Source organism: the organism of the source record quoted next, unplaced genomic scaffold (assembly GCF_019419815.1).
Source record: "Pyrus x bretschneideri cultivar Hongxiangsu unplaced genomic scaffold, Pyrus_bretschneideri_v1 Contig7, whole genome shotgun sequence".
NCBI classification, from domain to species: domain Eukaryota; kingdom Viridiplantae; phylum Streptophyta; class Magnoliopsida; order Rosales; family Rosaceae; genus Pyrus; species Pyrus x bretschneideri.
The window spans coordinates 500,376-572,464 of NW_025999809.1; the positions used below are offsets into that span (position 1 = coordinate 500,376).

The 72,089-nt window shown below is 37.1% G+C and overlaps 3 protein-coding genes across 4 annotated transcripts; all 3 read left to right on the plus strand.

Moving 5' to 3' along the window:
* Positions 1-13,362: 13,362 nt before the first annotated feature.
* LOC103966227 (translocon-associated protein subunit alpha) lies at positions 13,363-17,953 on the plus strand. The gene is made up of 8 exons (XM_009379383.3): positions 13,363-13,560; positions 14,186-14,350; positions 14,483-14,533; positions 14,774-14,862; positions 16,627-16,704; positions 16,832-17,035; positions 17,193-17,264; positions 17,627-17,953. The coding sequence occupies exons 1-8, from the start codon at positions 13,494-13,496 to the stop codon at positions 17,675-17,677; spliced, it is 777 nt and encodes a 258-aa protein (XP_009377658.2). The 5' UTR covers positions 13,363-13,493; the 3' UTR covers positions 17,678-17,953.
* Positions 17,954-25,091: 7,138 nt separating this feature from the next.
* Positions 25,092-28,778, plus strand: LOC103966226 (translocon-associated protein subunit alpha-like). Its single transcript, XM_009379382.3, has 8 exons — positions 25,092-25,272; positions 25,875-26,039; positions 26,138-26,188; positions 26,428-26,516; positions 27,343-27,420; positions 27,547-27,750; positions 27,922-27,993; positions 28,434-28,778. Exons 1-8 carry the CDS (start codon positions 25,206-25,208, stop codon positions 28,482-28,484), a joined length of 777 nt encoding a protein of 258 aa, XP_009377657.2. The 5' UTR covers positions 25,092-25,205; the 3' UTR covers positions 28,485-28,778.
* Positions 28,779-49,266: 20,488 nt separating this feature from the next.
* On the plus strand, positions 49,267-52,334 carry LOC103966225 (proline-rich protein 4-like). 2 transcript variants are annotated; one of them, XM_048573645.1, is made up of 3 exons: positions 49,267-49,538; positions 50,445-51,342; positions 51,409-52,334. In XM_048573645.1, exons 1-3 carry the CDS (start codon positions 49,397-49,399, stop codon positions 51,986-51,988), a joined length of 1,620 nt encoding a protein of 539 aa, XP_048429602.1. In that variant the 5' UTR covers positions 49,267-49,396; the 3' UTR covers positions 51,989-52,334. The 2 variants fall into 2 exon arrangements, with proteins under 2 accessions (XP_048429602.1, XP_048429601.1); XM_048573644.1 differs by having other exon boundaries at positions 50,445-52,334.
* The last annotated feature ends 19,755 nt before the right edge of the window (positions 52,335-72,089 follow it).

A 72,089-nucleotide genomic window follows, 5' to 3' on the forward strand; every position in this document is an offset into this window, starting at 1 on the left:
AACTTCTTGCTCTTTATGTAACCAATTTCGTGGGTTGCATAGCAAGTATCACAACGCTTTAGGAATTAGTGTAGATCTAAACGAACATTCCGCGCTTGACAGAGGTGAAGCTTATCAACTGTGTCGCATGTTGGCAGTGGATAGAGCTTCGTATATGCATAATAATTGTTTAAACTTTCACAAAAAAAGTGCGGTTGTATATGGTTGGCGCAGCTTACTGCTCGAAGGGCAAGCCGTAAGCAGTCTTCTGGAAACCGTAGGTTGCCTTTGGGCACTCGATAGCAGCTTTAGGGTTCCAAGGCAGTCGTCCATAGGGCGTACTGCGTAATGCGCCTTATCCATCTTTGAGGCCCGGTTCCCCACAGATTAGGCTAAGAAACCAAAGATCATTTAGTTAGCTAAGCCTTGAAAAAAAAAACATTGTGGCTACTTTTAGGAACCCCAACGCAAGCCATCGTGAACTTAGTTACTCCAAGGAAGCCCTACTCATCCATGTTTGGATATTCGGAATGTATAGTTTATCATCTCGCCTTAGAAAGAAAACCCATATGGGTGTCGGGGAATTGATTTACCCTCTCACACTGGATAGTATGGTTGGTCCCCAAGGGGTGCAATTCCTGCGATAAGTCCCTAAGAAGGACGCGATCTTCTTTTAAAGTGTAAGAGTGATAGGTTGTTGTAAGCATGCAGCCTAACTAAGTTGTAAATTACTTTTGAATTCCTCATCGAAAAACAAGTAAAACGAATGAAAACTTAACTGTAAGATAGGAACTGCATAACCACTCGATAGTCCTCAGCTTGCAAAGTGGTGCCCGTTGAGCTACTTGAGTCTTCGGGCTTTAGTGTAGTGGGAGGTTACGCATGGTACTTCCTCAGATTGTAAACGTTCCACTGTTTTTCGATCTTTTTGTCATTTATGGTGGCGAGGGTGTAACTACCCTTGCCGCCTACTTTACTGATGTTATACGAACCTTCCCATATAGGATCTATCTTTTTGGAGCCTTCTTTGCGAGTAGTGATGAAGGTTTTTCTTAGGATTAAATCTCCAGGCTGGAACTGCCGGATCTTGGCCTTTTTGTTATAGCTGGAAAGAAGCTGCTGCTGGTAGGCTGTGATGCGAGTAATGACCTTCTCACGTTCCTCATCTGCCAGATCTAAGTTTGTGGTAATCTCCTTTCGGTTCTGCTTGATGCTTGGTAGTAAAGTACTGATACTTGGCACGATGACATTAGGAGGAATGATTGCTTCTGAACCAAATGCCAATGAGAAAGAAGTCTCACCGGTTGCTCATTGTTTGGTTGTGTGATACGCCCATAGATATCCGGGAAGTTTGTCTGGCCATTTTCTCTTTTTGTCGAAGAATGACTTCTTGAGACAGTTAAGAATCGTCTTGTTGGATGTTTCTGCTTGCCCATTGCCTGAGGGATACCTCGGCGCGGATATGTGTTACTTGATGCCATATTTATGGAAGAACATCGCCAAATCTTTGCCTACGAATTGCAGGCTGTTGTCTGTGACAATAGATTGAGGGATGCCAAATCGGTAGATAATGTTCCTCTATATAAAGAGCTCTATATCCTTTTGAGTTGTGGTTGTCATGGGCTCTGTTTCCACCCATTTAGTGAAGCAGTCAGTTGCCACGATCATCATGCTTCTGCCCCCAGTAGCGAGTGACATTGGCTTTACCAAGTCGATTGCCCACTACATGAACGGCCAATGACTCATCTGCAGGTGTAGCTTATTGGCAGGTAGTATTGGTATCGGCTTGTAGCGTTGGCAATGGCGCACTTTTGTACTAACTTCTTAGTGTCTTAATGCATAGTAGGCTAGTAGTAACTTGCGTTAAGAGCTTTTTGTGTTAAGGATCAGCCTCTGGAGTGATTTCCATAAACACCTTCATGGATTAAATTTATAACTTTTAGGTCGTCGGGAAGCGCTAAGTAGTGGATATGTGGTCCAGAGTAGGATCTTCGAACGAGAATGTCGTTTTACATGTAGTAATGCGTTGCCTTTGTTTGGAGTTTTCTAGACTCCAATCTTTTCGTAAGGAGTGTGCCATTTACCAGGTAGTCTATAATGGAATCTTGCCAGTTTGGAGTTGTACTAACCTATGACACCTCGGATGCTGGCTCCGCCTCTATGCTTGGTTTGTCTATATACTCCACTGAAATAGAGCGTTTGAGTTGATGGTCGAGGGCGGAGCCTAAGTCGGTTAGCACGTCCACATAGGTGTTGTCTGCCCACGGAACTTGAGTAAGGGTGTAAGTTTGAAATGCCTCAAGTTACTTTCGTACCTTCTCTAAGTATTGCGCCATATTCGGATGCTATACTGTGTATTCCCCAATAGTCTGGTTAGTGATTAGTTGGGAATCGAAATGAATTGCAAGCTTTTTCACCACCAAGTATTTTGCCATTCAGAGGTCTGCTAGTAGAGCTTCATATTCTACTTCGTTGTTGGATGCCTTAAAGCCTAGAATGATAGTCTGCTCGAGCATCAAACCGTCTGGGGTGATAAGGATCACGCCTGCTCCCGACCCCTTATAGTTAGATGCACCGTCGACGTGCAAATGCTAGAAGTCTTCATCAGGTGATACAGGCACTGCTAGGGCATGCTCGGTTGCCTTCGGGGCGTCATTGGGTCCATATGTTGCATCGTTTATGCAAGGCGTGAATTCTGTTATGAAGTCTGCCAAGGCTTCGGCCTTTATCACCGTGTGGGGTTGGAAAACTAAACCGTATTAGCTAAGTTCCAACACCCATTTCATTACTCGTTGAGAAACACCTGGACCATGTAGGATTGATCATAGAGGATACTAAGTTATAACGTTGACTTTATAAACTTGAAAATATGGTCTGAACTTCTAAGCCGCAACAACTAGCGCCAAAATCAATTTCTCGATCTTTGGATATTTGGTTTCCACATCGAGAAGAGCATTAGAAGTGTACAATACCGATAATTGGGCCCCTAGCTCTTCTAATATAAGGGCATAGCTCACTATTACTTTTGAAACTACCAAGTAGATGTATAAGTCCTCCACTGCTTCTAGCTTGGAAAGTAAAAGAGGTGATGTGAGATACTTCTTCAAGTCTTGGAAAACTCTTTAGCACTCATCATTCCATTTGTCTCATTGTGCCATCTTGATTGCTTTGAAAAAAGAATGTGTTTAAGAAGTGGTTGAACGCGACTGCTTGTCCAGTCAAGCTTTGAATCTCTTTCAAGGTAGCTAGAGACTTCATCTCTATGATTGCTCGGATCTACTTGGGATGGACTTCAATTCCTTGTTGGGTTACTAGGTACCCTAAGAATTTCCTTAAAGATACTCCGAATGTGTATTTAGCAACACTGAGCTTCATCTTGTACTTTCTAAGGATGTTGAAAGTTTCCGCCAAGTTACCGATATGATCTGATCACTGCTTGCCTTTCACCATAATGTCGTCAACATAGACTTCCATGGTTACTCTAATTTTATTCTTGAACATCATGTTTACCAGTCATTAGAAAGTAGTTCCCACGTTCTTGAGGCCAAAATGCGTGACTTTGTAGCAGTAGGTGCCTCACTCGATCACGAACATGATTTTCTCCTTGTCAGGCTCATGCATAACTATTTGGTTGTAGCGGAAGTATGTGATGCGAGATTTATACGCACACAAATTAAACCCTCTTTTTGTCAATTGTAGTATAAGTATAAGTAGGGATCGTTCTAGACCGGGGATTAGGAGGGCTTGTTAATCTCTTGGAAACTGACTCAAAAACGTAAAAACAATATAAAACACTAAACTAGACTCAAAGAATGTGAAACTAAACGTTAAAACATTAAGACAAACCAAAAGACTCAAAATGCTTTAAAAACACAAACTAAATTGATTTCTAACTAATTTGACAATAAAGTAAAGGGGGGATTGTGTTTGGACGAGATTAAATTAAATGGACAAATTGTAATTAAAGGTAAAACGTAAATATGAATGAGATGAAAATATAGATGATGGAATAGCCAAGGGGTTCTTCTCCACACATGTTACACTTGCATACAAGATTGATTCTCAGTTGGTCTTTCGATAAATTATGATTTCTCAACACCCCGGGTTAATTAGGTCCGCTTAAATTAACCGTCAAGTTTTCCTTAAGTTAATGAATTGGATGACATCATACGACAACCCAAAGCATTCTTCAAAAGTTCCTTACATGACATCATAATAAAGATACAATCAAAGATCATTACGTTCAATGAAAACTATAAGTGTTGACGAGGCATTCGTTACTATGATTGCATGAAACTTATGCCAAGAATTTGTTTAACGCGATTGTTTATAAGCAACCTCCACTACTTGTGAATATAAGTTCATAACGATTAGGTGAAATTCACTTATATTCTAGCGTCATATTCATGCATGAAAATTAAGCGCGCATTCTTAATAAACATACATAAATAAGTTATCAATCAAGCAGTTAAACAAATTGAATCCACAACTTATGAAATTCCAACGAAAGTTAATCAATTTATATTGCAAACATAAACATAGTTTCGAATCACCCCCTAGCTAAAGGGGTTTTAGTTCCTCATAACTTTGAAATCAAAGAAACACCTAAACATTCCAACAACTCAACTTGAATTGTATGAACGTTTAGGCACTCTTCTCTTCCGTACAAAACAAAGAGAATTGAATTTAAACATTGAAATCAAAGAAACACCTAAACATTCCAACAACTCAAATTTGAATTGTATGAACGTTTAGGCCCTCTTATCTTCCTCTTTATTGTAGCATAAGGTCTAGGGATAGTTGGTTGGGGGGATGGAAGTGTGGAATGGAGTGGGGAGTGATGGAAATGGAAGATGGTTTTTGGATTCTAATGGAGAGAAACTCACGGCTAGAGAGAAAGAATGGATGTGTTTGTGTATGAAATGAGATCTTGAATGAATGAATGAAGGCAAGGGTATTTATAGGAGTAGTGGAGGGAACATATAGGGAGAGAATGGATGGGAGAGCATGTGAATGATAGCTAGGAGAATGATTAAAGGGGTGTGAATGGTTGGAAATGCATGTGGGTGAATTGGTGGTGCAATGATGAAGAATTGCATGTGGAAATAAAAGGGAAAATGTGGTGAAATGATGAAGTAGGAAGGTGGAAATGCATGTGAGATGTTGGAAAGGAAATGGGAATATGAGTAGGCCATGGCATGGGAGTTGTTTTGTTGGTGTAAATGTGCCATGGTTGCAATGATGAAGAATAAAGGGTGCATGTGGGGTGGAATTGAATGAATGCAAAGTGAATGAATAATGAAATGAGTTAAAGAGGGAGAATGTGGTGAAATGATGAAGTAGGAAGGTGGAAATGCATGTGACTTGTTTGTGGAATAAAGAATGAATGGTGGAATGATGAAGAGTTGCATAAAGAATGCATGTAGGGTTAGCTAGGTTGGCTTTGTTTGGGTGCATGTGTGTTAATGGTGGTTTTGCATGTGAATTGATGGATTGTTTTTGATGGAATGGATGGTTCTTTGCATGGCTTTTGAAGTGATTGTGGGCTTTGGAATTGGAAGGAAATGCATGGCCTTGGGGTTGGTTTAAGAGAGAATGGGCTAGGCCCTTTGTTTTATGTCCAAAATGAATACAAGGCCTTCAAATTCGTCCAACACTTTGGCTCCAATCATATGCTATCCATTCCAAGCCCAATTTTGCTCCAAAATGCTCCAAAATGCATCTTTTTGCTTCATTAGCCATATGAACCTAAAAACACACGAAAATGGCTTAAAATACTAAAACAACTATGAATTAACAACATAGATGCACGAAAACAAGCTAAGTAAGTCGCCTAAATATGCTCCTATCAGTATGCATCCAAGAAACTGAATAGCTGGTTTCTAGAAGTTGAATCTACTAATAGATCGATTCGAGGAACTGGATAAGGATTTTTCAAGCATGCTTTGTTGAGGTCAGTGTAGTCTACGCAAACCCTGCATTTGCCCTTCTTTTTCTTCATTACTAGCACGACATTTGCTAGCCATGATGAGTATTTTACCTCTTCTATGAATCCGACCTCCAGTAACTTGTCGATTTCTGCTTCGATGATCGCCACTCGTTCGGGTGCGAAATGTCTTCTCTTTTGGATCATGCTGGAGCACGCTAGGATTGGGCTCGCGAGTGCTGGGTGATCTATTTGCTGCAGCTGCCTAGGCCTCAACTGCCATTGCAGCATTGTGGGTCGCTGGATGTGGACTGCTTAGCGTTGAGCTGGCTACCTTGTGGCAAGGGCCTGGGTCGAATGCTGCAAGGTGGCCTACTCACTGTGGGCAGTAGGCTCACTAAAGGCTGCTATGGTGGTTACTGTCGTGGTAGCTGCCATGATGGTACCCCGTGGGAGTGGTGTCGCTCCACTAGCCATCATGTTAAGCCTCATGGATTGTCATAGTAGGGCTACATCACGGTCTCTATCGCTTAGTCCAAATCCTTGAACGTAGGAAGTTCTGTTCGTTGTAGTTTTCGAATTTCTCGTCATCGTACTTATGTTTTACGTTTTTTCAAAGAACTTTATAAAAAAAAATTCTAGGAATAAGAACGTATGAAAAATCTATAAATGAACGAGAAACTTTGAATTCAAGAGTCTTCTTCGAGCATGTGAATCAAACTCTCAATGAAAGCACCAACTTGTGGATGCAAATTTCCGCCGTCTTCTCCTTTGATGAAAATGCACTTGCAAAATAATAACACCTAAGATTAAGGTCAAAAGCCTCACATGCCCACGATTAATGGGGGGGTTTGGCCGAAGAATCTCCAATACCAATGTTAGAATTCTGAAAAGAATGTGTTTAAGAGTTTGTGGGTAGCAAATGACTTAGCTTTTTAGTGGGATAATAGGGCTATTTATAGGGAAATGGCTGGCCCTATTTGGAGAATAGTGGCCGGGTATATATGGTGTAATTTGGTGAATAATTGCAAGATTTTATGTGAAATAATATCTTGTAATTAACATGTCAATTAATTCTAAATTAAATAGGAAAATTGGTAGTTACCTTTTAAATAAGGATTTGATAAGAAGTGATGAAAACGATTTGAATAAATACCATTTTAATTACCTTTGACTCTTCATTGATTGAGCCGTTATTGTCCGTTGTATGCGTGTGGGAATCACAGTGTGCCTTGAGGGTAATTTTGTCCTTTTAACCTAAAAGTTTACATGTCATCACCATAATTTTCTTGATTATTTTTGGCTCCACAAGTTGTAATCGTGGTCACTCGATCTAATATTTTTTAGTTTTTTTTTTTTAGTACATTGATATTTTTACACTAAGTGGAGGGAAAGTTTGGCTAAGCCACATAATGGGCAGCCTCATTTGGTATCGAATTCGCCATCCAACCAAAAGATTCGAACCTAAAATTTCTCACTTTCAAGAAAAGAAAAATATCATTTGACTGTAGTATTGAATGACTATTTTTTAATTATTAAGAAGAAATTTTAACACCCCAAAATATGATGAAAGAAAATACCGACGGTGTATACTCGATTTTAACACCCCAAATTCGCAATTTTTCACTTATACTATTTTTGATTAATTTCGAAAAACACAATATTGTTGTGAATAATATGTGGATGACCCACATGAATAGTCTGTTACTATTTATGCACAATATTTTCACTATTTGTTTGTGGAAAATTTGTAAAGTGAATAGAAAGAGAGAGAGAGAAAAGAGAGGAAGAGGAGAGGGGATAATAAAGAGAGAGTTATTTTGTACTCTTATTATTCTAAATTATACTGGAAGCACCACTGCTGCTCCGAGAATGTACTCCAGTCACACTGACTGTAGAGTAACCTCGTAAATTTTGTGTCTTATTTTATTTATTCCATTGCACACACCATCGATTTTACAGCACGTTATCAGCACAAAAAACTCTTATGTCAGTGGAAAGCACAACGATATAAATCAGGTGAAGCACTATTTACCTCTCACCTCCGTCAGCTAAAATCTCACAGAACAAAAGGTATGTCCATTTTCCGTCTCTCCCACCATGCTAGAAACGCCCCACCGAATTCCAGTGAGAATTGAAATTTACAACGACCTATAGTCGTCACGAGATAAGAAAACTCATACCTGACAACTGGTTTCCAAAGATTCAGAAGAATCTCATCAGACTTGGAAACCCAAATCGCGTCATTTTCGACGAATCTCGAGAACTCCTATGAATACTCTATTGTCTGAGATAGTGATGGCACGACTGACTCTACACATGCCTCCCTCTATTATACCTCCATCAACTCCACTGTCATCTATGTCTCTGTAGGGAAGTTCTTGTTTTACGATGCCATGTTCTCTGGGCCATGCAAGAACAACACTAGTCTCTGGTAACCTTATTGGATTGAATTGGTTATGTGTAACCTCCATAACAACTGAGATGGCCCTGTTTTTAAGACTGGTAGAGACAGACAAAGAGAAAAGAGGAAGAAGGGATTATGGAATGGTGTTTTAGGCACCGTATGAAAAAGATTTGGAAAAGTGGAATTTTTGGTGTATGATGCTGACACAAAAGGAGAAAATGAAAAAAGCAGAATGATGCATCTGCACTATTTGAATAAAAAGTAATAATGGGGCTAAAGTTTTTGAAATGATGCAACATGTGAATGAATAAGAAAAATAATAATTAAAAAAAAAAAGGGTAATGGCCCTTAGATGGTGTTGCACCATCTGGAAAAAAAAAACAAGAAGAATATATATATATATGTATTTATTTATGTAAATGGTGCTGGTTTAAAACACTCCTGGTGAGGCGCCAAAGCATGCTATTGAGGCGCACAAGGTGACAACCAAACACTCCTGGCCCGCAAGAGCATAAACTGTGTACGGCAAAATCATCATCAAAATCACCAAAAAAAAAAAAAAGGGCAAAGAGAAAGAGAGCAATCAGCCGGCACTTGGAGTCAGTCTTCCGATCTGGAACCGACTACCTGAAATCTATTCCTTGGTTGCTTTCCTAGCGTTGCTCTCGAGGAGTCATCTTCAACAGTTGATACACTTCCAGAGAAGGGACCACATCTGCTTGAAGAACAACTAAGACGAGTGACAATGAAACATCAATCTTGTGGATCGTCAGCAAACGCAACAACTGCATATGCTGAGTCATCCTCTAACCCTCTTCAATATGAATTGGAAAGATTGAACAAAGAAACAGGTCATCACCTCCACCTCGTGCTTACCTGTTATGTGTCTGAATCCTGAAACCGCTCATGGTCCTATTTTCACTCAAGATCAAGCCTCGATGACCCTTGAAGAAATCACAAGTCCGATTCAAAATCAAGTGTTCTCCACCCTCGAATCAAATTCAACTCCAGATAAAAGGAGTAAGTTCAGACCTTCAGAGGAGACCAAAAGAATCCTCTAGCCCAGTTCAAGATTAAGCCTGTGGAAAATCAACGATTGGAGGAAACCAGAAAATCTTCCAGTCGAACTCAAGATCAAGCCTCGATGGCCCTTGAAGAAATTTCCAGCCCAATTCAAGATTAAGCCTCGACGACCCTTAGGTTGACATCTACATTAAGGGACTTCAAAACGCATCTTCTACACGTGACAAGCACATGTCTACGACGCGCCTCGAAGTGGGTGCATTTGTAGACATCGAAATTTCAGTGAAGTAATGTTAACCAATGTATTAAAATTACAACACTTATTTCACCTATATCATTCCCTCACTTCACCAACAACCTCCACTCATTTCACCTACATCATCCATTTACTTTACCTACAACCTCCACTCATTTCACCTACATCATCCACTTACTTTACCTACAACATCCACTTACTTCACCTAGAAACATTCACTTACTTCACCTATAACCTCCATTCACTTCACCTACAAACATCCACTTACTTCACATACAACCTCCATTCACTTCACCTACATCATCCACTCACTTCACCAAAAAAATGAATGGTGGTGATTCACTCTCAAAGCCTATAAATAGGCTTCTCCATCAAGAGGAAGGGAAACGAATTCACAAATACATTTCTCTACTCCCAAAATGGAAGAGAATACTCCCCACACACATCCAAATCCTTGAAGCCTTAAAGTTCTAAAGCTCTCAAGAAAATACCGAAGGATCAAGAAAGCACTCTTCGTTCTTCGTCAAATCCTCCTTCAAGATCAAGCCCCAATGGCCCTTGAAGAACTTCCACCAACTCAAGATCAAGCCCCGACGGCCCTTGAAGAAAGTGTTCATTGTTCATTATCCGTTCATCCTAAGATCAAGCCCCAACGGCCCTTTGGATCAACAACCTCAACAAATCCACACATCCAATCGTTCTTCAAGATTAAGCCCAAACGCCCCTTGAAGATCCGCTCATCCATCAACCTTCAAGATCAAACCCAAAAGCCCTTGAAGAAATCCACACAACCATTATTCAAGATCAAGCCCCGACGGCCCTTGAAGAAAGTGTTCATCGTTCATCCTAAGATCAAGCCCCAACGGCCCTTTGGATCAACAACCTCAACAAATCCACACATCCAATCGTTCTTCAAGATTAAGCCCAAAAGCCCTTGAAGATCCGCTCATCCATCAACCTTCAAGATCAAGCCCAAAAGCCCTTGAAGAAATCCACACAACCATTATTCAAGATCAAGCCCCGACGGCCTTTGAAGAAAGTGTTTATCGTTCATCATCCGTTCATCCTAAGATCAAGCCCTAACGGCCCTTTGGATTAACAACCTCAACAAACCCATACACCCATTCTTCAAGATCAAGCCCAACGCCCTTTGAAGATCCATTCATCAACTGTTCATCCTTAGATCAAGCCCCGACGACCCCTTGGATCAACAAACAAATCCACACATCTATTCTTCAAGATCAAGCCTAAAAGCCCTTGAAGAAAACCAACTGTTCATTCAAGATCAAGCCTCGACGGCCCTTAAAGAAAACCAACCGTTCTTCAAGATCAAGCCCAAAAGCCCTTGAAGATCCGCTCATCCATCAACATTCAAAATCAAGCCCTGAAGGCCCTTGAAGAAACTTCCATCAACCTTCAAGATCAAAGCCACGAAGGCCCTTGAAGAAACTTACAACTGTTCATCCAAGATCAAGCCTCGACGGCCCTTGGATCAACAAATTTACATCTCACGGAGATTGAATCAGATGACCAAATTTAAGAGATCGTAACCCCAAAATCATTAAACACAAAAATATTATTTTGTACATGTATTCTTGTTTCTTGTTTCAGGAATTTTTCGTGTTTACAATGATAGCCAATGGTAATTTTGGTTTCCACAAGTAGCTACTAAATTCATCAATGAGCTATGTTGATATAAAAATGGAGAAAGGTAATTTCATTACAATTATGTAAGAACGTGGAAAAATGGACCCATATACTTAAATACAATACAAATAGCCAAATGATGTTGAATCAAGAAGGTTACATATAGGCATTTGTAATACCGTGAAATACACTAACATGATATGATGCAATGTTATAAACAAGTTCATATGAATGGAGAATTATATATGAAGGGTTATGAGTCACCCACATCGTATTTCATAAGTAAATCCCTCAAATATACATGGAAGCAAATTGCTCTATATAAATTCCAAAAGAAAATGTCATAAAGGGTAGAAAATCTCTGAAGGATTCAAATTGCTTGAAGTAAGCCCTGGAAGCGTAAAACATAAAATATGTACTCAATACCAATGGATGATATATATTGCCTTAATGAGTACTTTCATTATGGTATTGTTGCAACATACTAAAATCTCTTGCAAGAGTTGATGATATTAAATTGGGACTCCTGAAGAGTCAAGAAAGATTATAAAGTGTTAAGAGAAATATTGTCTCAAACTGCAGATCAAACAATATGCCAACACGAATCTTATCCATGATGTTTATGATATTAAAGAATCATATGGATTGAAGATTATGAGTTGAATACTCAAATAATTTAGAAACTAATAATGATCATTTATCTTCGTGAGGATAAAGATAAATTGATATTTGGTCTAAAAGTACCACATCTTAGTGAAGTATATGCTTTATTGTATTTGGCACAATACATTGAATGAAATAAAGCTTATATATTGATATCTCCGAGAAATTACAGATATGTGCATACACATGAGTTAAAACAAACAAACAGGATGAAGCCTTCACAAATGTTGCTCATGTGAAGCATCAGTACTCAGCAATATCTCAGAAGGGGGAGAGGCACTGGAGATTGATCATGTGGCACCCCAGTACTTGACAAAACACCATAAGGGGAAGGCATCAGTTGCTTTCAAAATTTAGCAACGAATCCCTGGTGATCACTTTGAATCCAACTTTCGGATTCCTATAGCTGGTCGAGATCTCTTTTCATGTTCGTCGAGTAATTATTTGCAAGCACGTGTAACATGCTATTCTCGTGCTTGAGTCATCTGATCTCTTGTTTAAGACTTGCCACCTCAACCATCAATGATTTAACTTGGTGAGTTCGAGTAAGTAGGCGTTGGCCCATATTGGATACAGAACCCGCACATTGAACACTAAGAGCCAAGGAGTCTTGAACAGTCAACTCATCAGACTGTTTTGAAAGGATTCTGTTATCCTTTGGAGTGATAAGATTCCTAGCCACCATAGTAGTGGTTAAGAAGACCATTAGAAGATAAGAAAGACGAGCGCCATATATTATCCTAACGCTGCTCGTCTGTATCACTCCTAAGATTCAAATATAAGCAAATGTTAGAAGGGTAAGCCATTTTCAGAAATGATGAAGGAAAAAGGAGGTCAAATAAAATCTCAGAAGTACAAGAAAGGGAAAATTTCTACAGGCAACAACTTTATGAGCATACTCTTGAACACAATTAATGTCTCTATAAAAGAAGAGGCAACAAAGCCACTTGTTCAGAAATCGAAGAAGCATTACTCTCCGAATTTCAAAAGTCAGATATTTCTTAATAAAGTTTGTTAGCATTTTTCAGACGCAATCTCAACTTTGTCAGAGATTTTAGTAAAGCATCTCTTTTCGGCAACTCTTCTTGCTAAGAGACTGAAGCAGAATGATCAACGATCAACCTAAATGATTTGAAATCAGGGTGAGATATTCATCAGGGAGAGAATCCAAAACGGATCAAAATTTTAACGAGTCAATCGAATACTTGTGGTCATCCAAAGGGGGTGTTGTGAATAATATGTGGATGAACCACATGAATAGTCTGTTACTATTTAAGCACAACATTTTCACTATTTATTTGTGGAAAATTTGTAAAGTGAATAGTGTTCTCTTTGCTTATAAAACGAACGAGGGTCATAAAAGAAGAAGAGAGAAAAGAGAGGAAGAGGAAAGAGGATAACAGAGAGAGAATTATTTTATACTTTTATTATTCTAAATTATTTTATACTTTTGACCCGTAAACCGAAGCTATATTGGTCCCTCAGCTTTAGGCAGTGTGTTGCAAAACCCACGCTCTCTTTCTCTCACTACAATTCTCACACCATCGCCACAACCCCACCCCACCCTAAAGAGCAAGCTCCGACCACCGCCCATGGCGACCAGCACGATTAGGGTTCTTCTGCTCGCTCTCCTCCTCATCGCATCCCCTTTCCTCCAAGGTCTCTCTCTCAATCCCCAAATCTAGATCTAATATGTGTTCGTTGTATACATATATTGTATTGTTTCGTTCATTTCGTTTGTTGAAATTTCGATTTGCTTCATCGAATCGATTTACCAGCTAGTGTTTGGTGTTTTACTTGTTGGGTTTGACTTGGTTGATCAGTGCAAATTAGATCTGGTTTGACTAGTTTTCGTTTTGATCGATTCGATGCTCCATTGTTTTGACGGTGTATGGTCGAATTTATTGTTGATGTGTAGGTTTGGCATGGATTAGATGAGTTTATTGTCGTTAATTAATTAGTAGAAAGCTAAATTTCACTTCAAGGTAGCCTTTTCAGCTAACATGCAATTGCTTTCGTGAGGTAGGGGAATACGATTACGTGTTTTGTTAATGACCCTTTTTAGCTCATTGCTTTCTTTTCCTGTCCTGCCCTTTTCAGATGACTTAAGTAATGCTTGCATGCTGGGTTAGATAAGCAAAAGTTGAGTCTTGCGTTCAATAGACTGTGATTTACGTGTTTGATTTGCAATATTCATAATTTGTGGAAATTATGATAACATTTTGTTGATTTAATGTGGATTCCAAGTGGGTCGTACTGAATATATGGTTTTTCCCATCTTTAGTTGCCAGGGGCCAGTCTGATTCGGAAGTGGATGCTTCTGACACCGTGGAAGAAAGCGGTGATCTCGGGATTGTTGGCGAGGATGTCCAAGATTTTGGAGACGGAAGTTTTAGCTCAGCTCCTGGAGTTGATACAATCTGTGTCTTCCCCAAAAACATAGCTAAAAGTAAGAATTTCATCGTTATTGTACATTGGAAAATTTGTAGCCTTTTTTTTTTTTTTTTTTGTATCTTTTCAATTTTAGAAGTGTGTTTTTATTTTGAGAAGTGTGTTTTTTACTTTGATCTCATCTCTGCAGCGGTGGCGGCAGGGGAAGAGACTGAATTACTGGTTGGCCTGAAAAATGATGGTAATAAACATAACATTTTCTTATGTGATTGGATTCCCTCTTTCTTCGAGTGCAATGCAATGCTGTGTTCAAATTGTTTTTATTACCTTTGTTATTTGTTCTGTGCTGCGACATGCCAATTCCCCTTGGAAAGAGCAACATGATTACTTGTTGTGCAGGCGTATTAATGCACTTGTTCTGCTATATTTTTTTCTGAAATGTTTAGAACATAGCTTAATTGCTGTTTTGATGATAAACCAGGGGAGTCGAGCTTGAATGTGATTGCAATCAAAGCTACCGTTCATCTTCCTTTTGATCACAATCTGCTGGTTCAGAATCTTACTGCCCAGGTAATTGTTGGTATGATTGGTTTACACATAAATCATATCTGGATTTTCTTTTAAATTGTTGTGTTTCATCAGGAGATTTTTTGTTGGTTAACATGTTTTTTAGAATCTGGAAACATTTTATGACAAGTAGTCTTGTCTATGAACAACTGAACTTCATTTTTTATTTCCATATTGCAATATAATATCTCTTTATTTGGATTAATTACACTAACACCCCCTGAGGTTTATCGAGTTTTCACAAAACCCCCTCACGTTTGAGACATTACACTAACACCTCTTCAGGTTTTAATTCACTTTCACATAACTCCTTTAGTCAAAATTCGTGTAATAAATTGACAACTTTACCCTTATAACTAATTACTTAAACAATAAGAAAATCTTTATAATTATAAACAACAAAAAAATCTTCATAATTATATATAGAAGAATAAAATATTAAAAAATAAATTAAACATTAAAATTGCCAACAAAATATTTAATGCCTGATAATGAGATGAAGATCAAACAGATTACTGTTGTTGTAGTTCATCACAATGGAGGCTGCGACCCAAGTATCGTGTACAAAATACTTATTCTCTTTGAACTCAATTTTTGTACAGTTTAGTTTCTAAATGTTTTACATCTACGTTTAATTCTACTATATGGTATACCCACTGCACATTGTACACTTTGCGCCATATGAAATCATCAACTTAAACGCTTAAACAACATACCAAAAGAATCCAACAAAAATTTCAAACGGATTCAGAGAGAGAGAGAGAGGGAGAGAGATCCCGTCGTGGTGGTTTTGGGAAAACACACAAAGGAGGGTTCAAGGGTGGCTGGGGTTGCAGACTTGCAATGGAGTCGAAGGGGGGAGATTTCATGGAGTGGTGGTTTTGCTATTTTTAATGTTTCATTTATATTTTTAATACTTTTCAAAGACTTTTATTGTTTATGTAATTAATTATAAGGGTAAAGATGTCGATTTGTTACTTGAATTTTGAGTGAAGGGGTTATGTGAAAGTGAATTAAAACCTGAAGGGGTGTTAGTGTAACGTTTCAAACGTAAAGGGGTTTTGTGAAAACTTGATAAACCTCAGGGAGTGTTAGTGTAATTAACCCCTCTTTATTTGCTTGCTGCTTGAGATATTGCTGATTGCATGTAACTTATTTTACAAGTGAAGGATATGTATGTTTAACAAACCATAGTTTGTTAAAGATTGGCAGGGTATCCATGACCATTGTAAGTTTGGTTATCTAAGTTTCTTATTGAAGGTTAATGAGATCTATTTTCATAATTGACTTGGTAAAGATCATACCCCTCATTGCCTATTTGTTTAGCACGAGCCGAATTGTCTAGTATTGTAATAATTAATATAAATAGTGGATGAGGGTTGATAGTCACATTGAAAGGATGATCAAACTTGCAATCTATTTGATAGCTCAATCAAGGACATTGAGAGTGATGACAGTTCAGATTTAATCTTTACTGTAGAAGGTTTGCTTTTTACTTGTATGAGATGTTGAACTGATTTGTTTTAAAGTATTTTGGGGCTTCGAAAAGTTTAATAACATAAAGCTTTTTTACTTATATTTTTAAAACGCATTACCATTGGGTTGGTCATTTATTTTCCTGCACCATTTTACACTTCCTAGTTTGTAAAACATGCCTCTTTCTTTTCATGTTGGGAATTTTGTGTTATTCTTTGCATTAAAGTTGCTTCTAGCTAGTTTTGTTTTGTTCTTTTGTCAGTTCCACTTACAGATGTGGTTTAACTGTAGGCTTTTAACAATGGATCAGTTCCAGCTTCGGCTCAGGCTGCTTTCCCATACATATTTGCTGTCAGCAAGTTCTTACAGGTATCATCATTCCTTTCTATTGTTAACATCTGAAATTGCTTGTATTTTCAGTCAACTCTACTTTAAAATGCAATTGAATCAATGGAGTGGTACGCTTGACCTAAATCATTTAATTTGTGTTATGCAGCCTGGTGCTTTTGATCTCGTGGGTACCATTTATTATGAGATAGACCAACAACCATACCAGAGCACCTTCTACAATGGTACTATCGAAGTTGTTGAGGCCGGTGCTATGCTCAGCATTGAGTCTGTATTTCTTGTCACCCTTGGATGTGCCCTTCTTGTCCTCCTAGGTTTATGGATTCATGGTCAAATACAGCACCTTTCTAAGGTATTCAAACTTATGAGATTGTTGTATTTCTTATACTTGTTTCAAATCTTAAAACTGCACTTTTAGTATAGGTGATGATAGTTATATGTTTATAATTACTTTTGTTCATTTAGTCTTCATTTAATTAATCTTTTGTGTGTGTCTGTTTTTTGGTTAGAAAACCAAGAGGGCTCCCAAGGTGGAAGTTGGAACCAAGGCTACCGATGCCTCTATGGATGAATGGCTTCAGGTTTGTGTTTCCAACGCTTAAAACATGGACCTGTTAAAAGTTATCACTTTCTTTTTGAGATTTGCATCTCTCATAATCCAAGTATCGCACTCATGACATTTAAATGGACCTATTCAATATGGGTTGCTTCATTTAGAACTTCCCGCATCTGTAGTTTAATAGGTGTTTCAAATTACCAGACAAATAAAGAAGTATATGTTTTGAAGGAGGGATATAACAAAACAAAGAAGCATCGGTTCTTCTAATTTCATGTGTATATAATGAGCTGAGCTGTCTTGTTTAAAGTATACCCTCTAACTTTGGTCATTATAAATTCACGAATCAATCCTTATGTGTTCCGTTTTTACTCTTTTGATGGCCAGGGAACTGCATATACTCAGTCAGTCAAAGACAAAACAAAGAAGAAGAAATAGATTACTGAACTGTTCACAGTTCAGGTGCACGAGAACTACATTGAAGTGCAGACTCTTGTAACCCATACTAGGGACATGACGTTTAAGAGAGGTCGAAAACTTTCGCTAGTTATGGAATTTAGACCAGAAAACAATACTTGCCTTGCTGTTGTAGACATGACGGAAACTTCTACATTTTCTTTTTTAGAGATGGAGTTCAGTAGTTAAACTAACGCAATGCTAGGGATCATACAATTTTGTTGAAGCTATACAATTTTCCTTGAGATCTTGTTTTGATTTGTGATTTGCGCGGATTTGGTTTGTGCATTTGTTGAGTCGCCTACCTGAGCCACGTTCTGTTTTTCAAAGATGTAGTATATGCACAGTAGTTAGTAAGCACTAGATAAAAAAGAAATGCTCGAAAGCTAAAGTCTGTTGGCTGTAGAAGTTTTTCACTTTGTAGGTTCGAGCTTATGGGCATAATGTTGCTTAAGGCACGTTTTCTGAGAGGGAATCAGATCAACTAGCCCTAGTAATGGCTAAATTGGTTAATGGTCCCCATTGTGTTGGAGTAGTAGGAAGATTACACCCGTGGTAGAAAAAAATTCGGATTTAAACCTTGTGGTGTAATCCATTAAGATTCAAATTCAAAATCAACATTTTTGTCCTTTCTCTGTTAACACATTTAGCCTTCATAACCTAAAGGGAGAAAAAACTCATTCATCCAAGGCTATGAATTATTTGCTCCATGCTTCCATTCAAAGCTCTTTTGTCCATGAGATCAACTCCAACCCTTGGAGTAAGTCTTAAAATTTCGCTTCCCATTTTATTCCAACCCTTGTGCTAAAATAGGGTTAAGTGTTAGAAGTGAAAAAAAAAAAAAAAAAGGAAAAAAAAAAAAGAAAGAAAAAGTCAAATTCTAGCCAAGATTTAGGTCAAAATTAATGGAGGAGCCCACATGTGAGAGTGGAACAAGGAAAGTGAACTGGACTCACCTAGCCCACGTGCGCGCACGGCCCACACGCGCTTTCTCGCACGCTGGCCCACCCACATGGGGCTGTCGGCTTATTGTTGCCTCGTGACATGAGCCCAACAACTCCTTTTGCTAATCCAACGGCCACAACTCAAATGGATGTTGGATATCCAACGGTCTACTTTAATTTATTTAATTTTTTGTTTTATATTTATATATTTATTGAATTGAGATCGAAGATAATCAAATATAACGGTAAAAAAAAAGATCTAACGACCCAATTTTAAATCCAACGGCTGAAATAATTAAAAAAAATTATTTAACTAAAACTTCACCCAAAAACTCTATAAATACATCTATGTATTTGTTCAAACATCCACACAAAACTCTTTTTTCTCCTACAATTCTTCCAACTTTTCTTTCTACCATCTTCCAAAATCATTTCTTCCCTTTTCCAAATTTTTCAAGATGGCAAATGATCATCTTAGAGGTCATAATTGGTCCTTTGATGAAGATGTTGCTTTATGCTTGGAATGGGTTTCTATTAGCGAAGATGGTGCCGTTGGCACGAATCAAAATAAAAAGGTTTTGTGGGCTAAATTTGTTGATAAGTTTACTAAAATTGATGGAAGGTTACCAACAAAGCATGCACTTTATGGAAGGGAAGCTTGGAGAGAGTAGTGGTTGACATGACTAGTACAAGGAGCGCCGTAAAGGTGGTGAGTTTCTTTGTTGATATTTTATTTGTCATGTACATAATCCTATTTTGCAACTAATTGTATTTATGAATTTCTTGCATACGGTGACGAAGTAATGGCAATTTACAAGACAAGAACTACGCCAATAATGGGAAAAATTATTTGGTAGTGAAGTTGCAAACACAAATGATGTCAATGAATGTGTCGATTTGTTGACCCCAACTTCTTCTTTTGCAAGGTCTCCGGGAAGAGATAAGCAAAAGGAAACAAAGAGAAAAGGGAAATTCCAATATCCGGTTAGTGCAACGATTTCTACCGGATTTGCAAAATTGGCCGAAAGCCATAGCTCTCGAGACGAAGAAATGACCCAAAAGCGCTTGGCCTTTATGAAGGAAGGGGAAAAGGGAGCATGAAAGGTTCGAATGTGATTTGATGAGGGAGGACCCCAACAAATACACTCCAAATAGGAAGAAGTTCTTACGAGATAAGTAAAAGGAATTTTTGCAAAGGCATGCCACAAGGAGTATCTTTCAGGATGATGATTTAATCAAGGCTATATCTCAAGTCCACCACTAAGTCAAGGTAGTGGATATCATTATTAAGTTTATGTAGTTTATTAATTGTCGTTTGTATTAAGTTTATGTAGTTTATTAATTATCGTTTGTATTAAGTTTATGACTTATTAATTATCCTTTGTATTAAGTTTATGACTTATTAATTATCGTTTGTATTTATGGCTTATTAATTATTATTTCTATTATTCTAGATGCCTTCATAATTATTATACATATTGTTGCACACTTTGATGTACAATAGATGCATTCAATAATTCAAGGGGCCTTCAATAATTATTGTACATATTGTTGCACACTTTGATGTATAATAGATGTTTTCAATATTTCAAAGGGCCTTCAATAATTTTTGTACATATTGCTACACACTTAGATGTACAATAGATGTCTTCAATAATTTTTGACAACGTACTAGACAAAAGACTTGTCACAAGAAGACACTTCAATTTATTACAAGAAAATACCAATCTAGCGCACTTAAAATTATTACAAAAAACAACCACACTAGCACACTTAAGTTTATTACAAGAAAACAATCACACTAGCACACTGAAATTTAACACAAGAAAACAACCACACTAACACACTTAAGTTTATTACAAGAAAACAACCACACTAACACACTTAAGATTATCCATCATCACCGTTCTCCTTCTCGGCGCCATATATGCTCAACCAAATCCTTTCGGAGTGTGTTGTGACCTTGATAAGCATGAATTCTATTTAAACATCTCATATACTCACTGAGTATGACCCTATCATGTTGAGTCTCGTATGTAGTTGCAACAAGTTTGCAAATTCGGCTTCTTCATTGTTCATTTCTGCATCCCCAGTTGCAAGGCTTGCTTGGTATTGTGTCATCTGTATTGCCAAGCTACACCTTTTTCTATCACCCATTGATGATATATTGATGATTTTGAGGGAACAAAAACACTTTGAAAGTTGGATGATTGGTGAATATGTTTTGTGATGGTTAGATATTCAACCTATGCTTATATAGAGGATGATTGAAGGTTTGTGTTTCATGTGTTTCGTATGTATTTGTTATGTGTTTCGTGTGTTTTATGTGTTTCATGTGTTTCGTGTGTTATACATCTCTATCATGTGTTTTGTATGTGTTTCATATGTGTTTTGTGTGTTTCTTGTGTTTTGTGGTTATACATCTCTATCATGTGTTTATATTCTTTGGTAGTGTTTCATGTGTTGATTTAGTGATTTTTCAATATTTATTGGAATTTAGATATTTTTATGTTAAAATGTTCATAAAATTAATTTAGGATAGTCTACATAATTTTTTTTTTTTTAAAGTTAATGTTTAAAAATAGCTTAAATTCATTTTTTAATAATCTGGAGCTAAAATTTTAGCCTAGACGGGTTGGAGCAGAAAAGCTATTTTTGGGCTAAAACCCAAATTTGCTGGGCTAAAAATTTTAGGTTTTAACCTAAGGGATAAAGATGGTTTGAGAACTAGATTTTTTTATGCAGCACTAAAAAAAATTGATTTCGTCAAACATTTCCGTTAGCTCACCCCATCTTTTATCTGATGGAAGAAATTATGAAATCTAATCCTAAGAACCAACCAGCCAACAAAACCAATCAATTGACTATTCGCTGAGATTTGCACACCAATCAAGCAAACAAAAACCAAGCAACATGAAAAGAGGAGCAGCATGCATACCTCATCATCATTAGCTGAAGAATTCGACCTCTCGGACTAACAACTAACAACATTAACATCTCGTTTTTAATCAACTCAAATGAAGAATCGAGTCAAATAGTTATCAGAAATTAGTGGTTTGTTTTTGAGGATTTTTTTTCCTGAGGTTTTTTTTTTCTGTGATTGGTTGTTAAATCCCCTAATTTGGGGTTTGATTGTTTTTGTGATTTGTTTGTGGTCTAATTGTTTTGTATTGCCAGGTATGGGGCTGTTTTGTCTAAAAAAAAAAATGAAGGGAAGCTGGAGAGAGAGAGAGAGAGAGGACGAGAAAGGCCAAAAGTCTGGAGAGAAATAAAGAGAGAGAGATGGGATGCAGTGAAGCATGTGGACAGAGGAAGAACCCGAGTAGGAAATAAGCTTTCTGAAAAGAAAAAAAAGCGGATTGGGGTGGGAATGTTAGCGGAGGGTTGATCGAAATGTTAATTTTGGAGTTGAATCCTAACAGACTTCACCAACGAGGTTAAATCCGAATTTTTTACCATGGAGACTATCTTCCGATTACCTTATCACCACGAGAACCATTAATCTAATTTAACCCCCTAGTAATTGATCTATTTCTTGATTTTAGGTATTTGATTATGGATTTGAAAGGAAAATTCACATTTTTGTAATTTTGACCCTAATGCCTCTTCATTAGCATGAAGTTGAATAACAGGCCCTTCTGGTGAAGCGTTGACCAATCCCTTAACTGGAATTTGATTGGTGGAAGGCTCAGCCGTGGGATCAAGAGCTGGAGGAATGGAAATTTGGATTTGAGAAATCCGATGAGATGGTTGCCTTTGCTTCTTTAAAGATTTATGTTTTTCCATAAATGGCTTTTCAAGAGCATGATTCACCCACTCCTCTGCCGGTGGCTGCTGGAAATTTTGTAAGTCCTCTTCGACCAAGGATGTAAGGTCAATAGTCTTGAGCATTTCACCCTGATGATCGCCATAGCTCGCTAGTTTGGCCTTCTTCTTGGAGACCTTAGAAGGAGTTTCCTTTGGAACGACCTCTTCCGGATTCTTTCTCTTATTTTTCTCGAAGGGTTTATGGATTTTTAATGATTAATTATGAAAAATCAAACTTTATAACTAAGTAACCAAAATTTCAAAGTTAACGGAAAACAATATTAATTTCCCGAGAGTACAAATCAGGATTACAAAATACGAATTACGATCAAATGAATAGTGAAATTATGAGACGAGATTTCACATATGAGTTCTAATTTAGAGACGATAATATTTTATAAATAGATTTTATTTCTTTATATATTCGATTAAAAGTTTAGATAAATCATAAAAGTAATATAATTTATCTCTATATATAAAGGGAGAAAGCCAACATAATACCAAGAATTGCCTCTCTTCAATTAGAATACAAAAACCAACTAATTTTCATGTAATTAATTTAATCAACACAAAAAACTGTGAATTGGGAGGTGTTGCGAGAATCAAACTTCCGACCTCTTGCACCTGAATTAAAATCATAACACTATACCAAACACCCAATAACTAACAATTAACCTTTATTCTTATTTTAAACAAAAATAGCCTTTAGCTTGTCAAAGATCCATAATTGTTTGTAGTTTATTTGGACTTAGCCTCACCTTACCTAGAAATTGAATAATTGCGTATTACAAGTGGTGAAAGAGGGTGTCATAAGTTAGGTTTAAAATGGTGGAAAAAGAAGACAAAATTTTGGAAATAAAAAATTGAAATATTAAAAAAAAAAGTAAAAATTAAAAACTAAAACTAAAAATATGGTCAAAATTTTGAGAACTTATTAAAGTAATCTTTCTTAAAAAAAAAAAATTCAAATAAATTTTCAGTTTAAAAATAATAATAATAATTATTATCTAAGGGCCAAAATGAAGCAATACCTTGGAGGCTAAAGAGTATTATTATGGACAACAAGTGTTTGGCAGCTTCTTACATGTCCAAATTTTGGAAGCTAAGTTTTTAAAGAAGCAAATTGTGTGCCGAATGCAATCATTAGTCTAGGCTTTAAAAGTACAAACTCTTATTTTTGGAATTGATGATTGTGGACTGTGGCTAATCGGGCCCTCCTATTTGATTGTATTAGTATTGGTTGTAATTGCAGTCACTTGAACTAATTATTTTTAGCTATTGAGAAAATAAAAATAAAGCAAAATTGTAACATCCCATATCATCTAGGGGAGTGGATTCTGTAAGCCTTATATGTATATTCCCATCTCTACCTAGCACGAGACCTTTTGGGAGCTTACTGGCTTCAAGTTTCATCAGAACTCCGAAGTTAAGCGAGTTCGAGCGAGAACAATCCCATGATGGGTGATCCACTGGGAAGTTCTTGTGTGAGTTTCCAGAAACAAAACTGTGAGGGTGTGGTAGAGGCCCAAAGCGGACAATATCGTATTACGATAGAGTCGAGTCCGGGATGTGGTGGGGGCCTGGGCTGGGATGTGACAATTTGGTATCAGAGCCTAACCCTGGCCATAGTGTGCCGACAAGAACGTCAGACCCCTAAGGGGGTGGATTGTAACATCCCACATCGCCCAGGGGAGTGGATCCTGTAAGCCAACGTCAGGCCCCTAAGGGGGTGGATTGTAACATCCCACATCGCCCAGGGGAGTGGATCCTGTAAGCCTTATATGTGTATTCCCATCTCTACCTAGCACGAGGTCTTTTGGGAGCTCACTGGCTTTGGGTTCCATCGGAACTCCGAAGTTAAGCAAGTTCGCGCTAGAGCAATCCCAGGATGGGTGACCATTGGGAAGTTCTCGTGTGAGTTCCCAGAAACAAAACCATAAGGGTGTGGTAGGGGCCCAAAGCGGACAATAAAGTGCTACGGTGGAATCGAGTCTGGGATGTGGTGGAGACCCGGACCGAGATGTGACAAAAATAGGATGAACAAAAAAAACCACGACCTATGCTCGATTTTACAATAAATTGTAGCAATAGTTTATCAACTTTAACCCAACTACAACAATGATCTTTTAACTAAACATCTGTTACTAATGGTCCCTCAACTCATCAAAACATATAGCTATGATCATTTTTGTTAACTCCGTTATAACTTCCGTCAAAATGAGTCACGTGCTATGCACGTGAGGCTAAATCAATGGGCAAATATGAAAAATCAAATAAGAAAAATTGTATCAATGACCCCTCAACTTTAATTCAACTGGAGAAATGATCTCTCAATTTTAACCCAATTAGAGTAATGGTCCCTCAACTTTAATCTAATTGTATTAATGATCATTTCAACATAACTCATTTTGATAAAATTCTGACAGAGTTGATGAAAATGACCATATCTATATATTTTGATGTGATGAGTTAAAAGATTAATGGTAATGAATTTTTAATTAAATGATCATTGCTCAAATTTAAATGAAATTGAAGAATTGTTGCTATAATTTACTCCTCGATTTTAACACCTCCGAATTCGTAATTTTTCATTTCCACTATTTCTGATTAATTCCCGAAAATCACTATAAAAATTGAGAATTGTCGGCATTTTTCGCTTTAGGCACTGTGTTGAAACCCTCGCTCTCTTTCTCACTACAAATCTCACACCAACATCACAGCCCCACCCCACCCTAAAGAACAAGCTCCGACCACCGCCCATGGCGACCAGCGTGATTAGGGTTCTTCTTCTCACTCTCCTCCTCATCGCATCCCCTTTCCTCCAAGGTCTCTCTCTCAAACCCAAAACTAGATCTAATATATACCTTTGTATACATTGTATTGTTTCGTTCATTTCGTTTGTTGAAATTGGGATTTGCTCATCGAATCGATTTACCAGCTAGTGTTTGGTGTTTACTTGTTGGGGTTGACTTTGTTGATCGGTGCAAATTAGATCTGGTTTGACTAATTTTCGTTTTGATCGATTTGATGCTCCATTGTCTTGATGGAGTGTGCTCGAATTTATTGTTGATGTGTAGGTTTGGCATAGATTAGATGAGTTTATTGTCGTTAATTTAATTAGTAGAAAGCGAAATTTCACTTCAAGGTAGCCTTTTCAGCTGACATGCAATTGCTTTCGTGAGGTTTTGGAATGCGATTACGTGTTTTGTTGATCTTTTTCGCTCATTGTCCTGCCCTTTTCAGATGACTTAACTAATGCTTGCATGCTGGGTTAGATAAGTAAAAGTTGAGTCTTGAGTTCAATAGACTCTGATTTACGTGTTTGGTTTGCAATATTCATAATTTGTGGAAATTAGGATAACATTTTGGTTGATTTAATGTGGATTCCAAGTGGGTCGTACTGAATATGTGGTTCTTCCGATCTTTAGTCGCCAGGGGCCAGTCTAATTCGGAAGTGGATGCTTCTGACACCGTGGAAGAAACTAGTGATCTTGGGATTGTTGGCGAGGATGTCCAAGATTTTGGAGACGGAAATTTTAGCCCAGCTCCCGGAGTTGATACAATCTGTTTCTTCCCCAAAAACATCGCTAAAAGTAAGAATTTCATCATTATTGTACATTGGAAAATTTATAGCCATTTTTTTTTTTTCAATTTTAGAAATGTGTTGTTTACTTTGATCTTGTCTATGCAGCGGTGGCGGCAGGGGAAGAGACTGAAATACTGGTTGGTCTGAAAAATGATGGTAATAAACATAACATTTTCTTATGTGATTGGATTCTCTCTTTCTTTGAGTGCAATGCAATGCTGTGTTCAAATTGTTTTTATCACCTTTATTATTTGTTCTGTGCTGCAACTTGCCAATTCCCCTTGGAAAGAGCAACATGATTACTTCTTGAGCAGGCGTACTCATGCACATTTTCTGCTATATTTTTTCTGAAATGGTTAGAACATGGCTTAATTGCTGTTTTGATGTGAAACCAGGAGAGTCAAGCTTGAATGTGATTGCAGTCAAAGCCAGCGTTCATCTTCCTTTCGATCACAATCTGCTGGTTCAGAATCTTACTGCCCAGGTAATTGTTGGTATGATTGGTTTACACATAAATAATCTCTGAATTTGCTTTTAAATTGTTTTGTTTCATCAGGAAATTTTTTTGTTGGTTAACATGTTTTTTTAGAATCTGGAAACATTTTATGACAATTAGTCTTGTTATGAACAACTGAACTTCATTTTTTCTTTCCATATTGCTATAATATCTCTTTTTATTTGCTTGCTGCTTGTGATATTGCTGATTGCATGTAACTTATTTTACAAGTGAAGGATATGTATGCTTAACAAACCATAGTTTGTTAAAATCTAGATTGGCAGGATATCCATGACCAGTGTAAGTTTGGTTATCTAAGTTTCCTATTGAAGCTTACTGAGATCTGTTTTCATAATTGACTTGGTAGAGATCATACCCCTCATTGCCTATTTTTAGCACAAGCCCAGTTGTCAAGTATTGTAATAATTAATATAAATAGTGGATGAGGGTTGATAGTCACGTTGAAAGGATAGCTCAATCAAGAACATTGAGAGTGATGAGAGTTCAGATTTGAACTTTAATGTAGAAGATTTTCCTTTTACCTGAATGACATGTTGAACTGATTCATTTTAAAGTATTTTGAAGATTCATAAAGTTTAATAACCTAAATCCTTTTTACTTATATTTTTAAAGCCCATTACCATTGGGTTGGTCATTTATTTTACCGCACCATTTTAGACTTTCTAGTTTGTAAAATGTACCTCTTATCTTTTCATGTTGGGAATTTTGTGTTACTCTTTGCATTAAAGTTGCTTCTGGCTAGTTTTGTTTTGTACTTTTGTCAGTTTCACATACAGATGTGGTTTAACTGTAGGCTTTTAACAATGGATCAGTTCCAGCTTCGGCCCAGGCTACTTTCCCATACATATTTGCTGTCAGCAAGTTCTTACAGGTATCATCATTCCCATCTATTGTTAACATCTGAAATTGCTTCTATTTTCAGTCAACTTACTTTAAAATGCAATTGAATCAATGGAGTGGGACGCTTTACCTAAATCATTTAATTTGTGTTATGCAGCCTGGCGCTTTTGATCTCGTGGGTACCATTTATTATGAGATAGACCAGCAACCATACCAGAGCACCTTCTACAATGGTACTATCGAAGTTGTTGAGGCTGGTGCTATGCTCAGCATTGAGTCTGTTTTTCTTGTCACCCTTGGATGTGCCCTTCTTGTCCTCCTAGGTTTATGGATTCATGGTCAAATACAGCACCTTTCTAAGGTATTCAGACTTATTTATGAAATTTTTTTTTTTTTACTATACTTGTTTCAAATCTTTATAAAACTGCACGTTTAATATAATATATGGGTGATGTTAGTTATATGTTTATATTTACTTTTGTTCATTTTTTTTCATTTAATTAATCTTTTGTGTGTGTCTGTTTTTGGTTAGAAAACCAAGAGGGCTCCCAAGGTGGAAGTTGGAACCAAGGCTACCGATGCCTCTATGGATGAATGGCTTCAGGTATGCAGTCGATGCTCCAAAATATCTCGCTAATTATTCTTATTTTGCTAACTTGTTTCGAATTTTCAAATTTTGTGTTTCCAACGGTTAAAACATGGCCCTGTTAATAGTTATCAATTTCTTTTTGAGATTTGCGTCTCTCATAATGCAAGTCATGCACTCATAACTTTTAATAGGGCCTATTCAATATGGGTTGCTTCATGTAGAACTTCCCGCATCTGTAGTTTAATCGGTGTTTCAAATTGCCACAGAAAAATAAAGAAGTATAAGTTTTAAACGAGGGATATAACAAAACAAAGAAGCATTGGTTCTTCTAATTTCATCTGTGTCAATAGTGAGCCGAGTCAGCTGTGTTGTTTAAAGTGTACTTTGTATCTTTGATCATTATAAATTCAAGAATCCATCCTTATGTGTACCGTTTTAACTCTTTTGATGGCCAGGGAACTGCATATACTCAGTCAGTCAAAGACAAAACAAAGAAGAAGAAATAGATTACAGAACTGTTCACAGTTCATCTGCACGAGACATTACATTGAAGTGCAGACTCTTATAACCCACACTAGGGATGTGAAGATATGTAAGAGAGGTCGAAAACTTGCACAAGTTCTGGAATTTAGACCAGAAAACAATACTTGCCTTGCTATTGTAGACACGACGGGAAACTTTTACAGTTTCTTTTTTAGAGATGGAGTTGAGAAGTTCAACTAACGCAATGCTAGGAATCATACAATTTTGTTGATGCGATACAATTTTCCTTAAGATCTTGTTTTGATTCGGGATTTGCATGGATTTGGCTTGTGCATTTGTTGATTCACCGTTTTTCAAGGATCTAGTTTATGCAAAGTAGCAACACTTTGGTATGAAAAAATGACGACGGTGACGTTAATGTTCGCGTTCGACGTTTAGTCGGTGTGGGTTTGGTCCACAGTGATGATATTTCTGTTGGGATTAAGAAAAGGGATGATGGAAAGCTTGTTTAAGGTAAAACAATGCAGTACTCCATGACATACAAAGGACAGTGGCTCTGCTAATAATGTGAGAGTAAGGGATACAATGAAACCCAAAAAAGGGTAAATCTTAGTTTACTACCCTCAAGTTTTGTGGTTTTTAACGTTTAGTACATGAAGTTTTTTTCGTCCCATCTAAAGTGTTAATTTTGGAGCAGTCTTATATATCCATAGTCTGGTTATTAAGTCTCCTATTAACTGATGACGTGGGGCAATGACTGAACGTCACGTGTCATTAAGGGGGTTCACGTGGAAATTAAAAATTCAAAAAAAAAGTTTCCCGTTCAAATTTAAAATATTAAAATAATTAATTAAATAAAAGTATTAAAAAACAAAAAAAGCCAGAAAACCCAGAACCTTCTTCGTCTTCCCCACCCAACACCCCTCCATCCCCTCCACAGCTCCACCCGTCCATCCCTTCCACCCTTGCTCCCACGATGAACATCGAACCCAAAGGCACTATTGTCTTCTCCACCGTTGGTAGACCTCACTATGGCTTTGACATTTTCGCCCTCCCCATCCTTCTCCACCCTTTCTCCACCAATATCGGCCTTGAGCGCCGCATCTCTAACGGCTGTTCCATCAACTTCAACGCCCAATTTGCTGACAACAACCACGAACCCCACTCCCTCGTCTTCATCTCCGAGCCAACCGTGTTTCCCGCCATTTACTTAACTCGGCTAGGACTCCCCCATCCCCAGCTCTTGCACTCCAAACCCAGATCCTTCTTCCATGACTAACCCATCATAAAAAATCACACCTTCTACTTTGTTTCAGCTCACCAGGATCCCAATCGATACTTCAAATCCTGTATTGAATTTCAAGTATGGATTTATTTCTACTATTTCATGTATTGTAAAGATACAAAGAGAAATAAGAGATATTTAAGGGTTAGGAATTAGTGCACATACCATGCACACTGCTATACGGGAAACCCTAATAGCCACTACACAAAGGTTAGTATAGGAGACTTACACCAAATCTCCTTAAATTAAGGAGTAGCTAACAAGAAAGAGACTACATACAAGTTGACAAGGTAACCCATAAATCTGCAGCCCTAATAACCTAATAACCACCATCACCATTCTTCCAATACTCCCCCTTAAGCCAAATCCAGCAAATTGATGGAACGAAGCTTGCCCAAAAGACGTTGAAACTGATTCATAGGCAAGGATTTAGTGAATAGGTTAGCAAGGTGGTCAGTACTTCGAACATAGTGAGTTTGAATGACCTGTGTTTGCACTTGTTCACGTACATAATGGCAATCCACTTCGACGTGCTTGGTCCTTTCGTGAAACACTGAATTTGAGGTAATGTGCATGGTTGCCTGATTGTCACAATAAAGAGACATGGGCTGAAATTTGAAGACGCCTAAATCATAAAGGAGACCTACCAGATTAGCTCACAAAAGTGGAAGCCAATAATCTATACTCAGCCTCAGCACTTGATCTGGCAATGATGCGAGAATTATACGCACACAAATTAAACCCTCTTTTTGACAATTGTAGTATGGATGTAAGTAGGGATCGTTCTGGACCGGGGATTAGGAGGGATTGTTAACCACTTGGATTTGACTTCAAAAACGTAAAAACAATATAAAACACTAAACTAGACTCAAAGAATGTGAAACTAAACGTTAAAACACTAAGACAAAACAAAAGACTCAAAATGCTTTAAAAACACAAACTAAAATGATTTCTAACTAAATTGAACAATAAAGTAAAGGGGGATTGAATTTTGGACGGAATTAAACTAAATGAACAAATTGCAATTAAAACATAATGTAAATATGAAATTGATGAAATGGAATGAATGGATGCTAGCCAAGGGGTTCATCTCCACACATGTTACACTTGCATAATAAAAAGATTTCTAATTGCATTTCAATAAACCATGAATTCTCAACGCTCCGGGTTAATTAGGTCCGCTTAAATTAACCGTCAAGTTTTCCTTAAGTTAATGAATTGGATGATTGCATATGACAACCCAAAGCATTCCTTACTAGTTCCCTACATGAATTGCATAATAGAGATACAAGCAATAAGCAACATGAAAACTATAAGTGTTGACGAGGCATTCGTTACTATGATTGCATGAAACTTATGCCAAGAATTTGTTTAACGCGATTGTTTATAAGCAACCTCCACTACTTGTGAATATAAGTTCATAACTATTACGTGAAACTCACTTATATTCTAGCGTCAAATTCATACATGAAAATTAAGCGTTCATTCTTAATAAACATACATAAATAGGATATCAATCAAATAGTTAAACAAATTGAATTCACAACTTATGAAACGTAATTAAAAGTACTCAAATCATATTGCAAGCATAAACATATATTTCGAATCACCCCCTAGCTAAGGGGGGTTTAGTTCCTCATACGTACAAAACAAAGAGAATTGAAATTAAACATTGAAATCAAAGAAACGCCTAAACATTCCAACAACTCAAACTTGAATTGTATGAACGTTTAGGCCCTCTTATCTTCCTCTTCGTTGTAGCATAAGGTCTAAGGATAGTTGGTTTGGGGGAATGGAAGTGTGGAATTATGGAAGTGGATGAGGAGTGGTGGAAATGGAAGAATGGTTTTTGGATTCTAAGGGAGACTCACGGCTAGGAAAAAGAATGGATGATTTTGAGGAGTGTTGTGTTGTGAATGAGATGTGAGAATGGAGAGTGAATTGAATGATATGGAAGTGTGGGATGAATTGAATGATGCAAATGAATGAAGTGTGTGTGTGGTTTATATAGGGAGAGAATGGATGGGAGATCATGTGAATGATAGCTAGGAGAATGATTAAAGGGGTGTGAATGGTTGGAAATGCATGTGGGTGAATTGGTGGTGCAATGATGAAAGAATAAGTGCATGTGTGTGTTTTGTGTTGGAATGAATGCGGATGCATGATGAAGAGTTAATAAATAATGCATGTAGGGTTAGCTAGGTTGGAAAGGTGTGGAAGATGGATGGAATTAGGGGGAATGCATGGCAATGATGGAGAGTTCTTTGGTGATGAATGCAATGATGAAGAGTGAACAAATAATGCATGTAGGGTTAGCTAGGTTGGCTTTGTTTGGGTGCATGTGAGTTAAAGAGGGAGAATGTGGTGAAATGATGAAGTAGGAAGGTGGAAATGCATGTGAATGCATGTGAGTGCATGTGTGTGTGAATGGGTGTTTCTTGATGGTTTTGGGGTTGTGATGCATGTGAATGCATGTGGCTAAGGCTTGTTGATTGGGCTAGAGGTTTTGCATGGCTCAAAGGATTGTTTGATTGGGCTAGGCCCTTTGTTTTATGTCCAAAGTGCATACAAGGCTTTCAAATTCGTCCAACACTTTGGCTCCAAAAATATGCTATCCATTCCAAGCCCAATTTTGCTCCAAAATGCTCCAAAATGCATCTTTTTGCTTCCTTAGCCATATGAACCTAAAAACACACGAAAATGGCTTAAACTACTAAAACAACTATGAATTAACAACATAGATGCACGAAAACAAGCTAAGTAAGTCGCCTAAATATGCTCCTATCAGGCAACAACTGCTTGTTTTTTTTCTTTTCCATGTGACTAAGTTTCCTACCACAAACATGCAATATCCAGTTGTTGATTTGTGATCTATCGAATTTCCAGCCCAGTCAGCATCACAATATCCCATTATTTGAGTGCTTCCATTGTTCTTCATGATTATGACACGACCTATGGATCCTTTCAAGTAACGAAGGATTCTTTTGACAAGGTTAAAGTGCTCAAGAGTAGGTGCATGCATGAATTGACTCGCAATACTCACAGAATATAAGATGTCAGGTCTTGTGATAGTGAAATATGTCAACTTACCTACCAGTCTTTGATAGTAACCAGCGTTGGGAAAAGGTTCATCATCCAAACTGAGTTTAAGTTTGCTATCAAGAGGTGACTTGGCTGGTTTGACATGCTTCCTTGAGTATATCAAGTATATACTTTCGTTGGTTTAGAAATAGACCCTTATGAGAATAAGCCATTTCTATACCTAGAAAATATTTCAGTACCCCTAGATCTTTGATGTCAAACTATTGTTTGAGAGCTCGTTTGAGATTGGCAATTTCTTCTTCATTATCACCTGTGATAATTAAGTCATCAACATAAATTAAGAGCACCAATTTCCCTAAATGTCCAGGACATGTTCGGTGCACACAAACATGGAAGAATCTGCACTGCTTCTATCAAAACCAGCATTGATGAGAACCGAGCTGAGTTTGGCATACCAAGCTCGAGGTGATTGCTTCAGTTCATAGATAGCTTTATTCAACTTGCACACCATCTGTGAATTACCACTTTGTGAATGTCCAGGAGGCAATTTCATGTAGAATTCTTCTTTGAGATCCCCATGCAAGAATGCATTTTTAACATCCATTTGATACATTGACCATCCCTTATTCACAGCAATGAGAGAAAAACCCTTATTGAGTTCATCTATGCAACAGGAGCAAAGGTTTCCTTGTAGTCGACATCAAGAGTTTGCGTGAAACCACGGGCTACCAATCTCGCCTTATGTCTTTCAATCGATCCATCTAAGTTGAACTTAATCTTACATATCCATCTGCATCCCACAATCTTTTTTCCTTTTGGTAACTTTACAATGCTCCAAGTGTTGTGTTGATCGAGTGCGTGTAGCTCATCATGCATAGCTTTCCTCCACACTTTAGATTCATTTGCATCTTGGAAATTTTGAGGTTCTGAGAGGTCAGAAAGCTTGTTGAGGAATGCACTGTGAGTAGGTGCCAGTTTATGATAAGAGACATAATTGGAGGTTGGATGTCATGGCTGCTAAGTCACATAGTCTTGCAATCTAGCAAGCAACTGTCTTTCTCTTGTAGGATTATGTCGTGGTGCAACTAGTGTTGATTCATGTTCCTTGACTTCTGAGGTCACATTTTGCCAATTTTCACGCACTTCATCGGCTGGATTGCTAGTAGACAGACCCTCATTGATTTGTTCACTTGAAGGAAGAGATCCTTGAGCAGGAAGAATAAGACTTGAATTTGAATCTTCAGTGATTAAGGCATTTGTGGTTGGCAAAGGAAACAGATCCAAGTAGTTCTCCCCCTGAGTGTTAACTTTCTTACTGTAAAAATGGTTAGTTTCATGAAACCTAACATCCTTAGACACAATAAGTTTCTTAAGTTGAGGGTTATAACATTTGTATCTTTTTTGAGTTGAAGAATACCCAAGAAAGATACACTTTGCTGCTCGAGGATCAATTTTATCTCGATATAGAGATTGAATGTGCACAAAACAGATACATCCAAAGACTCTAAGATGATAGAGATCCACCTTTCTTCCTTTTATTATCTTCATTGGAGACTTGAACTTCAACACCCTACTAGGCAATCTGTTAATTAAATAAGCAGCTACCATAACACCATGTGACCATAATTTCTTAGGCACATTCATTTGCAACATCAATGCCGTAGTTTTTTTCAATAAGTCACGATTTTTCCTCTCAGCAATGCCATTCTGCTGAGGGGTTCCAACACAGCTAGTTTGATGCATAATGCCATTGTTGCTTAAGTATTGTGTCATGATTTGAGACATGTATTCTGAGTCATTATTAGACCTTAATGTTTGAACATTTGAAGAGAAATGATTTTTAACAAGGTTATGAAAGTCTTTAAACATATCCATTACTTGACTTTTTGATTTCAAAAGATACAACCAAGTTGCCCTTGAATAATCATCAATAAAAGTTACAAAATACTTGTAACCATCAAAAGATTCACTAATAGGACCCCAAATATCTAAGTGTACAAGTTCAAAAATCTTGCTAGCCCTAGATACAGACTCTCTCGAGGGTAATTAAGTAGCTTTGGACATATGACAAGTTTCACACTTAATTGCTTCTTTCCTCGAATTGGGAAACAAATTGGACAAAACATGTTGGGAAGGATGAACTAGACGTTGATGCCACAAAAAATTGTCTTGGTTGGGAATTAACTTGACTTGAAATCCATTTGGACTATTTTTTGAGATGTAATGCAGTCCATCTAGATAAAAACCCTCACCAATTGTCTTCTTGGTGATACAATCCTGAAAAATGACACTTTGTGGTGAAAAGATGACCAAACAGTTTAAAGTATTTGTGATTTTCCCCACAGATAAGAGTTGGAAAGGAAATGAAGGTACATACAAAGCCATTGACTTGATTTCATCTGAAATCAGATGACCTATTCCCTTCCCTACAACTTTAGCCCCTTCATCATTTGTAACTGACACTTGTGATGGTTCATTCAATTTTTCAAACTCTTTTAGTTTTGACACTTTGTTAGTCGTGTGGTCTATGGCTTCCCAATCAACAATCCAAAAATCATGCAACAAATTAACATTTAGAGCAGTTTTGAAAGCATTTAAGATACCTTGATGTTCTTGCTTTGGTATATGATTAGTATTTGTAAAAAAACCAGCAAACTTGCCTAACAAGTCAGTGGTATTTTCATCTTCAGGATCAACAGCTTGATCGGCTACTTTTCTTCCTCATTCCTTTTGTAGGAAGTTTGGAAACTTGTTAATAAGATCTACAGGATTAGCTGTGAACTGCTTGTAATGATCATGATTGTTGATAGTTGAAGACGAAGCCATGTTGGCTTGGTGGGAAAGTTGTGCTGGTTGATATCTTCTAAGTAGAACTTTGTTTTTCAGAAAATCAGGTTTCAACTCTAGATGCAAGATCCAGCAAGTCTCCTTATCATGGCCATTGTATTGACAATGCTGACACTTCAAGTTAGGGTTTTTACCTTTGTATCTCTTTTCATTGGTCATATAAGCTAGATTTTCAGTAACGTTCACTTTGGTTCCTGCATTCATAACCTTCTTTCTCACTTTCTCTCGTTGAATGGTAGCACAGATGCTTGTGAAGGTTGGCAACTTGGAATTCATAAGGATATGGCTTCTTAGATCTTCATAGTCAGAGCTCAGGCTGGACAAGAGATGAAAGATTTTATCCTCCTTAGCCCTTTTTAGGAGAACTATGGAGTCAGTGGTATGTGGCCTGTGGACATCCAATTCATTCCACATACTTTTTAGAGATCTAAGATGTTGAGTGAAGCTCTTACCTTCTTGCTGGATACATGAGATGTTTCTTTTAAGTTGAAACACGCAAGCGGAGTTGTTTTGGTTCCCATACATCTCCTTCACGGTTGTCCATAGCAAGAGAGAAGACTCAGAATAACTGAAGATCTCAGCTATTTTTCGATCCATGGAGTTGAGTAACCATGACATAACAAGTTGATCTTTACATAGTCAGGCTTCATAATCTGAGGATGAAGCTTCTGGAGCAGGAACCTTACCATTGATGAACCCGAGTTTGTTTCTTCCACCAAGAGTAAGAGCCATCGCCCTTGACCACAGGAGATAATTGAACTCATTCAGTAGTACTGAGCTGAGCCTTTGGTTGGGATTGGTATCCACTCCATATAAATTCTTAGGTCGAGAAGTAATGGTGTTTTTGACTTTCTGGTTAACTGAATTTTCTTTAGCCATTTGTTTGAAGATTGGAGATGTTTACAATGTGATACACACAGATACAGGTTCAAAGGAAGACCTGCTCTGATACCATATTGAATTTCAAGTATGGATTTGTTTCTACTATTTCATGTATTGTAAAGATACAAAGAGAAATAAGAGATATTTAAGGGTTAGGAATCAGTGCACATACCATGCACACAGCTATCCGGGAAGTCCTAATAACCATTACATAAAGGCTAGTCTAGGAGACTTACACCAAATCTCCTTAAATCAAGGAGTTGACAACAAGGGAAAAGACTTACACCAAATCTCCTTAAATTAAGGGATGTGTTATCCACACACCCCATTTTACTTCTTACACACCCTTTATTAATTTCTATCTGTTGATTTTCCTCAATTCATCCGATCCGACGGCCAAAAATTAAAAGGTTGTGTGAAAAGCAAAATGGGGTGTGTGAATATCACACCCCTAAATTAAGGAGTAGCTAACAAGAAAAAGACTACATACAAGTTGACAAGGTAACCTATAAAGTTGCAGCCCTAATAACCTAATAACCACCATTACCATTCTTCCAATATCCTGGTATGCTCTCTATTCATCCACACTCCTCCATGACAAAATCACAACTCGATTGACTTCCTCTGACTTCGTCGATTACAGTCTCGCTCTCTCTCTTTAGAAAATTCGTCACCGTCGCCTAGTACGGATCTCATCCATGGGGTGGTGAATTTCACGATCTCAACATCGATATAGTTGTATTCAAAGCATCGCGACCCAACAAGTGTATATTTGTCTGCGAGCACGGTGGCTGACCTACTTAGTTCGGCGACTCTGCCATATATTTTCACCGCCAACATGACGACGGCTGATGAAGCATTTTCCGGGTCGATTTTCATTTTCTCAAATCTGGAGTCCTCTTTTGGGTTCCCAATCACTCCCACTCGAAGTCACTCTATTGGGGTTCCATTACTTCACCCCGATAGATTTCCACGACGGCAAAAGAATCGCCGTCACTCCTGGCAGGCCCGATAAGAATTTTTGACACATAAAGCTCTTTGATGTCGAATCCAAGATGTTTGAATCGATGACAGAGATCCTGAACCCGAATTGCCACCATTACAGCCCGTTTGTTTCGTCCAATTCATAGCTCCTTGGGTATCACCAATTCTGGGGTGATTCGACTAAGTGAGGCGAGTTCGATTCCACAATTCCTTATATCGAGCGAGTGTCTTCGCCTATTGAACAACTCCAGATGCTGAGGATTCAGGGTTCGTTCCCAACCTTCTCTCCGAGCAGTGATTTGATCACGTATAATCAGGATTTGGATGGGAATAGCGGAATCAATGTTATCAAATCGGACGGCTCAAACTGCTGGAATTTGATCAAGGGCCGGGCAACCTTCTACAATGCTTGGTGCCTAACCAAGAAGTCGTGGAGGGGTGGATCCGTGATGGGGATGGAAAGATGTCGGGTGGGGAAGACGAAGAGTTCTGGGCTTTATATATATATATATATTTAATTAATTATTTTAATATTTTAAATTTGGGCGGGAATTTTATTTTATTTTTTTGGATTTTTAATTTCCACGTGAACCCCCTTAATGACACGTGGTGTCCAGTCATTGTCTACATGGGCACCACACGTCATCAGTTAACGGGAGACTTAACAACCAAACTAACAGATGTATGAGACTGTCCCAAAATTAACACTTTAGGTATGACTCTAGGACGAAAAAAACTTCATGTACTAAATGTTGAAAACCACGAAACTTGATGGTAGTAAACTGAGATCTACCCATGAAAAAGATATACATTTTTGCATTTTTAATGCTGCACAAGTAGTTTAACACAGGATCGTTCAAGTCGGTTTTTTTTTTTTTTTTTCATACACATTTTTGCATTTTTAATGCTACACAAGTAGTTAGTAAGAACCAGATAAAAAAGAAATGCTCTAAAGCTTCAATTAGTTAACTGTAGAAGCTTTTCACGTTGTAGGTTCGAGCTTATGGGCGTAAAGCAATTTAGGGCATATTTATTGAAGGGGAATCAGATCAACTAGCAATTGATGTTAGGTATTTGATTATGCATTTGAAGAAAATTCATATTTTTTTAATTATGTCTGATCATAAAAATTACAAGACATATGTGGCACGTATATCGAGCAACTATTGGGCTAATTACATCTTTCTTGTGAATGCATGCGTGCCAACTCGCAATTGAGCTTGGTTGAGCGAGTAGAATAGATGTGGTGGTATGGTGTTGAACACCTTGCTGACTTCTGCATTGAACAGCTAGGTTCTATAATTTGAAGATAAGGTATCCAATTCACTACTAAGTTCAGGATCTTTGACTCTATTTGTAAAAATATAGGTGCGCCGAATTGGAATTAGGATGCAAGAGTAAAGATACTCAAGGGAAATGAGTGTCTTTATAGTGAATGTCATTCGACTGTCGGAATGGCGAACTCTGAATTTTACATGGGAGTAATGGTTATAGACACCTCACTTCGCTAAGAAGCGAATGAAGTGGCCTTGTTTGGTGAAAGAATTAAAGACTCCTTGTCGATTGAGACTTGGATAGATAATCAAACTTAAAGTAGTGTTGTTAATCCAAATTGAACATACTTCTCGATCGATTGATTTTATAGCTCTAGTAGTGTTAATCCAAACTAAATGTGTTACTGGTCGCCAATACAATGTTATTAATCCAAACAGAGGGGGTGCTGTCGAGGTGTTAGGATAATTAGTATTTTTCTCATGGGTGTGAGAAGGTTTCGCATAGAGCATTTGAGTTTGTGTGCTGAGTTGAAGAGGGCTCTGGACGTTGCAAAACTTCATATTTGTAAGGGTGAATTTCGTGATGGCTAAGTCCGCTGAGTTGTAAAATTATGATAATATTCCAACTTTTTGGCATATTCTTTGAATATACTCGGAATTCTCAACCAAAACTCTATCATTGCCAAGTCTCGCAGTCTTCGACTAGGACTCGAAACCTAGATTGATTATGCGATTGATTCAACCTTTATAAGGAAACCAATCCCGATCCTTAAAATTTCTCTCATCCAACAACTTAAAGTATATGGGCAGAGTAGGTGCAAAATCCTGTCCAAACAGATTTATGTGTTGTAAAAAGGTTAAGAAGGAAAATAATTCTCATGGTTACATTTTAGTTAATACATGAAACTGAATTGATTCATGTTCTTATTCCCTACACGTAAACATGTTCTTACTTGATATGCAGAGTTTATCGATAAATCCTGTAACGACCCGTCCCCAAAAATTATGGTTTTTATAATTTTAAAATGTGAAATTACGAAAAATGCCCTTTGAGGAAATATGTTAACTTTTGTTGACCACCTTGTCGTGTCACGTAAGAATAATTTTCTTGGTGTATTTGGATAGTACTCGTCACTACGAATACGTGAGTGTGAACGGAATGCAATTTGGAGTTATAACAAAGAAGTTATTAACGAACGAAGTCGAGGATAAAATGTTCAATTTATTATTTTCTGGAATGCTCCAGATTTTTGGAGCAAATTTTGGAAAGCCACGTGTGTGGCCCAGATGAAAGGGAAGAAAAGAGGGGCAGTGGAGATGAAAGATAAAGGAGAGAAAGGAGGGGCGGGACGCCCAATCAGAAAGAAGAGAAAGAGAGAGTGACCAATAGGGAGAGCATGAAAGGAGGGGAAAAGAGAGAGTGGAGGAGTACCGGATCACGTTGACCCGGTTCCTTTTCGCGCAACCGACCTGTTTCTCTTCAAATTTTTCGGTGGTTTTCTTTGATTTTCCTTCAATTTTTCAGCAAATTGTAGCAACCAACACCACCAATTAACTTGGTGTCATCCCAGCTTCCATTCCTACCCAAGTTTGATGGCTATTGGTCGTGATTTCACGACAAACACTCACGTTGACTCCAAGGACACCCATATCGATGAATTTTGCCATTCCTGCAACAATTTTCTTCGATTGCCATCACCAATATACTTCTCTTCAGCTCATAAACAATGCCCAATCATTGGTTGGAGTGTTGGAGTTGATTTGAAGACAAATCAAGAACATCCAAATTCTAGAGTTCCAACATGTTTAGGTGAAATTGAGGCTTTTCTGGCCAAATTGGCCTAAGTCACATGTATGAAAGTTATTCCTCTTACCGAGATCTTCATTCCTATAAAATTTGAGAATTTTTAGAGTTGTTGGATTTTCTGGCGAGTCGGGACGGCCGACTGCCACGCATAGCACGTGTAGGGGAAAAACCCGAGGTCCTTCCTTAGGTTCCTCGACATGCCGGACTCGAATCCTCCATTCGTTTTCTGAAATTTCCGTTGTTTGGTTATATTTCCGTTAAGGGCCACCACTTGGTTAATAAATGAATCGACATTCCGATCGTTGGATTGTCACTAAACTTTGATATGTTATAGTATGTAATATCTGAGGATATTAGAAAACGGATCGGGAATCCGACGTACGGATCTTCCCGAATAGGATATGTAAGTTACGTGTTCTATTGATAAGAATTTTGAGACGTGATTTGATAATTATTCTAGGCACCGATCATTCGTGACACCTCGATATTCGTGTTAGGGAGTTGTAGCGCGGACCTCAGGTGAGTGGGTCTTTTTCCTTTTTATAGTATGTCTATATATATATATATATATATATATATATACACACACACACACCTTACTGTTTTCCATAAATGTTTTAAATTGATTATGCTTAGCATGCCATGATTTAAATGTGTTATATTTAAATATTGCATTGTGATGAGATGTGGTTATGCCAAATGATCATACGGAGGCGCAGATAAGTTCAGGTGAGTTATTATGTGATTGAAATGGTTAAATTATATGAGCATGCATATCTTCATTTAGAGTTCATCCCTGCTGCACCCTGGTGTTGGTGCTCCCGCCCGGGGCTAGGGCATAGCCTTCATATGATTGTTCACCTCCCGCACCGCACGCTCGCCTTGGATCCAAGTTAGGTGCTAACTTGTCGTACAGGTCGCATTAGGCGACACCGACTCGTAGGTGACCCATGCATAGTGCTAGCCTTCACCTGATCGTAACACTAGAGCGTACATATTTACACCTAGTCTGTCATACATGTCACACTGGTTAACTCCGACTTGTGTGCTAACATAGATTGATGAGCAATAGGTCCAGTCGTACATGTCACATTAGGTGACTCCGACTGGCATGTTAGTTTAGACTGATCTCACATTTGGCTTACATTCATTATTGCTGAGACATTATGGCATGGCATGCTTCTGTTTTTATTGCATCTGTGCATTCATTTTTTGTACCTACGTAGTATTATTTTCTGGAAACTATACAGGTTTTACGGCGAGGGGTTATAACACTTTCAAAAGGTTTTTATTAAAACTTTATTTTCAGGCCCACTCACCCTTGTTTTTCGTCCATCCAGGTTCTAGTAGTAGAGTTTTCATACCAACGAGGATTATCGGCAAATCTTAGGGTGGACGATTACCATCGATGGTATAATTCTTGCCCTATTTTATTGTACTGTACTTATGCTTTTAGGTTTAAATTTATTCACATCTTCCACATCAATACACTTTATGGCTTTGTCACCTTCCAGGTGTTAGCCAACACAACTCGATTCGGAGTCCTAGTGGACATCCTAGGTCAAGATGTGTCAAATCCTATGTAGATGATTCCACATATAATTTGACCTTAAATTCAGGAGCACTAAAGAAATAAATAATAAATAAAATACTGTCACAACAATTTACTATATGGAATTTCAAGAGTATTTCTCTCTTAGTTACTTATACGGTCATACCAATAATTTTATCACTATAACTACCCCTTGTACCTATAACTTGATATAGGACTTAGAGCCCACAAGTGGAATGATATCTAACCTCATATAATAGAGTGAGTAGTCTATTTAATATCATAGAGAAATTCTTTTATACCATATTGGTAAGTTTCTTTGTAGGGGCTTGAGTATGTGTACAAAAATACACAGAGTCGTCCCCATGGGTAGCCAGAGTTGGCATTCTCCAAGGAGTAGGATTCTCTTCTCTCTTATTTCCATCTTCTTTCCTCTCCTTCTCTCATACTTCTCTTTTTATCTTTTTGTCCCTATAAAAATATCAATATAAGATGTTGACGTGGCTTAATCATAGTCGTTCAAATAGGAGGAAAGGAAAAGGGAGAGAGATTAGGAGATGAGGGAATCCTCGTGCAACCTCCAAGGCCCTCACCTTGCAGGGACCCTCAATTTGTTTTTATTGTTATATATATATGAATTAATATTACGTGTTTGTTCAAATAAAAAAGTTCATAGATTTTGACTAGGCTTGGCAATTTCTGACACGACCCGATAACCCGACACGACACGACACGAAATTAACAGGTGTTTGGGTCGACACGATAACGAATCGGGTCGTTATCGGGTAACCCGATAAGCACCTGTTAAGATAACGGGTTGGTTCGGGTATACACGTGGGTAACACGATACACGATAAGCAGAATATTATTTTTATAATTTTATAATCCTAAAAAAATACTATAATAATTATATACATTAATTTTACAATTTTATACCCCTAAAAATTATAATATATATATATATATATATTAAATTAACTATAAAATTTATAATAATTATAATAATTATATATACTATAATAATTATACCCCCAAAATATTAAGTCTATCTATAATAATTATATATATATATTAAATTTTATAAAAACTATAATAATTATTAATTAATAATTTAATATGCATGATGCATTGCATGATTTTGCATCCATTGAAATTTGATGTGATTTCTTTCCATTCAAATTTCAATAATCAATTTCTTGCCGTTGCCAACTTGCCGCCCTTTTTGAAAAAAAAAATGGAGGGAAAATGAAAATGTTAAGAAAAGTTGAAAATGAAACAAAAAAGTGAGGGAATTAGGGAAAGATGTTGGAGGGAAAAGTGAAAATGATAAGAAAAAGTTGAAAAGGAAACAAAAAAGAGAGGGAAAAATGAAAATTAATAGAAGTGGTGAGAATTTTTTTTTTTTTTTTTAAGTTATTAACTTTTTATCACACACATGACTGTCATGACATATCTCACTATTTTTATAATGACACACGTGACACGTAATGTATGTACTATTCCGTGTACCAGTCAATTATAATTTATACGTACAAAATAAATAGATTTAAATCTACTTAATAAATATATATATACACACACACACACTCGGAACTTGATTGATGGCATACGAATTCTCCAAAACTAATTTCAACGATCCAAACCGTCAAAATTGTTTGTACATGCTTGGAGATCACATCAGCAAAAAATCACAAAAAAAAAAACATTCAGAGATCAAGTAACGGGACAAAGCTTTTCAACGGTTATAAACGAAAAATCACGATTTAACGGTTATTTTAACTCCGATTTTGATGATTTTTTATAACTACACTCCTTGACCCTATATGAATACAATGAATGAATTCGATCTTCAATTTAAAATATTTACACAAGTGGATACCACAAAATCTTATGTTATACTTAACGAAAGTATAAATAAACTCTAAGTGTTAGTCAATCTATCGTTTTACGAATTCTCCAAAACTAATTTCAACGATCCAAACCGTCAAAATTGTTTGTATATGCTTGGAGATCACATCAGCAAAAAAATCACAAAAAAAAAAGATTCAGAGATCAAGTAACGGGACAAAGCTTTTCAACGATTATAAACGAAAAATCACGATTTAACGGTTATTTTAACTCCGATTTTGATGGTTTTTTATAACTACACTCCTTGACCCTATATGAATACAATGAATGAATTCGATCTTCAATTTAAAATATTTACACAAGTGGATACCACAAAATCTTATGTTATACTTAATAAAAGTATAAATAAACTCTAAGTGTTAGTCAATCTATCGTTTTACGAATTCTCCAAAACTAATTTCAACGATCCAAACCATCAAAATTGTTTGTATATGCTTGGAGATCACATCAGCAAAAAATCACAAAAAAAAAAGATTCAGAGATCAAGTAACGGGACAAAGCTTTTCAACGGTTATAAACGAAAAATCACGATTTAACGGTTATTTTAACTCCGATTTTGATGATTTTTTATAACTACACTCCTTGACCCTATATGAATACAATGAATGAATTCGATCTTCAATTTAAAATATTTACACAAGTGGATACCACAAAATCTTATGTCATACTTAATGAAAGTATAAATAAACTCTAAGTGTTAGTCAATCTATCGTTTTACGAATTCTCCAAAACTAATTTCAACGATCCAAACCGTCAAAATTGTTTGTATATGCGTGGAGATCACATCAGCAAAAAATCACAAAAAAAAAAGATTCAGAGATCAAGTAACGGGACAAAGCTTTTCAACGGTTATAAACGAAAAATCACGATTTAACGGTTATTTTAACTCCGATTTTGATGATTTTTTATAACTATACTCCTTGACCCTATATGAAAACAATGAATGAATTCGATCTTCAATTTAAAATATTTACACAAGTGGATACCACAAATCTTATGTTATACTTAATGAAAGTATAAATAAACTCTAAGTGTTAGTCAATCTATCGTTTTACGAATTCTCCAAAACTAATTTCAACGATCCAAACCGTCAAAATTGTTTGTATATGCTTGGAGATCACATCAGCAAAAAATCACAAAAAAAAAACATTCAGAGATCAAGTAACGGGACAAAGTTTTTCGACGGTTATAAACGAAAAATCAAGATTTAACGGTTATTTTAACTCTAATTTTGATGAATTTTTACAGCTACACTCCTTGACCCTATATGAATACAAAGAATGAATTTGATCTTCAATTTAAAATATTTACACTAGTGGATGTGGATATAACAAAATCTTATGTTATAATTTATATACTTAATAAAAGTATGAATCAACTATAATATTAATAACTATATACATTAATTTAATAATTTTATATCCCTAAAAAAGTAAAAACTATAATAATTATATAGATGTAGGTGTAAATTGAATACAATTTCATGATGATCGATGTAAATTGAAGATTTTGTAAATGGAGGTGTAAACTTTTGAGAAAGACTTACAATCTTAAAAACAAAAACTCTTTATCCTTGCACATTTAATATTTGTAAAATATTAGTAGTGTATGTATTATTTTTTTTATTAGGCTTTTATTTTCGAGTGTAGATATGGTACTTGAACGAGAAATGTTTTAATGTTTTGAAGTAATATTTATGTGGCAATGTGTGGTATGTGCAAATTTAAAAAAAATATATTTTTTTCTTAACGGGTCATAACGGGTCGGGTCACTTTACCCGTTGGGTAAAGTGACATGACCTTTTAAGGACCCGTTAAGATAACGGGTGTGACACGACACGACCCGTTAAGATAACAGGTGTTACACGAAAACGACACAAACACGATAGACACGACCCGTTTGCCAGGCCTAATTTTGACTCTTTATCTGAATACAATAGCCCATTAGCATGAGCGGCCCAACATTTATAAAATTTAGTTATTTATATAATTAATTGAATAAAAAGAATAGCAAACTTAGTTTGTACGTTAAAGGGGAAACGTCAAGTGACTCAAACATGTTTTGATTGATGTGAAAAACAAACCTGTTTACTTCTTTTGTCGCACTCCCTAGACACCAAACGCTAAACGGTTAAACCCCTTGGCCTCCGTCGCATTTTCCAAACAAACACCAAATTCTAAACATCCTTGTTTATTCTAATCAGTTCCCTTATCAAATAGAGAAAATTCTCAAAATCTCAATCTTGGACTTTTGACTGCAAACTAATAAGGCAATCGAAGAGAGAATTTATCTTTTTTAAGTTTTTTCTTTTTGAGTTATTGGAATTTTTTCTTTGGTATTGTAACATACATGTGGTTTGATATTATTAGAATAGTGCTATTCACACACCCATTTTTACCTCCCACACACCTTTGTTAAGCCGTTGATCTTCTTCAATTCATTTGATCCAACGACTGAAAATTGAGAAGGGTGTGTGAGAAGTAAAAATGGGTAAGTGGATAACACTGCCCTATTATTATTGTGTTTGTAACTTGGCTTTATGTAGGTATATTTGAAAATTGTGAACTTGTGATGCTAAATTTCAGAAGCATAAGAGAATTTCTTATATTCATCAATTAAGTTTTATTGTTCTTTAAGATTTTACCGGCTTAATTAGTACATTTGGATGTAAAAACGCGAGACGTGTAATATATAAATAATGTTTGTATATCTTTCTTCTTTTGATATTTATTTTAATGATATTTGATTTAGAAATAGCCTTTTTCATGCATTTGGCAAATTCTTTTTTATACATATACACATCAATGTACAAAAAATCGATGTCAAAGAATTCTAAAACCCCACTTCAAAGGCTCGCCTAAAAACCCAAATTCTCATGGCCGGCCCTGAAAATACCTATAAACATGCCTCTGATTGCTCTCATTTGAACAACTTAACTTTTTCCATATGCTCTATGATTCCACAATTTTAGAACCCACTCCACCATGCCCATATGAATAAACAAATTGAGTTTGACATTGTCTTCAAATTTTGATCGGAGTTTAAATTAAAGATTCATAAGTATTGGTCCTTAAATTTGTTTAACTTTCGTCCTTTATAACCATTTCTTTTGACTAGAAATTCTAATGGCGTTATCCAAAAGGAGCATTACTCCATATTGTGACGAGTTTTGAGACCAATACTCATGAATATTTCATTCAGAAACCGAAATTTCAATTGAATCAAAGGTTTAATTACCTCAAGTAAAGAAACCAAGTCCAATTTTCTCTAAATCAATTTCAAATTTGACAAAGAAAAGAGAGGAGGCATTTCGAACTCCATTAATACTAGCCTCCTGTTGTAATTAAACAGGCATATGATAAGTGTGTGTCCACATTCAATACACAACCTGTACTTTTGATGAGACCTTGGTTGTTATGACAATTGGTTGATATTTTAGTTGATATGATGACCACGTGAATTAGGTAAGTGCCTCACATGTATTATGCAAATGCTACCGTTTGTTTCTCCTTTTAATCTCCCAACTGTGACAAATTAAACCACCAAGTCAATAAGAGAAATTAAATGTGGGCTCATATGATCATATGTTACCATCTCCAAATTGTTAAGCGTACGCGTAACTTGCAAAACCAGCTCATGAGGAAAGGGTGTGCCATGTAGAAGAATACAATCCATCCTAGTATCTGTATCGAAAACGTAACAGAATAAATTACAATTTATAATGAATGATTTTACTCTTAATTGCACGAGGTTTTTTGTTGGAGTTTCGAGTTAAAATCTCATTATATCTCATTGTCCCACATTTGTCACCACCAAAATGTTTCTTACACTTGGCACTTTGTCTCTCTACCAAGTGATTAGAAAGATGGACCATGAAGAGCAAAATTTAGCTTGAACCTTGAGTTTGGACTTTGGGTTGTGATTAATTATTAATATATATTTAATTATAAAAAAAAGGGCCTTGGGGCTATTTAGCTCAAACTCTAATATTAAATCCAAGAATTAATTATTTTATTAATTTCAGATTTAATTATTTATTTGTAAATCGACAGACTCATCAGATGCCTCCCAGAAGATTCATTCTAAATTCATACCTATTGTGGACATGCGTATACATTATATATACATCCATGTGCATTGCATTTAGAAGACAAAAAAAAAACGCATCTCTCCTACTAAAATCCCAAAACCTTTCTTACTGAGAGAACCACAAAGATATTCGTCAGAAGTCAAGTTTTTTTATGTTGGAATCTTGACTTAGATCGTTGAATCCTGATGAACTAGACGTTTATTGAACTATAAGCATCGAGTAAGGACAAAATTCTGTTTCATCAAGGACATTGCGGTACGCAAGCCTCGATCATTATAGTATTTGTTTAATATTAATTTTGTTCATATTATGCAAATATACTTAGTTGCAATTTATTGTTTATAAGCATATAGTTTATGTATATATATTTGGCATTATTTATCGATAAATATCTAACAACTTTGTGATAAAAAAAAAATTAAAATAAAACATGCAAGGTTGTGTGCTTAATTAAGTTGAGATATTATCGATGTGATTAGTAGTGTCTTGATGACCCGACTTTTTGAATTATCAAAGCTTTCTTTTCAAATGGTCGTGATCGAGTTCAATTTTCATTTCCCATGCTTCTTTGGTTGTTTTCAGTACAAGATGAGGATGCACCTATATGTTTGCCCCTCTCATTCTTGTTCGAGTTCAATTCTAGTTCTCCATGCTTTCTTTGGTTGTTTTCAACCGCAAGGTGAGGTTGCACCTATATATGTCTGCAACTCTCATTCCACAACTTCGGTTATTCCCATATATGTGCATAAACAGTCATGCACATGTCAGATAGTGTAAACTTGATGAATATTGTCGACTCATTCTCGTACAGTTTAAGTTTGTATGGGCATATAGTGATTGTATAACAGAGATTAGTTTGGTAAATTAAACATGGTTTTTGTGTAAAAAGCATGGTATTAAAGGGAGCCGAGTAAGTAGGTTTAGACAGATAAGTACACCAACACGCACTAAGCTATCCAGTTGGGAGCTCATTGAATGGATGATATTGTGATACGGAGGATGAAGTCGGTGCGCGCGTTACGTACGGTCCTTTTCTTCTCCCCTAAACGTAAGGTCTTACCCTAAAGGGAAGGGTACCTAACCTCATGTGAAGCCCTTAAATTTCAGTGGCGGTGTGCTTTTAGATCGAAGTGCTTATAAGCACTATATAATATATGCCTTGTAAGTTGTGTAATACAAGAAGCTTAAACTTGAACTGTGTAATACCAGTGCTTATAACCACCATAGATTAAGCTTTCTAGTCTTCGTTGGGGTGCGGTTCCCAATGAAGATCTTCCAGAAGTGCTTCTGGCTTTGTGTGCTTTTTGTGAGCTTTTGCTACGCTGAACAGACAGTTGAGGTACTTGGGGTTGGAGAATGTACTGACTGTGATCAGAATAGCATTAAGACTAGCCGTGCCTTTTCAGGTAACATAATTTCTGGTTGCATTTTTCTGTCTAAGCTGCTCATATTTTAGGTATTTATGCATTGCCATGCATATTACTGTGTTGCAATATTGCATGAACTCCAAAGTGGACAGAAAACTTACTATATTTGGAAAACAGTTTCAGTAAAGTTTTATTTCCTCTTTCGCAATTATATAGCTTCCAGGGCCGGCCCAAGCCTAGTGCGGGCAGGGTGACCGTCTGGGACCCAAAATAATTAAGGGCACCAAAATTATTAGGACAGTATATTTATATATGTTTCTATAAGAGTATAAATTTATAAAATTTGGTTTAATGACAAAGAATTTTAACTAGAATTGGTGGTTTTGTTGTTTGAAATTAACGAGGAGGTATTGGGTTCAAGACACCATGTGTGTTTATCTACTTTTCAAATTTTACAAATTTCTTTTCATAAGAGTATAAATATATAAAATTTGGCTAAATGATCAAGAAGTTTAATTAGAATCAATGGTTTTTGTTGTTTAAAATTAACTAGAGGTCCTAAGTTCGAAATGCTAAGTGCATGTTTATTCTTTTCAATTTTTACGAATTTTTGTTTGGTTGTTAATTTATTTTTAATTAGTAGCTAGTAGTTATGTGGGTTGTATTTTTAAACATGTATTCCAATTCAAGTCTAATCTTCAACAAAGAGTAAGTATAATTTTATCGATGTCTTACGTGTGAAAAAAAAATTCTTATATAAAATAAGGGCATATTTTTTAGCATCACCCTAGACCTCAAAAATCTCTAGACCAGCCCTGATAGCTTCTCTATTATAACACTTATTCTGACACTTAATTCTTGCCCTCTCCCTCTCACGAACAAATACATCAATTAGGTTTTTATTCTCGATGTAAACTGTTATCAAACTTGGCTACAATTTTGCAGGTCTTCGTGTAACAATTGATTGCAAGCTAGAAAATGGACACTTCAAGACAAGAGGAGTTGGGGAGCTCAATGAACATGGAGAGTTCAAAGTCTCACTCCCTAAAAAGATTCTAAAAGAAGAAAACCAACTAAAAGAGGACTGTTATGCCCAACTCCACAGTGCATCAGATGTCCCTTGTGCTGCCCATGATGGCCTAAAATCCACAAAAATAGTCTTCAAGTCTAAGGCAAGTGATGGGACACAAACCTTTGGAGTGGCTGGTGGAAAGGTCAAATTTTCACTTGTGACTTGCATTTCTGCCTTCTTTTGGCCTCACAAGAAGCACCCATTTTTTTCCAAGTTGCCACATTTCCCACCTAAGGTTTTCCCTCCAAAAGTACCAATATTCAAGAAGCCTCTTCCTCCACCAATACCAATCTATAAGAAGCCTCTTCCACCATTAATCCCAGTACACAAGAAGCCTCTTCCACCACCAATCCCAGTATACAAGAAGCCACTTCCACCACCAGTCCCAATATACAAAAAGCCACTTCCCCCACTAGTCCCAATATACAAGAAGCCTCTTCCACCACCAGTCCCAATATACAAAAAGCCACTTCCCCCACCAGTCCCCGTATACAAGAATCCTCTTCCTCCACCAATGCCAATCTATAAGAAACCTCTCCCTCCCCCCATCCCAGTGTACAAGAAGCCTATTCCACCACCAATCCCAGTACACAAGAAGCCTCTTCCACCACCAATCCCAGTATACAAGAAGCCACTTCCACCACCAGTCCCAATATACAAAAAGCCACTTCCCCCACTAGTCCCAATATACAAGAAGCCTCTTCCACCACCAGTCCCAATATACAAAAAGCCATTTCCCCCACCAGTCCTCGTTCCACCACCAGTCCCAATATACAAAAAGCCATTTCCCCCACCAGTCCCCGTATACAAGAAGCCTCTTCCACCACCAGTCCCAATATACAAAAAGCCACTTCCCCCACTAGTCCCAATATACAAGAAGCCTCTTCCACCACCAGTCCCAATATACAAAAAGCCATTTCACCCACCAGTCCTCGTTCCACCACCAGTCCCAATATACAAAAAGCCACTTCCCCCACTAGTCCCAATATACAAGAAGCCTTTTCCACCACCAGTCCCAATATACAAAAAGCCATTTCCCCCACCAGTCCTCGTTCCACCACCAGTCCCAATATACAAAAAGCCATTTCCCCCACCAGTCCCCGTATACAAGAAGCCTCTTCCACCACCAGTCCCAATATACAAAAAGCCACTTCCCCCACCAGTTCCCATATACACGAAGCCATTTCCACCACCAGTCCCATTCTATAAGCCAAAGCCACATCCATTCTTTAAGCCTCTCCCTCCACTGCCAAAGATTCCTCATCCATTCTTTAAGCCTATCCCTCCATTGCCGAAGGTTCCTCACCCATTCCTTAAGAAGCCACCAATCCCACCACTCCACCCAAAATATTACTTCCCCCACCCAAAGGTGGGCAAGTTCCCACCCCTGCCACCTTTGGTTCCTCAATATCCTTAGGTTATTAAAGTACCATATACCATTTCCAGTTATAAGTAGGAGCATAAATATTGTTGTGTGGTGAAGTGAAAGCATGAAGGAAATTCAGATCAAAATAAATTAAGCCTTCAAAAGTTCAAGCCTTGAAGAAAAAGAGAAGCAAAGATCAGAAAGATAGCTGAGAAAGTGGAACACTTGTTTATTTATGAGTTAATATTTGACTTGTTTGTATTTTGTTTCTTTACATTGTAATATCCCAATTGTTTTTGTATATTTTCATATGCATATGGCTTCTGTTACAGTGTTACTTTTCATGTGTTTCATAGTAAATATTCACTATTCTATTGTTATTCCTTTTGGGATTATAGTTGTGGAAATTCAAGTTTTATGTATTGTATATCGCATACAAGTTAATCATGGTTCAACGTGAACGTAACATCTTAGTAATCAAATTTTTTAACAACTAAATTTTTCGTTTCATTAGACGTTAGTTGTACGTATTTACCACTTAATACTTTAATTTTTTTAATACAAGTGATATCAGGAGGTAGGATGATTTGAAAGTGTTGTCTACAAACTTAAGAGGGGGCAATGCTAGATTCAATTCATTTTCTTCTCCTCTGGGATTTGATGAAACCTTAGTATTGTCCTTTTCGAAGAGGTATATTTAGCTATCATCCCCCATTGAACTATTGATGCAATGATCGATTCTTGGTGTGGATGCAAATATCTGCCTTTTCTTCCTTTGACGAAAATGTATCTACAAAATAGTAACACCTAAGATTAAAGTCAAAAACCTCACGCGCCCACGATGAATTTGGGGGGGGGGGGGATTGGCCGAAGAATCTTCGATGCCAAAGTTAGAATTCTGAAAAGAATATGTTAGGTGTTTGTGGGTAGCCAAAAAACCTCCTGAATTTTAGAGATAAAGTGGGTATTTATAGGAGAAAAGGACAAAGTGGGCCGGCTTTTTAGGGTTTAGGGGTGGTCGGCCTTGGGTTGTGTTTAAGCGGGAATATTCCAAGATATTTGTGTAAATAAATATCTTGGAGTAATTAGGTGAATATCCTAAATAAATGGAATTAGGATGACTTACTTGAAAGAGGTATTCTCTGATTAGGAATGTATTAATGATAAGAATAAGGAATGTATTAATGATAAGAATAAGGAATTATTCTATCATAAATGCCTTTGACTTTTTCTACATACTCATTTAATATGAGCAGTCTTGTCCTTCTTAAGAAATAATCCACGTGTCAGCTTCATGATTTTTGGGATTATTTTTTGCCTCACAAATGCCCCCACACTTGCTGGGTTGCTCGCAGGAAAGGGCAGGAGGTGTAGAAATCCAAAGCTGCACAATTTGATGTAGATTCTCACTTTGACTTGGAATTTAAATTCTTCTAGGAAATGGATTTTAATCACCACCAAAATCTATTTAAGCCTGCCTTAACTAGGTATTAAATAAACTTGGAGATAAATTAAAATTCCTACAAGAAAGAAAGAAAGCCAGATGATATTTGTTTCTTCTCCCCTAGCAATCTTCTTCGCTTGCCCGTGCAAAGAATTGTGTTCCATTGCTTTTCTCCTCCAAGATAAGAAAAATTTAATCTTGTCTTTCTTCTTAATTTTTTAGAGCCTTGGGGTTTGAAGTAATGACATGGGATTAATGACTACAGGCTCAATTGGAAGTACTTTTAAAACAGATGCAAGTGCTTTTGGTGAAAATATTTTTGTAACAAATCCTTAGGAAAGCACGTAACTTGTTTTTGTAGGAAAACACTTCAAGTACTCTTGGAACCCAATCATTTTCTCTAAAAGCAATTTTAGTTATTTTAAAAGCACTTCCAAACGAGTTATACTTCAATTTCACTCTTGTTCACCATTTAGTGTAAAATCCATTGTATGCTTTCAGTTATGCTAAAAGAACATAACAAAATATCAAAAGTTTACTTACTCCAATTTAAAAGCCTTATACTAAGATAATTAATTTGGAATTTCTGGAGCAATTGTAAATATCATGTGTATATCATATGCATATGACAATTTGAAATAGTAAACTTTCAAAATTTTGCCTAGCTGGGAAATCCAAAGTGAGCCAAATTTTGAACAGCATTTTTGAGTCTTAGGATAGGTACAAAATATGTGGTTGTCCTTTGATTTTGTGTCCATGAAAGACAACACAATACACTCCATTTCCTCATCCCTCAAACAAAGAACTCCATAACTAGGGATGGCAATTTAACCCGTCAAATCCAATCCCCGCAAGTAACCGATTTGAATGGTTTGGTTTCGAGCATAAAATTTCAGGTATTTTACAGTTATGGGTAACCATCGAGTAAATTTTTCAGTTTCAGGTTTGGTTATGGTTATTGGGGTATCCGCCCCAAACCCATACCCGAAACCGAAGCATTTCATCTATGAACAAAAAAAATATAAATATTTATTATATGAAAAGAGATTGTTAATAATCATGCATTAAAGCTGCACGGATATAGAGGTGGACGAGTGTGAGGAGACGACTCTGCATGATGTGAACATGGAGGAGGAGATGAGGAGGAAGCAACAACAGGCTCAAGAAGAGGCCTATGATGAGGACTATGACATGCCTGGTGGTGCTCAAAGGGTGCAATGCGCCTAGCAGTGATAACTAATGCTAGTTTTTGAAAACTTGTACAAGTTAATAATATAAATAAATATATAAATATCATAATGGGGAAAACCGTTCCCCGATCACAAATTCGTCACCCAACGGGTTTGGTTATGGGGAAAACCCATTCGGGGATTCTACGGGTTCAGGTTTAGGGAGAATAAACAGATTCAGGTATGAGGATAACACATCTGAACCCAATCCGCCCCGTTGCCATCCCTATCCATAACCACACTCAAACAATGAAATCTTCGTCTTCATGTTCACACTCTTGCTCCCCTCTTACCTCTCTTGAAAGTCTTTTTCTTCTCGTTCCCACTCTTGCTCACCTTCCGCCTCCTCTCGAACCGAAGACATAGGTTCGTGGTGTTAGAGTAAATGTAGAAATATAGAGAATAATATGAAGGATGACTTTAAGGTATGACTTGAATCATTTCTTTAAATTGTTATTTGCCCCCACTTGAATGAGTTTGCTAAGGGGTTCTTGGAAAATCACTTCCAAGATACAACAAAGTATAGAATATTCGATTAGCAAAACTAAATTATATTCCCTTATAAATAACTAGAAAGAAATTGTATAAATGTGATGGAGAAAGAAAAGAGCAAGGAATGTAGAAACAAATTTTTGAAATTGTGTGTGAAACATTATGCCATAATAGGTATTTATAGACATTAAAGCACCCGTTCATCGAGTCCTTTCATTTAAGTTGAAGATATACAACCCTTCTTAATAGTGTTGACCCAAAAGACATGTCTTCTATTTGAAATTTTCAAAAAATAAATATTGACTAATTACATCTTTTAACTCTACTCATACAATTTGAGTAAGCATCATGTCTTTTAACCAAAAGTTGCAGTTCAACCAAAAGGTACAAGGTTGAATTAAATCCAACCTTTCTATACATATGTTGCCGCACACATAGTGCGGATTGCAGCAGCACGAGGTCATATATATTCATATACGTTGTGGCCTGTATTTAACTGACAAGGGAAGGGGCCCAATGGCACAGAGAGAGAATATAGAGAGAGAAGTGTTTGTAGGGTTGTGTGGAGGAATGTGTGTGTTATTCCACCTACGTAGTGCCTTTATTTATAATAATAAGAGAGAGAAGAAATCCTTCATCTCCAAGGAATACAAGTTCATATAGGAAAAAATAACTAGAATCAAATCTAATATAGGATTTACACAATCACACTTAAACTAGAAAGTTTACAACATTCCCCTTTGAGTGTGTAAATACTCAAGGTAGATTCAGCATCATGTAGAAGTTGAGAAAGTCGACTCATCGGCACTGATTATAGGAACATGCTAATCTCAATAAGGTAGGAACTTGCGTAAGGAAGTAAGTCTCACTAACCTTATGGCTATGGTAACAACCCAAGTAGGGACAAAATCCATAGTCTAAGGAAAAATGCGTGAGAAATGCAAAGTCAAATGAAACGTCTACAGGACGTCATCAAGGATATGATCAACCCAAGGTGGGTGTCTTGTTAAAATCTAGTTAGGTAGCAAAAACCCAGTGGGAAAAATGCTCCTAATCGTAGGGAAAAGGAGTATAATAAGATCAAGCAAGTATACTTCAGGATCCCCCCCTGAGTTTGACACTATTCCAAAGAGAACTAGCAATGTTACAACTTAGAAAGTTTACGCATACCAATTCCATGAACAAGCTTCTAAAAGATTGCGGCCCCTTCAACGGTAAAGACATAACCCATTTGAGATCGCACCTTGTGCGGATCAGATAAGTATCATGTGTCGGCATAACCAATAAAGCGAGAATCGACTCGAGATAAGGGGATACGGCATCACTCAAGGATCCGTAGGCATAGGACAAGCCCAAATTTGTAGTACCCCTATGGTAGTGGAAAATGTCTTTAACGCCAGTCCAATGTCTGCGTGTTGGTACATTAATGTATCTTGCCAAAAGATTAACAAAGAAAGATATGTCGTTGAGCTAAGTACAATAAAGTGCCTACCACACTTAGATAAGGAACTTCAAGCTCCAAAATCTCTTTATCATCCTCTTTCGGATGGAAGGGATCTTGCTTTGCATCTAGCGATCGAACGACCATAGGAGTACTCGAAGGCTTCGATTTATCCTCGTTAAAATGGCGCAACACCTTTTGGGTGTAGTTCATTTGATGTACTAAGATTCCATCCGAACGGTGCTCTATCTCGAGACCGAGAGAGTATCAAGTCTTTCCTAGATCCTTCATCTTAAATTCCAACTTCAGGTGCACGGTAGTCTCGCGAGCTTTTTAGGAGTTTCGATAAGGTTTATGTCATTGATGCGAGTTTTATACGCACACAAATTAAACCCTTTTTTTGTCAATTGTAATAGAAGTATAAGTAGGGATCGTTCTGGACCGGGGATTAGGAGGGATTGTTAATCTCTTGGAAACTCACTCAAAAACATAAAAACAATATAAAACACTATACTAAACTCGAAGAATGCAAAACTAAAAGTAAGAAAGATTAAGACTAAAACTTAAACAAAATAAAGGGGGATTGGATTTGGACGAATTTAAACTAAAATGGAAACTTGGAAATAAAAACAAATTGTAAATACGATTTTGACGGAAATGAATGGATAGGATGGCTAGCTAAGGGGTTCATCTCCATACATGTTATACTTGCATATAAAACGAATCTAATTGCTTTTCAATAAACCATGAATTCTCAACGCCCCGGGTTAATTAGGTTCGCTTAAATTAACCGTCAAGTTTTCCTTAAGTTAATGAACTGGATGATTGCATACGACAACCCAAAGCATTCCTCACAAGTTCCCTACATGAATTGCATAATAGAGATACAAGCAAGAATCATTAAGCATCATGAAAACTATAAGTATTGACGAGGCATTCATTACTATGATTGCATGAAACTTATGCCAAGAATATGTTTAACGCGATTGTTTATAAGCAACCTCCACTACTTGTGAATATAAGTTCATAACTATTACATGAGACTCACTTATATTCTAGCGTCAAATTCATGCATGAAAATTAAGCGTCAACTCTCAATAAACATACATAAATAGGTTATCAATCAAATAGTTAAACAAATTGAAGTCACAACTTATGAAACGTAATTAGAAGTACTCAAATCATATTGCAAGCATAAACATATATTTCGAATCACCCCCTAGCTAAGGGGGGTTTAGTTCATCATACGTACAAAACAAAGAGAATTGAAATTAAACATTGAAATCAAAGAAACGCCTAAACATTCCAACAACTCAATCTTGAATTGTATGAACGTTTAGGCCCTCTTATCTTCCTCTTTATTGTGGCACAAGGACTAAGGGATGTTGTTGGTGTGTTGAATGGATTGGGGGATTATGGAAATGGATGAGGAGTGGTGGAATTGGAAGAATGGTTTTTGGATTCTAAGGGAGACTCACGGCTAGGAAGAAGAATGGATGATTTTGAGGAGTGTTGTGTTGTGAATGAGATTGAATGAAGTGTGTGTGGTTTATATAGGGAGAGAATGGATGGGAGAGCATGTGAATGATAGCTAGGAGAATGATTAAAGGGGTGTGAATGGTTGGAAATGCATATGGGTGAATTGGTGGTGCAATGATGAAAGAATAAGTGCATGTGTGTGTGTTTTGTGTTGGAATGAATGTGGATGCATGATGAAGAGTTAATAAATAATGCATGTAGGGTTAGGAAATAAAATCATAACTTAAAGGGGGGGATGATTAAAGGGTGTGGCTAGGTTGGAAAGGTGTGGAAGATGGATGGAATTAGGGGGAATGCATGGCAATGATGGGGAGTTCTTTGGTGATGAATGCAATGATGAAGAGTGAATAAATAATGCATGTAGGGTTAGCTAGGTTGGCTTTGTTTGGGTGCATGTGAGTTAAAGAGGGAGAATGTGGTGAAATGATGAAGTAGGAAGGTGGAAATGCATGTGAATGCATGTGAGTGCATGTGTGTGTGAATGGGTGTTTCTTGATGGTTTTGGGGTTGTGATGCATGTGAATGCATGTGGCTAAGGCTTGTTGATTGGGCTAGAGGTTTTGCATGGCTCAAAGGATTGTTTGATTGGGCTAGGCCCTTTGTTTTATGTCCAAAGTGCATACAAGGCTTTCAAATTCGTCCAACACTTTGGCTCCAAAAATATGCTATCCATTCCAAGCCCAATTTTGCTCCAAAATGCTCCAAAATGCATCTTTTTGCTTCCTTAGCCATATGAACCTAAAAACACACGAAAATGGCTTAAACTACTAAAACAACTATGAATTAACAACATAGATGCACGAAAACAAGCTAAGTAAGTCGCCTAAATATGCTCCTATCAGTCATCGACATATACTTCAACATTTGCAAAACAGAATGTGACTTCTTAATGAACACACAATGGCATAGTTTGTTGTTCACATATCCCTGACTAATCAAATACTCACTTAGACGGTTATACCACATTCTTCTGGATTGCTTCAAATTGTAGAGTGAACGCCTTAACCTAATTGAGAACGTGTTTCGGGGTTTGGAAATATTTGATCCAGTCAATGCAAGTCTTTCGAGAACTTTCATATAAATTTTCACATCAAGATCCCCATAGAGATACGTAGTTACTACGTCCATCAGCTTCATACTCAGTTTTTCAGAAACTACCAAACTGATAAGGTAGTGAAAAGTAATCACATCTATAACGGGTGAATAAGTTTCGTCATAGTTAATCTCGGGACATTGTGAGAAGTCTTGCTCAACAAGATGAGCTTTGTAATCCATTTGTAGCCAACAGGCTTCACATGTGGATGAGTAGGAGTTATAGGTCCAAACACCTTATGATTCACAAGTGAATCAAGTTCAATTTAGATTGCTTGTTTTTAGTTTGACCAACCAGTTCTACGTTGACATTCATCAACGAAACGTAGTTCAATGTCATTGCTCAACATGATCTCAATAGCTACTGCATATGATAATACTGAAGGAAGATTTGTGAAAAACAAGTTCATTTGAGCAACATCAACAACATGCAATTAACAATTAAAAGGCGGAATCATGTTTATATGCACTCAAAAACAAAACTTAACCCATGAACTTCAAAGCCTAGTAGATAGGTGAACCAAGACTCAACTCAAAACAAAGTGAGTTGAGAAATCAATACCTTTGTAGATTCCTCTTTGCATAAGCAAAGGCTAATCACCCAAAGAGAGGGCCTTCATTCCTTGCATCTTAGATCCATGGATTTGGATGGATGAAAAGGTTTCTCCAAGTTCCCAAAATTGAGAACCTCTAAGTCTCCACACCAAGGCATATTGTAGAAGAAATGAGTGACCTTGAGGAAGTAAGATTGCTAGATGTTTTCCTCAAGGGTGGCCGGCCTCTTTGAGAGCAAAGGGAGGTTTGTGTTCTCATCTTTACTCCTTAGAAAACCCTAAGGATGAAATGGCTATAAAGATGTCTTTATACCACCTCACAATGGAGTGGCAAACTTGCAATTAAGCCAAGTTCACTACCCTCCTCTAAATGGCCGGCCATATGGGATTTATTGGGCTATTTGGGCCTTTGTGAATCATTATTCATTAAGTTGTCATACAACTTAAGTCAATAGACTTAGCGTTCGAAGCCTATTGGGCCTTAAGGTCCAAAACTATCCCGAGGTCTTTTAACGAACTTATTCGTTTGATTAATAATCATATTAATTAATCCTTGCCATAAACAATTAAACCATTTAATTATTCTTACTCATCTCCGTTGAATCTTCAATCTCTACCTTACACGGTGTACGATCCATTAGGTTCCTTTTAGTGAGGCAGTGGGCGATTCAAACTCTTTCAAATTGATTGTGAATTGAAACTTACTTTCAATTCTCCCGTTAGTGATAATACACTTTTAGGGCTTCCACAAACCATGGTTGACGCCTAGCAGCATGTCATGGTTGCCCAAGCTAATCAAAAGAGGTGGAGAACCTATTCAGTTTTAGGATTACAAATGCAATACGGTATTTCTCTAATACAATACTCTTGACCACATTGTTTGGTTTGATAGTTTATTCATGTCTACTATCCAATGTGAGTCTTGTGCTTATATGATTACCTTGAATGTGATTTGGAACACATTCCTAAATCTCATTCATACTTTGGCCAAAGATTCTTAATCATATCACAGAGTATTCTCCCTCAAACAGTTTGAAGGTTAGAGATCCCTTGTTGCGCATTCACTTGCCTCCATGGCTAAGTGGCTTAACCCCAACGATGCCGTGGACACCCTCCTGATGGAGTGACTTTGACATAATCAAAGATTAAGGACCTAACCACAAGACAACTGTGATGCCTCAGGTCAAAAGACTAATTTGCATTATCCCAACCATGAGTTCTCATGTGACATGAATATGAGAACTCTTCGTTGATCGTGTTCAGTGAACTCATTCTCTATTGAGCACCTACGTACTTGTCTTGATGTCACACACACCAATGACTCGAGACTAGTCACTCTCCCTGAGAGAAGACATAGCACGTACTGATCTTAACGGACTGTCAATGCCCAATTGACAATCCTATGATCAGGAACGTTTAGGATGTGTCAACGAAAGAATGGTCTCATGAATCTAACTTCTTTAGATTGCATTCTTCCAATCACATATTCCTTGGACTTATCATTTAAGCATATAACATTTATATGAGACGGCTCAAACAATAATCTTTGCCCTTTACATTTAAACTACATTAGTTTGAAATGTCCGTAAAGTATCATCATATGATTGGTTTTAGGGCACATTTCCAACAAATACATCGTCGATGATCATCTCATTTCTACACCACACATCATCTAAGCTAGCATAATAGACTGAAATCTCACGATTCTCGAGAAGTGGATTCGTCTCTTCAAGAACGCTTTCGTAATGTAGAATTTCCTTACTAATTAGATAGAATGAGTAGGCCACAATCGGATTCATGGTAAGCTCTTTAGGTGCCCATGTCGTGGGTTTCCTTTTCCGGGGCGTGAATCATTTGACCTAAGACGTCTGCCACACTTATGTGTAAGGGCAAATGATTGGTTGGCCGCTAATGTACATGGATCGGCCAAAGTGGCGTCCCAGGTCTCTAGGAGGGAAGTCTATCGTACATTTGGTACATCCATCTTTACAGGCACATTCGCAGCTGAAATATGCATTATTGTCACTTGTGCTAGATCAGTGAAAGCATATGGCATGCTCTGAACTATGTTCTAGAGATCTAATATGCGATGCACTTCAGTTTCAGACTGAGTGATGCGGGGATCTAAATAAGACAAAGTAGGAGTTGTCTATGACAATTCACGTCATTCTTCAGGAACGTTGACATTCTTATCTTCCCCTAACGACTGGAATATTGTCTTATAGAAGTGACAATCCATGAAATGAGCGATAAACAGATCATCTGTCAAAGGTTTTAAGTAATGAATGATTGAAGGAGAATCATATTCAAAATAGATTCCCATCCTTCACTGAGGCCCTATTTTTAAGGATGGCGAAATCGGCACATAGACCACACAACCAAAAACGCGCAAATGCGATATGTTAAGTTTGTATCCGGTAACCAACTGAAGAATGCTACATGGTTGGGTCGCAACAGGCCTCAAGCATACCAACATGGCTACGTGCAATATTGCATGACCCCAAGCAGCGATTGGGAGCTTGGTACGTATGACCAATGATCGAGCAATCATTTGTAAGCGTTTAATGAATGTCTCTACCAGGCTATTCTGGGTGTCAACATGGGGTACTGGATGTTCAACTTCAACCCCAACAGACATGCAATAGTCATCAAAAGTTTTAGATGTGAATTATCCAGCATTATCCAATCGAATAGATTTGATTGATAACCTGAGCCAACAGTTTGGAGAATGCAATGTTCCTTGTGGACAACAAGCACACGTGTGACCACCATGTGGAAGCGTTAAAAAAAACCATAAAATATCTAAATGGTTCGCATGGAGGGTGAATTGGTCCACAAATTCCCCCTGAATCCTTTGTAGAAAAAATAGAATGATTCAAACAAATCTTGTCATAAGAAGGCTTAATAATAAGCTTTCCATGGAGCAGGTTTGACATGCAATTCATTGAAAGAAACCTAAACTTCGGGTTAGTGGATGCTCATGTGATGATTTGAGGATATGGCGCATCGCTGTTCTTCCAGGGTGTCCCAAACGATCATGCCAAAGTGTAATTTCGTGTGCGGTCCCAGAGGTAGGGCCGACCACATAATGGCTTTCTGTAGGGCGTATGGTCGTAATAGTTAGACCACTAGGGATACGCTCCATCTTCTTTATAATACATTTCTGCCATATTCATAGGAAGTGATGCACATAAATTCAACTCTGTTTTCTACATAGGTTTTAGCGTGGTAATTATTATCTCTAATATCCTTGAAACTCAACAACATTCTTCCAAAACGCGAAGAATAAAGTGCCTCATCAATGGTCAAAATTGTACCATTGGACAACATTATACGTGTATTACCGTATCCTTCAATCAGGTTGGATGGGTCTGAGAGGTTGTCAGAGGTGCATTTTTAGGTATGAAGTTAGTAAAATAGATGGGTTCACACAAAACGGTGTGTGTGGTTGTACTATCTGCTAGACAACTAACTTTCCCACTAATCATACCTAGAATAAAAATTAATTTAAATTGGTCACATGCATAAAAGTTCTAAAAACAAATATCCATTCAAAATAATTTTAAGTATCTAGGAATGGTAATTAATTAAAAACTTAATATCCAAAAACAAATCACTAACAAGTAATCCAAATATAAATGAAAATTGTTCAAAATTAAATCAAAAAAACAAAAAGGGGGTACGGCCACTAGGTTGAATTCGTCCCCATTGTCTAAATTCAACTAGAAAAATAGTTTATGTCTAAGATTCTAATCTTCCATAGTAATAGCCTCTTGAAAGTCAGAAACTTCTATCTTAGTACTTTCTAGTTCATCCACTTGCATAAAGTTTGATTCAAATTTCTTACGATGAGAATGATATTCAGCTATAACCTTCTAGGGAGGTTGGCAAACACAAGACCAATGGTCTTTTGAACCACAGTGATGGCACATGTCCACATCTATGATTTTAGGTGCTTTGCCCTTATTCTTAAAGTTTGGGTCCTTGGGAGCGAGGTTAAGGCGATTCTGGGCTCTATTGCCTCCCTTAGATGGGCTTTGGTTCTGTTAACCTTGATGGGTTGGCTTCTGGCCGCCCCTACCACGCCTATATTGACATTTTGGGCGTTTGTTTGTGCTATAATGAGCTTCAGGCACAACAGTCACCCCAGTAGGTCGAGCTAGATGATTTTTCATCAATAATTGATTTTTTTTTTAACGAAAAGTAAAACAAAGATCAAATCTGATAACTTAGTGAACTTCTAAGCCCTATATTGTTGCTACAGGACAATATTAGTAGCAAAGAAGGTCGAATAGGTCTTTAAGAGGAGATCCTCTTCCGTCAAGGTCTCGTTCCAGAACTTGAGAAGTGATCGAATTCAACAAACTTCAGAATTATATTCATTCATAGACTTAAAGTCTTGGAAGTGCAAATGCTGTCAATCATTTCTTGTTTAAGGCAAGAAAATGTCCTTTTCGTGATCAAAGCGATTGGCCAAAGTGACCTATAGTGCTCGTGGATCCTCCTCAGCCAGGTACTTAGTTTGCAATGCGTTATGAATATGTCTTCGGATGAAGATCATGGTAGTGGTCTTCTCAGCTTCCCCAACTAGGTTGTCCGTCTCATCTTCAATGGTGGGACGCAAGTTCTTTGCAATGAGGTGGAGCTTCACATCTTGGACCCACTTGAGGTAGTTTCTTCCAAAGACCTATAAAGTGGTGAAGTCGAGTTTGTTCAAATTCGACATGTTCCTATCACAAAATAAAGGACAAGATGTGACTAGTGTAATGGAGAAAAATATTAATCCATTCACATAGGAGAAAACATTCAGGTTCTAATAGACATGTATTGGTTAAAATTCGCATGAAAAAGCTTCGAGTTTTCATGGGTGATGTTTTTAAGGAAAACTACAGGTTTTCAAACAAGGCATGTTTCTAGAAACTTCAGTTTTCGAAATAATTATGAACTTCAGGTTCATATGTCCCTATAGACAAACGCCAATATATATATATATATATATATATAGAAATATGCAACAAGAATATATGCAAATAGAACTTCAGGTTTAGAATTATAGTTGAATTAATTATTTAGACTTCGGGCCAAATTTAAAGTGTGGGTGAGGGCTGAGCAAATTAGAGTCGTGCGGCCCAGGCCCAAGAATGGGCTGGAATGGGCTCATGCCTAGCATGTAGGCTAGCCCAGCATCACAAATTATTGGGATGTAGGCTTAAGCCCAAAGCAGAGGCCCGAGAAGGGCTTTGATCTGGTGTGATGCATACACGAGGGGCACCAAAAAATTGATTTTGGGTTGGTGGTACGTGGGTCGGGTCCAATAGAAAACCCAATTAGTTTGTTGGATATGGGTCACGGCAGCAAGAACAATCAGCAAGCCTAAAAGGTGTTGTGTGATGTAGGCATGAGGGTCCGAGGCCCACTAAGGCTTGGGTTAAGAAAACCAAAGACACCCCAGCGGCGCTGGGTGTTGGATTCGAACTAGAAAAAGCTCTAATGTCGCTTCAGGTGACTTGCCTCAGGTGGCCACAACGCGGCTATGCATGGGGGTTTAACTAGGAACCCAAATCTTGGACGAAAAATCAGGTTTCAACGTCGGAGGTCTAAGAAACCTTAAGTATTCGAAGAATCCTTTGAAGAATTCACTGATTGTTCATTAGTTTTTCTAAGAAAAATCCATCGTCACTGACGATGGTGAGGTCCCAAACACGACTACAGGTCGTGATTTCCCAGGAAAAACAACGGTGAGGCCGTGGCCGACTGTGGGCGACGCTGGGTCATGGGTTCGATACCAAAATGACATCTTCTCATATGGAGCATAGGTTCGACTCTGGTGCATCGCACCCTAGAGACACTCGCTATAGCTTGGGAGTGCGTCACAGGTTATGGGTTCAAATAACCTTAACATTTTTCAATTTTTTTTTTCAGATTATAAATTCAATTGCATGTATATTTATATAAATAATTTAATGCATGGGCATATATTTGATGCAATTAATGGCATTATCAAATTCACATAATTCAACAATTATGGATATAATATAATGCATACACAATTTATGTAAAATCTAAAATTTGAAAAACGTAAAGTTGGGTCATGCATTATGGTGAATGTTCATGCTATTAGGGCTGCAAAAATATCGAGAAAAAAATCGTTGTTTTGGAAGAACCTGATTGCGTGATGATATTGGTGAATTGGTTTGATGCAGAAAACTTCCACATCAGATTCTCAAGCACAACAGTAGGAGTGTGCTAATAACGTGTTGTGGCCTATATTTAACTGACAAGAGAAGAGGCCAAGGGCACAGAGAGAATATAGAGAGAGAAGTGTTTGTAGGGTTGTGTAGAGGAATGTGTGTGTTATTCCCCCTACGTGGTGCCTTTATTTATAGTAATAAGAGGGAGAAGAAATCCTTCATCCCCAAGGAATACAAGTTAATATAGGAAAGAATAACTAGAATCAAATCTAATCTAGGATTTACACAATCACACTTAAACTAGAAACAATATATTATATATTCATAAATATTATATATTAATATATATAATAATTATTGAAATCTCTGTATAAGTTTAAAACCATTGTAGGGAGGATTACTAAGTATGAGGAAAATCATGCGAAGAACCTCACATCGCTGAAGTAGAAATTGAAAAAGGCTTGTCGACCCGTGAAGAGGATCGCAATAAAAGAGATTGAGAAGTTCATGTCATCTGCTGCATACATTGACGCAATGGGCGAGCAATACAACCAAGGTTATCGGTTAGGACTTCGTGAGGGGTTTGAGATATTTTACCATTATGCAATGAAAGTGGATGTGAACGAGAAGTGGGCGACCGTTGATTGCTACAAGGCATTAGTCGTTGGAGCCACTATATGGTTTGTCATAAAGAAGTACTTAATGTTTCATTACTTCAATGTTGTCTATGTAATTTATTATTGGGAAGTGAGCCATTTACTTAATCATGGGACCAAAATAGGACTTTTGGGCCATGTACAAAGCATGCACATGTCATGCACACTGCATGCTCAGCACATGCATATGCATTAGTTTAGATATTGCACATGATTTCCTCCCACAACCTAGGTTGAAGAGATTTCTGGGGGTAAAACATAAAGAAACGTAGCTACATACTCTAAATCTTTAGATAATTCCTTAGTCCACACATGAATATAACGTGAATTCAAGGCCACGACATTAATATTTAACGAGTAAGAGTTCCAAAGACGACATAAACCCCCCGTTCTACTAACGGGATCATAGCAAGCCCAACTATCAAAAAATGATTATACCAACTACTAGGGACCTTGTCCAACGAGACCTTAGTTTCTAGAATACAAAAAAGGTCCAAACTTTTACCCCTGCATAATAAATTAAAATTACTTCTAAACTTTCTAAAATTATTTCTAATAAATTAAACTTTTACCCTTCATCGATCCAATTCAAGGATTAAAAAAGTAAAAATAGTAAAGGATGGGTATTCTAGGGTTTTCGTGGGTCGGTTGGGTTCTAAGGATTTTTGGGGCCTCATTCTCCATGTTTTCTACTCAAACTAGGTTTTAATCATTATTACTTTTCCTTAGTTGGCCATCATAAACCTAATCTTGACTCGTCGTGGGCATCATGACTGATGTTGTGTGGTTTTTTTTAATTATTTTGTTTGGTTTTTGTGCCTGTATAATGGTTGCCTTCTCCTTAAGGTAGTCTATTTATTCTGGGTTGCTCTATGTTGTCACTTTTGTCTCTAATTCCTTCTATCTCTCTTGCATTTCTATTTATTATCTCTTTCTTAACTTTACCTTTATAAACAATTCTCAAGCCCTTGCTTTGAGTTCCTCCCACCCCATGAGGCCTATGTTTTGTGGTAAACATCACATTCCTAGATGGGCTAACCTTTTCTCTATTCCACAACTTGGGAGGAACCCGTTATTGAGAAGGTTTTTGGTACGTTCACCATGACCATGGTGTCACCAAGGTGAGTACTTCGTTATGTTCATCCTTGAATGTGGAGTACATCCAAAGCAAAGTTCTTATGGGCAAGATGTTCGGGTAACACCTGGAGGCTAAGATTATCTAGTGGAAGCTTGGTCTTCTCTGGAAGAATGAAGTCAAGAACACGTTTTATCTGAATCATTATGTTAGGAACGTTTAATTTTGAGTTCACAGATGGAGATGATCTTAATGTTGTGGTGGAAAATTGGCCATGGTATATTCGGGGCAAATTTTTCACCTTGAGCGGTGGACCACTAAGTTTACTGACATGAATACCATCAACAACTTCGTTGTTTGAGCAAGGCTTCTGCATGTCCTAGTGCAATACAAAGAGGCTAATATTATCAAGGTCATCATTAAGACTCCGGGCAATATCATTTGAAGGGGTCCCGTCATTCTTGGTTTGAATGGGCTCTTTGCCAAGGTTCTAGTTGAGGTTGACCTGAGTTAGGAGAGGTGGATGGCTATTTCTTAATTGATAGGTCTTTAAGGATGAGCCTCTCATCTATGCTGAGGATACTTGAGTAGAGGATGATGTTATGGATGCTCTTCAAAAGGATGTCATGTTATGTTTCCTGACGGTGGTTCTCCATGAAGAAGAGAATGCTAAAGCTGAAAAGTCTGGGCAACAAGCTGGTGCTGAGGTAGCTATGAAGGACAAGTTGCAAAAGGAATACGGTAAGGTAGCTAAATACAAATGGGTTCCTAGAGCTGACCTTGTAAGCTATTGTCTAATGTTAAGTTTTTTAATTTGATTTTTGGTAAGGATTTAGTTCTTCTGCTCTCTGGCAATTTAATTATTGTCTATGTTCTTATTGAACCTTGTGATTATTTGTTTTGTGTGGGTATGGTCATGAATTTTTTTTTATTACGAGTGAGTTTCTTGTTATATGTGTTTTGAATTGTTATAATCAAGATGTGATAGTTACAGATGCTTATTCTAGAGGTGAGTTTGTCAGGGATGCTGTTGAAGGGAATATGGCTTCCCTTACGCCTAAAGTTGGTGTTTTGAGTCCAAGTAAAAGAATTCGGGAAGAGTCTGCAAATGAGGCGGGGATTAGCTATCTGGAAGAAATGGACGGATGAAGTACCTAGTGTGGAATTGCAGGGGCATTGATAGAAGTGAATTTAGGAGTAACTGTAGTTTTTTTTATGTAACTTAAACAAGATGAATCTTTTTTGTTTGTCAGATATTAACATGGGTATGGATAAAACCCAAAAGAACTTCTTTGGTAGGTTTTTTGATGAAGTCTTTTGTTGTAAACTTCTTGGTAGAATAGGTGATTTATGCCTCTGCTGGAATTATGTCACTATTAAAGTTAATATTATTGCTTTGACTTCTAGATTTTTTTTTTCATTGTTGGGTGCAAGATTTGAGTAATAAGAGGCAACATTTCATCACTTTTGTGTATGCTTATGATAGGAGCATATTTAGGCGACTTACTTAGCTTGTTTTCGTGCATCTATGTTGTTAATTCATAGTTGTTTTAGTAGTTTAAGCCATTTTCGTGTGTTTTTAGGTTCATATGGCTAAGGAAGCAAAAAGATGCATTTTGGAGCATTTTGGAGCAAAATTGGGCTTGGAATGGATAGCATATGATTGGAGCCAAAGTGTTGGACGAATTTGAAGGCCTTGTATTCATTTTGGACATAAAACAAAGGGCCTAGCCCATTCTCTCTTAAACCAACCCCAAGGCCATGCATTTCCTTCCAATTCCAAAGCCCACAATCACTTCAAAAGCCATGCAAAGAACCATCCATTCCATCAAAAACAATCCATCAATTCACATGCAAAACCACCATTAACACACATGCACCCAAACAAAGCCAACCTAGCTAACCCTACATGCATTCTTTATGCAACTCTTCATCATTCCACCATTCATTCTTTATTCCACAAACAAGTCACATGCATTTCCACCTTCCTACTTCATCATTTCACCACATTCTCCCTCTTTAACTCATTTCATTATTCATTCACTTTGCATTCATTCAATTCCACCCCACATGCACCCTTTATTCTTCATCATTGCAACCATGGCACATTTACACCAACAAAACAACTCCCATGCCATGGCCTACTCATATTCCCATTTCCTTTCCAACATCTCACATGCATTTCCACCTTCCTACTTCATCATTTCACCACATTTTCCCTTTTATTTCCACATGCAATTCTTCATCATTGCAACCACAAACACCTTAAACAAATAGCCATATACATCTCCACTCCTATAAATACCCTTGCATTCATTCATTCAAGAATCATCTCATCTCATTCACAACACAACACACCACAAACACTTCCCTAGCCGTGAGTTTCTCTCCCTTAGAATCCAAAAACCATCTTCCATTTCCACCACTCCTCATCCATTTCCATAATTTCCCAACACTTCCATCCCCCCAACCAACTATCCCTAGACCTTATGCTACAATAAAGAGGAAGATAAGAGGGCCTAAACGTTCATACAATTCAAGATTGAGTTGTTGGAATGTTTAGGCGTTTCTTTGATTTCAATGTTTAATTTCAATTCTCTTTGTTTTGTACGTATGAGGAAATAAACCCCCTTTAGCTAGGGGGTGATTCGAAACTATGTTTATGTTTGTAATATGATTTGATTACTTTTAATTACGTTTCATAAGTTGTGAATTCAATTTGTTTAACTGTTTGATTGATAACCTATTTATGTATGTTTATTAAGAATGAACGCTTAATTTTCATGCAAGAATTTGACGCTAGAATATAAGTGAGTTTCACGTAATAGTTATGAACTTATATTCACAAGTAGTGGAGGTTGCTTATAAACAATCGTGTTAAACATATTCTTGGCATAAGTTTCATGCAATCATAGTAACGAATGCCTCGTCAACACTTATAGTTTTCATGATGCTTAATGATTCTTGCTTGTATCTCTATTATGCAATTCATGTAGGGAACTTGTGAGGAATGCTTTGGATTGTCGTATGCAATCATCCAATTCATTAACTTAAGGAAAACTTGACGGTTAATTTAAGCGGACCTAATTAACCCGGGGCGTTGAGAATTCATGGTTTATTGAAAAGCAATTAGACATCGTTTTGTATGCAAGTATAACATATGTGGAGATGAACCCCTTAGCTAGCTTCCCATCCATTCATTTCCGTCAAATCCATATTTACAATTTGTTTTATTTCCAAGTTTCCATTTTTAGTTTAAAGTCGTCCAAATCCAATCCCCCTTTACTTTATTGTTCAATTTAGTTAGAAATCAATTTAGTTTGTGTTTTAAAGCATTTTGAGTCTTTTGGTTTGTCTTAGTGTTTTAACGTTTAGTTTCACATTCTTTGAGTCTAGTTTAGTGTTTTATCTTGTTTTTACGTTTTTGAGTCAATTTCCAAGGTTTTAGCAATCCCTCCTAATCCCCGGTCCAGAACGATCCCTACTTATACTTATACTACAATTGACAAAAAGAGGGTTTAATTTGTGCGCGTATAAATCTCGCATCAAATTTTGGCAAAATTTGATGCGAGAATTATACGCGCACAAATTAAACCCTCTTTTCGTCAATTGTAGTAAGTATGTAAGTAAGGATCGTTCTGGACCGGGGATTAGGAGGGATTGTTAATCACTTGGAATTTGACTTAAAAACGTAAAAACACAATATAAAACACTATTTAATGCTCAAAGAATGCAAAACTAAAAATAAGAAAGATTAAGAATAAGACTTCAACGAAATAGGGGGGAGATTGGATTTGGACGAATTTAAACTAAAAATGGAAACTTGGAAATAAAACAAATTGTAAATATGGATTTGACAGAAATGAATGGATGGGAAGCTAGCTAAGGGGTTCATCTCCACATATGTTATACTTGCATACAAAACGATGTCTAATTGCTTTTCAATAAACCATGAATTCTCAACGCCCCGGGTTAATTAGGTCCGCTTAAATTAACCGTCAAGTTTTCCTTAAGTTAATGAATTGGATGATTGCATACGACAATCCAAAGCATTCCTCACAAGTTCCCTACATGAATTGCATAATAGAGATACAAGCAAGAATCATTAAGCATCATGAAAACTATAAGTGTTGACGAGGCATTCGTTACTATGATTGCATGAAACTTATGCCAAGAATATGTTTAACACGATTGTTTATAAGCAACCTCCACTACTTGTGAATATAAGTTCATAACTATTACGTGAAACTCACTTATATTCTAGCGTCAAATTCATGCATGAAAATTAAGCGTTCATTCTTAATAAACATACATAAATAGGTTATCAATCAAACAGTTAAACAAATTGAATTCACAACTTATGAAACGTAATTAAAAGTAATCAAATCATATTACAAACATAAACATAGTTTCGAATCACCCCCTAGCTAAAGGGGGTT

Coding starts and splice junctions, on each gene's coding strand:
- LOC103966227 (XM_009379383.3), top strand. CDS start 13,494: ATGGCGACCAGCACGATTAGGGTTCTTCTGCTCGCTCTCCTCCTCATC. Junction 13,561..14,185: donor CGCATCCCCTTTCCTCCAAG/GTCTCTCTCTCA, acceptor TCCCATCTTTAG/TTGCCAGGGGCCAGTCTGAT. Junction 14,863..16,626: donor TTCAGAATCTTACTGCCCAG/GTAATTGTTGGT, acceptor GTTTAACTGTAG/GCTTTTAACAATGGATCAGT.
- LOC103966226 (XM_009379382.3), top strand. CDS start 25,206: ATGGCGACCAGCGTGATTAGGGTTCTTCTTCTCACTCTCCTCCTCATC. Junction 26,189..26,427: donor GGTTGGTCTGAAAAATGATG/GTAATAAACATA, acceptor ATGTGAAACCAG/GAGAGTCAAGCTTGAATGTG. Junction 26,517..27,342: donor TTCAGAATCTTACTGCCCAG/GTAATTGTTGGT, acceptor GTTTAACTGTAG/GCTTTTAACAATGGATCAGT.
- LOC103966225 (XM_048573644.1), top strand. CDS start 49,397: ATGAAGATCTTCCAGAAGTGCTTCTGGCTTTGTGTGCTTTTTGTGAGC. Junction 49,539..50,444: donor GACTAGCCGTGCCTTTTCAG/GTAACATAATTT, acceptor ACAATTTTGCAG/GTCTTCGTGTAACAATTGAT.